Raw genomic sequence first — 72,089 nt, forward strand, 5'->3', positions numbered from 1 at the left:
ACAAAGATCTTTCTAAATGACGTCAAGACATTTTTAAAAGCTCATGTTTCTAAGCAAGCAGTGAATCTTTATACACCAGGGTTACTGACAAAGGAAAGACCATTTCTGCTGTCACAAGCTCTGAAACTGGGCCATTTCAGAACACTGACATTCAAATCTGACAAAACAGAAAGACAGTGGGTAAAATGACTTGTAAACACCAAGAATAGCTGAAAGCAGACTCGATAACTCAATGAATTGGAATGACTTCACAGTGACAACTTCTACTTCAAAAGAGGCTTCTCTGTCGTGAAATCTCTAAGGCTTGACCAAAAGAAATGTATGTCTGTCAACATGGTTAGTGCAACTTTTATTTAAGAAGTCAGCTTCAAGAATAGAGTCTAACAAATAAAGAGGGAATCCAGTGTCATCTTACAGCTTCTGAACGGTTTCCAAACCTGATCCAAAGCGCATACATTGAATCAGTTTACACTGGGGATAATTTGTTGCTATGTGATCTAGTACCAAGAATCTTGTAGTTGGGATGAAAACTGCACCTGTTTTGTTTAGAGGTGGTGGTGGTGATGTCAAAAGTTCATACAGAGATAATTCAATGTTATATTAAAGGGAAGAAAAATACTTGTTTTGAAAAATAAATGAACACCTTATGGCATTGGAAGTCCTGCTGTATGGTAGCCTAGTACTTTTGTACACCAGTAAGTATATCGTTGAATCTAAGAAGTATTTTGTTTGAACATAAACAAGTGTTAAAAATAGGCATTCAAAAGTCCAGGTGATGGTAATCTTGCTGAAGAGTTAGATGTATAGCATTAAATATGTGAACAGCAGAATCCTTGGCACCTTGTTCTCTATTGGTGACTTTGGCGATCCCACAATTTGGGAAAAGCACAAAGTTATTTTTCATCAAGACTGAAGCCACAAAGACAGTAAGAAATGCCCTTTGTAATTTAGAACTTTCCTTCCTATTATTTACCTCGTGTGCCAAATGGTTGCAGCTTTCCGTGAGGACTGTTTGGCATATTAGGGATGACTTTCTTCTTTAAAGAGATATTGTAGCAGGAGAAATAATTTACACTTTTTGGCAACAAAAGCTAAGCCATTCCTGTTCAGTCACTCAACATCTCTTTACTGTAGCCAATTGAAATCTCCTGGAGTTACCCATCCTTTGATTTAAGCGGCGCTACTAGCTGCTAACATTGACCAATTTTGGTGCACTTATTGCTGTAGCAGGTCATTTCAGTTTTAAACAGGAGACCTAACTGTTTAGGGCATCTCAGCCCCTCAGTACAGTCACACAATTCCCATTAGCCCTCACGGAAGTCACATATATGAACTATGGGACATGACAGACCCCTTAAGGCTATATGGCTGACCAGAAGAAACAGAGCAACAACAAAAAAACCCACCTCAAATGAATATCCAACTAAAATTTGCTCCCATTTTTTAAAAATTCACCCCAATTGAATTCACACTTTTACTCAGGCTCTCAAATACCCACCCCTCTAATTTCTGAGATGTAAGCAGCTTCCCCATGCTTTCTTGAAGAAAATCAAGTCACTTCGCTCCATAGACCATAAAGAAAAAAACACTAATAAAGGACAAACTTTTTCACAGTTAACTATAAATAAAAGTGCATTCAGTGTTCAAGTCGGGTGTATCGTTTGAGCAAGTCGTACAACCACATTTGGCACAGTCATCTTTTAAAGGCTCTGCGTGGGTCCCTCCCATTATTTACTGCTGTTAGAAGGGGCTGAATATTATTAGATGCTGGGATCGGTGGATTTACAGGTCCTCGTCCATTGGCTCTCCCAGTACCTGCATAGGAGTGGGCATGATTGTAGGCCAATGGGAATCCACTGGATTCAGGTCCCGTTTGCAAACCATTTCCTAAAAAGACAGTAAAATGTTATCACAAGTTCCACACTTTGACATCACTGCTCTTCTGTGCAAACAGCCTTCGCATTCTGCATGGCTACTACATAACGAAGTAACACTGAGCTTTAAGATGGGGAGCAAAGTCGGGAGACCTCAGAACTCCAAATCACAGCCAGTTTTTTCCAAGAGTAGCTCCACAGCAATGACTGAAGCAAGAAGGCCGCAGGCCATTCGTGCTGCTATGATGTGGCATTGCATTCTCGGAGGGAGGGACGGAGGGAAATAACACCAGTCTGACAGGCAAAGTTGGATTCCGATGCTTCCACTCACATGCACTCACCTATAGCTGACACATACCAGATAGTCCACAGCAGCAAGGACAGAAAAGCCAGAGAGGAAAGAGAAGAAGGAAAACAGCCAGTATAGGATGCATCACGCCCCGCCCCACCAAACACACACACACACACACACACACACACACACACACACACACACACACACACACACACACACACACACACACACACACACACAGAGAGAACAGTCTTGTGTGAATCTGCTGTAGGGAGTGACAGCTGGTACCATGCTTGGGACAAAACACATGAAGGCTGAGAAGGCAAAAACAGTATGGAAAGTGGGGAAGGAAAAGAGGGGGAGGGAATTAAAGATTGCACAGAAGCAGGAAGAAGGATAATGAGGATCAAAGAAGGAAGCAGGTCTCAAAAGATAAGCGCGAATGCAATGGAATCAGAACAGTCCACCACCCAAAATGACTGGGTCACGAGTAGGTGGCTAACCAGCAATTAGTCTGACAGAAGACTTGCCCCACCCTGGTATTAAGGCAACAAAAAAAATTGGCTTCAGAGTACCACCCTTATTTGCTCAGCAGAAGTTTTTATACTTGAAGGAGCAGAAAGGACTCAAAGAAGTGAAATGGGAGAAGTGAAAATCTATTCCCAAAGAGGAAACTGACCGACACTGAGAAACGTCACTGGTTTTGTCAATTGTATCAGTCTGAGCTCAGACAATTTGTTGCCAGCAACAACTCTTGGATACACAACACTAGGTTTTGATTATCGTATGCATCCATTATGCAACCCCAGGACAAAGGTGTGAGTGAACTTTACACGCACTCCGAAACCTCTGAACCATTTTCTTATTGAAACATAATTGCTTTCAGTACAGTGTTGCCACAAAACTATACTTACACGCTAATCTTCCTATTGCATAAGAGTTCAGGTCTCTACCATCCTTCCATTTAGGAAGTAACCCGCCAGGAAACGTGAGACTATTTGGAGTCGGCACTTAAGGCCAGAAGGGACCACCAGATTATCTCGTCTGACCTCCTGCATATCCCACGCCACCAACCCCGCCCAGCATCCACATACTGAACCCAACTGAAAGTTCACTGTGGAGCAGCCCAAGATTAGGACTAATTACCTCCGGTTAAGTATTAAATGCAACACTAAAACCGTGTCTGGTTTAGGTCTGCCCCTTTCGTTCAATAAGCAGCAGTGGGTTGAAAGCCGAGAGTGGAATTTTCAGAAGTACCCACATGACTTAGGAGCACGAGTCACATTAACAAAGTCAGTGTGCTCTTACGTGACTTAGGCACCTACGAAAAGTCCTGCCTGAATAATTACTAGTAGTGCCAATCCTGAACACATTTATGATGGAAATATTGGTTTGAATAAAGTTACTTATGTGCAAAAGTGCTTGCAGGATTTGGCCCTAGCTCAATGCCAGAACTCCACATTTGCCCCTAGAAGGTAAAACCCCTACATTTCTCAACACTGAAAAAACAATAATGAATCTAAGGGTTTAAAGTGTTTCTCATCCTTTCACTTCCACAAAATAAAACAAAAACTTACCCACTGGCCCGAAAGTATAAGTACCCAAATTACTTGATGAAGAACTATTATTCTGTTCACCCTGTGCCTTCAGAGAAATATAAAGAGAAAAAATATGGGTCAGACACAGAAACTTCTTTGTGTTACAGAGAGGAATTGAATTTGTTGCACATGTTTTTGTACCGGCTACACAGGAGATCCCCTCACCACTCTCCTACAGTTATTTACCACATCATTGCCATTCTTCTATATGCTTCCTTGAGCACCATTTTAAAAGCCAGAAATCTTACCACCTCCTAGCCTGAAGTACTCAGATCAAAGACTATTTTATGCAAGAGAACCCCAGGAAGTTTAACATACCAGCTTGTTGTGCTGCCCAAGGTGGTCTGAGTTGGGCTCACTGAAGTTTGGCACTTCCGAGTATACCATACAAAACCTGAAAAGAAAACAAGAGTGTGAGGAGAGCAACAGAACAGTTTTTCATAAGGAGTTAGGAGAGAAATCTTCAGTATTTCCAAAGGGAATGGACACTTTGTACCTTCACACTACTAAGACGTCAGTAAATCAGGCTCCAATCCTACAAAGGGAGCCCCTCCACAGCACAAGTGACCAGCATGGCTCTTTGATTCTTTTGAAGGATCGGGGCCCAAGATGTAAAGTTTCCTTGCTCAGGCTATTTCAGTCAAGCAACCAGAACACCTGGTATGCCTGCCTAGCATCCTATTAACATTAAAGGGAAGTTCAAGAACCTCAGGGGGATATTAAAATTCATATAATCCTTTTCCAAATAGTGACACCGAGTGAGCGAATAGACCTATTGACTACTGCATGTAAACTGGGGGGGAGGGGGAGACGAAGAGGAGAGACTGGGATCATAAAACTTTGTAAGGTAAAATTGCTGTCCCTTAAACCGGCAGCTGGTCCAGATCCCCTGCTGTGGGCCAGAATTTAAAAAAGTCAAGATAAAGGATTTCACCTTAATCCAACCCTTTCATAGAGCAACCCCATTCAAAAGTTGTACAGAGACGCCGAATCATTTGGCCTGAAAGGAAATCTCTAGTATATTCCTTTGCGTCACACCTAGCTGGATTTTGTTATTCTTGAACCATCCAGTAGATGGGGTGTCAAATCCTCAAACCTCTAAGGTTTTGGGGGTACGGGCTGTCTTTGTATTCAGTATTTGTACAGTACCTAGCATAACGGGGCCCTGAACTATGACTTGGGCTCTGAGATGTTTCGATAATACAAGGAAACCCTCTCGAGTGGGGACATTTCAGAATTATTCGTCTAATTAGAAAGAAATAGGTACTTCATCAAGTATTTTTCTGGCTACATCTTAAGCTTGTCACTTGCATTTGTTCTTGTTGAATAAGGAATAGCTGATCTCTTGCTTCTTTACAGCATCCTTTAACAGTCTGAAAGAGTGATGCTTGCTCCTGTCTCGAATTCTCTTCACCTTTCTTTATCATCACGTTGCTCATCTGAGCTCTCGCCAATTTGACACAGGACTTAAAATTAGGCCCCAAAATAAACAGATTATTCAAAGTGAGGCCTAAGCAAGCAGAGCAGAATAATCGCCTGGCTCATTTTACACACTATACTCCTATCATTACGACCCACAGGACAGCTAGGAGGGAGGCTGAGAGGATGATCCCTTTAGCACAACAGGGTGGAACTCATTATCACCGCAGTGCGTGTAAGCTCACATTGCAGCTGCCTGTACTGTACCTAGCCTGTGGATAAATAGAGGATTCCAAGTTTTCAATGCTGCAAGTCCTTGAACACGAGTATGTGCTAACTCAAGAAGAGAGGTTTTATACCAGGAACTTGTCTGTTCTGTAAAACCGTCGGTAGATTGTACCTACAGAGAATGGTAGCCCAAGTCCAGTAGATACCCCACTTACAAGCATACTCCAGTGAAACAGGCCCACAGCCTACTGCTCTTTGCCACAAACAGCCATATAACCACTGACAGGAGCAAGCAACCTACAGGCCTCTGTTGAAGCGGAGACTGATAACAGAAATAAATCTCCATTTTGCTTCTTTTTTTCCATTAAATCCTCCTGATAAGACCCACACTAGTTTACACTTCCCATGACCCACTGTCAAGGACAATGCTTGACCAAGTACAACAGACGCGTACAAAGCATGATACTTACTCCCCAATTTTCTGTAGCTCGCCTCCTCTTCCTGTGTAAAGCGTCAGGCATCCTTTCCACAGAGACGCATACCTAGCCAAAAGAGTACCAATAACGTATAAAGCGCCAGAAAAGGATAAGCAGAATATTCTCTGCTAACCAATAGGGAACATTAACATTGAAAGAGATTTTGAAGAACTAAACCTGTCTAGTGGATGTTCTGTACCAGCAGAAAGAGAGTGGCTAGAATTCCCAGACTAAAATTCTCAGATTCCCTAAGATTATTTTACTCTAGAAGTTTCTAGTTACGAATGTATTTTCTGCTTCTACAAACAGCTGTTGGAAGCCCTATTAATTTGTTTGGGTCTTCAAAAGAGGCTAACAGCCACATCACACTAGCATCAAGTCTGTCACAGCTATACCACTTCGGACAGGCCTTTCTGCTAGCCAAGTGCCATCCTTCCTGTCAGGCAGAAGGCAGATACACTTTTTCCAGGACCACTGTCCACATCACCTCGCTGCCCAGCCAACTGATTGACATACACAGTGTTACTTATGCAGAATACCAGAGTGTTAATTCTGCAAGAGGGGAACCAGAGTGGATTTGCCTCTGTTTCATTGTAGAAAACAAGACACAATGAATGTGTTAGACAACATTCAACGGGTCAAGAAGAAAAACCAACTGCTTAATTTTTAGGAGAAGAGCAGTTATCAGATATAGTAGGTAGCAGCAAAATATACATTTACCCTTGAGATTCAAGTGATATGCAGAAATAAAATGCAATCATTTTCAGTATGTAGAAATACACGCTTGGAGATAGCAGGAGGTTACCTTAGTCCAACTTGGCCGTTTATAGTAGCATTTGATTTCGGGGACTGAAATTAAGTGATGTAGAAATAAAGACAAGCAGCTCAATTGTACTGAATGTACATGATAGAAAAGTTACAAGGTTTGCAAAAGAGAGGCACAAATAAACAGAGGAAGAACTCGAACAAAAAAGAGGACGGATGGACTTCTCGCTAAAACACTAGACTGGGACCGGTTCCATCCCCAGCCCTGCCATAGACATCCTTTGTGACTGTGGCCAAGTCACTTAATCTTTCTGTGCTTTTACCTCCCCAGTCTCAGCCATGGGACATTGTAGTACAAATATAATAAAATAGAAAAATATCACTTCCTCCTGTATTCAGCACACAAAATGAAATCTCAATTTAAAAATGTAAGCGCTCTATTCCCTCAAACATAGTATTCAACCATCTCTAAATAAGGTGCAATAGCAGTGGCCTTGCACTTAACATGTCGCCTTTTGCTTGGAACAAGATCCCTTTTATGCTGAATTTAATGGCTGGGCAGGTTTGTCTCATAACATGAAGGGAAAGAAGTGCTAAGCTAAAGGGATATCAATCTCACATATACAATATACAGGAGAAAAACCCAAGACACTGAAGGATAACAACTTCACAGAATTTCCAACACCATAGGTTTTTTTCCATTAACACAAGTTTTCATTTTCAGTTCATAAAATGAGAGATGTTGGCCATAAAACACCAAACTGAACATAGAAACTTAAGTGTTTAGAATTCTGAAATATTAGCTGCTACATCATCCTGCCCATGAACAACTAACAATAGGGAACACATGGGATAATGTCTGTTAATGCAATGGAATCCCTCTAGACTTGGAATTCAGCATAGAAAGAAAGAAACGGCAGTTTTTGTACACAGAAATAGTGCCTAGCTAAGGATAACTATTTTTAACAGTGACCAAACTGAAGAAATCAGATTACCCCATATATGTGAAATTTACATACACTGCAACAGCAATGTCACTCCAATTAATCCTGAGTTAAGTACAGAAGTGGAAACTATGCTGGGACACAGTAGACAGTTCTCAGTGCAGCTTGTACACCAGTATAAAGTGAAAGAGGATACGTTGTAAAATAAGGGCCAAATCTTTGCACCTGCCATTCAAATCTATTGTCTTCCAAGAATGTGCATTGGTGCAAATGAGGACATAATTTGGTCCTAAATAAGTAAAATTGATGCTATTTCATGGCTTTTTATCTTGCAATAGAGGTTCTTGTTTTTCCATAGTATGGACCACATCAGTACAGATTATCTTGTGAGCCATCTGTCATCCCATTCACTCCCCCAGAGAACACTGTGGCAACTATAATAAATTATTTACAAAGAAATGGATATTAACAGTAACAACCAACACTAATAACTTGGTTTTATATAGTATAGGCAGAAGATTTTTGAGGCGGTCTACGTAAAGTTTAGCAAAGATAACTGTAATCTTCAAGGATTCTGAAAACACATTGGACATCAACTCTCAAATTTTTAAACAGATGTCATTTGACCCCTAAACTAATAATGAAGATTTACTTCAGACTTTTCTATAAAGTAAATCAGAACAAGTATAACTGCAGAAATTCTGATGGGGATATTCATTTGTTTTCATCCCCAACACAGGAATTACTTTAAAAAAAATCAACCACTATGCCACTAACAGTGACTCCATTGTAGAAACATTCTCAATTTTTATAACTATTGAGTAAAGGAGTTTGTTTATGTGTTTTTAAACAATCCCTGAAAATTTTAAACCAAAATACTTGTGTGTGTTGGGCTGCCAAATGAGAGTAAGAAAGTGAAATTGACTAAGAAGAGAAATGAAAGTGACTAGTTTCTTGGATTGTATAAGAGAAGTGGAGACTAAGAGGTTAAAAGTAGTTTTAAACTGTTTCAGTTTTATAATTTAGTGTCAGTGGGAGCATAATGTAAAACTTGAAAATATATAACCCGGCAGTGCCTAGGGTGACCAGACAGCAAATGTGAAAAATCGGGACCGGGGGGAGGGAGGGGTGGTAATAGGAGACTATATAAGAAAAAGACCCAAAAATCAGGACTGTCCCTGGGACATCTGGTCACCCTAGCAGTGCCCCATTATATTGTAGACATTACACATGAACAAAATACTGTATTTTATAACAACACTAATATATATTTTTTTTTACTAACTTCTACTCCCAGTTTTCCTGTCATTTCCATAAAATCCACTGTGAAGCAGACTACTTTCTCAGTGTTGCTTAAAGATAATTATCTCCTCCATTCTCTATGAGCACAGTGCTACAGAAGAAAAGTGTTAAAATAAGAACATGGCTTTGATTTCACTCTCTGAATCCCTATCCTGAATGTACAGATCAAGACAACTTTGTCATCGCCCCAAAACAGAAGTGAAACTTAAAAAAAGCACAGTAAAGCTCTTAAACACCAGATTCCCATCTGAACAGCATCTAGTGAAATACAGACACGTTACTGAGATGCAGACAGAGTGGTCTACAAATCCCATCAATGCGTGTGATAGGTTTGAGCGTTGGGGGGAGGGGAGGCAAGGAGAGATCCGGAAGTTTTAATTTGATGATAGATCACAGGCTGCTGCCAGTGCGTCAAGGAAGCAGTCCAAAAAAGGCAAGCGTGTCAAGTTGCTTCTTTCACAGAGGAAGTCAAAGGCTATTTAGAATTCAAACCCTTTTCTTTAGTAACAGAGAAGATTTTTCCACATTCATTACAGTTCCAAAGTAAAGACACTGATCCTTCAGATCTTATCCACCCCACTGTCAAGTACAGAAATGGTTAACAACAAGATCATTGAGCAACCAGTTATTTAAATAGCCAACAGCAAGGCGAGGCTGAGCTAAGCCGTATCCTGTCCCTACCTCATACATACCCTTTGGTCAATCGAATAATGTCCCCTGGCTGTATGAGACTTCCGATTTCATCCCACACTGAAATTGTGATGCTGCCAGTTTTGTCTGCAACTTTACACGATCTCACCTCATGTCCATCTTTGGTTTTGGTAACTCGTCCTGTATGGGGAATTTAAAATAAAAAATAAAACTTACAAACTGGAAGAATTCGTGCTGTCTGAAAATGGAAAAAAAAAAATAAGTTTAGCTGTTTTGGAGAGTTATTCCCCAAGTGTAATGGACCCTTTATACTAATAAGATCAAGAGGCAAGATCATTAAAACAACATAAACAGAAACAATCTCCAGCACAGGATAAATGGAGTTAAACTAATTTCATGATGGAATTCTCTCCCTTGCCCAGTTGCCTGAATGAAAGATCTTTTTTTAAAATAAGATCGTAACAAGGGAGGAAAGGAGGCTTCCGCACTGCATGGGAGCTGATCTTGCTCCCCCTGAAAGTGTGACCACGTGTCGGGAATCAGCCCAGCACAAATGTACTCTCTCCAACCCTAGAAGGGAGAGGAAACGGGGGAGGAGGGAAGAGACATGGTTCAGAGGGACCCACTTACCGATTTCCAGCACAATAAAGACGACATTTAAGTTTTTCAGTCCGGGTTTTATGTCTTTTATAAAGTGGTATGTGTCGTTTGCCATGCTCATGCTGCTGCTTAGGAAGAGGACACAGATGCTGGGGCAGACTGAGCAGGACAAAGCATCCCTCAGGAGAGGAAGGGAGTCAGGGTGACCAGCCCAGGGTTGGGGTGTGTGTGTGTACACTTGGGGGGCAGCTATCAACCCAAATTAACAGACAGCAGGAGCACTCGGAGGAGCCTTTTACAGCTCGAAGGGGAAGGCGATGGGATGAGGCTGGGCACTGTGATTTTCAAGCACGGAGACTGATCAGCTGCAGCTGCTGCCCCCACTGGTGAAAGCCAGGGGCAGCCCTGTCTTCTCGTCCCCCTTCTCACTGCACCGAGCCCCAGCACTCTCCCCGCCTGCTATTATGTTACAACAGCTCGGCAGTCGGCAAGTGCTCCCCAGTCCCCTGCGTGCCAACCAGCTCGTCCTGCTCAGGAGGGCACCCTCCGTCCACAACACACGCCCCACCCAGCCTTCAGCTGCAACCCAAATGAAGCATGTGCGCTACTGCGCCTGCCTTTTTATAGCCAGGCGGGCGGGCCCATCTCCCTCATCCCGCGGGGTCCGAACAAAGGGAAACGGGGATGGGGACAGGACAGAGCCAATCACACGGAGCCTTAGCCTAATTCGAGCCGTCTGCTCGGGGCTACAGCGGTCGCGGCTCCCCCGACCCTCTCTCCGGGACACATGCATTGAGGAAGCGGGGGAAGTGTGTGGAATGGAAGCGGCCGTGGAACGCGGAGCCATCAGAATGGAACTCAGTGTGAGTAAGTGCTCCGTGCGAGTTGCTGATTGGCTGGGCTGGGTTCTTTTGTCCTCTGACCTGGAACGTTCGTATTTTACTGCGTCTCTCCCTCGCCCCTTTGGAGTGGATTCCAGCCTATTCCGCCCAGGACAGTTGAGACAACAGAGACATCCTGTGTCTCTCGCTCCTTCGGGAGGGGTCACAAGCCGGGGGTCTGCCCCTAGTATTTTACAGACACACACACGCTAGCCTGTGCTGGCTGAGCCCCGTGAACGTGACTGGCAGAAAGGAGGGGGGAGGGAGTGAGGAAATGATCGATTTGTTTCCATCTTTTTAAAAAAAATGCTTTCACCACAACCAAAAATAGAGCAGCAGCATTTAGCAAAGTGACTGCTGCAAATGTTCCTACTTTTAATTCTGAAGAATAATCCACATTGAGTAAACAAAAAGTATAGCACAAGATCAGCTGGTGTCATTTCCAGAGTGGTGAAGGGAGTGCAAGAGTGTCCGGGGTTATTATTTTAGTAGGAGACTTGGCACAGTCTTGTTAATTGCAAAGGTAAATATTTACTTGTCAGGCATATTTTGATGAGCTGCAGAGGTAAATCATCTATGCTAAAGCCAATCCAAAGAGGGTGTGAACTACTGAAAACAGGAAAATCACCTTAACTCTGTTTACACAAGACCCTGTGTTGTATTCCATGGCAATCTGGACCTCAGTCCTATGGCTAAGGATGAGTTATTGGATTCTGTAGCAAACTGCAGCTATGGACTTGTGCAACAATGGGGCCCTGGACATCATGCTCGTCCTTTCTCGTCTCTCCATTATGCTGGGACTGAACTGTGTGTGTGTGTGTTTCTCCCCAGGTGTGGGTTTTTAATGTAATTTGTTGCTTTTTTTTTTTTTTTTTTAAACTGGAAGGGACCTTGAAAGGTCATCGAGTCCAGCCCCCTGCCTTCACTAGCAGGACCAAGTACTGATTTTTGCCCCAGATCCCTAAATGGCCCCCTCAAGGATTGAACTCACAACCCTGTGTTTAGCAGGCTAATGCTCAAACCAATGAGCTATCCCTCCCCCTTTAAGTTAGAAACCTTTTGTTCCTAGACTTTCTAAATTAGAGATACATTTTTAAAAAGCAGGTGAAAATGCCTCTGTTATGGGCATACATTAAGAAGTCTGATTTTAATTGTCTGAGAATATGAAGTCTGATCTTAAATCTCTCACCTAAGCACTGTGGGACTCCTAGGTTCTCAAGAGGGGATGGGAGAGCAATGGGGTTATATGACACCCCCGGTTACCAGTGGTATATGACACTCCTGGCACTTCACAATACCCAGTGTGCAGTGATGCATCTGGGGCAAGCAGCCAGTGGACATATGGGAATGAAGGTGTACCAGATGCCAAGCGCAATGGGTTGAAGCCATTAGTCCCAAAAAGATAAACCTAGTCTTGTTAAGCTCTCAAAGGACCCTGCACCATGTCAGGGGGCTCCCAAGGGGAAAAGGTGCTGAGTAATCTGGGCTATAAGCTAGGCCGTACCCTGGGTGAGGGCAGTTACTCTAAGGTGAGGGTGGCCACCTCAGCCAAGTACAAGGGCCCGCTAGCTGTCAAGGTAGTGGATCGGCACCGGGCCCCCCCCGACTTTGTACACAAGTTTCTGCCACGGGAGCTCTCCATCCTGCGGATGATCCGGCATCCTCACATTGTACGGATCTTTGAGTTCATCGAGGTCTGCAATGGGAAACTCTACATCGTGATGGAAGCAGCGTCCACGGATCTGCTCCAGCTGGTGCAGCAGCTGGGGAGACTACCTTGTGTCCCCGAGGCCCGGGACATCTTTGGACAGATCGTGGGTGCTGTGCGCTACCTGCATGACCGGAACCTGGTGCACCGGGACCTCAAGTGTGAGAACGTCTTGCTCACCTCTGATGGCCGCCGGGCAAAGCTCACTGACTTTGGCTTTAGCAAAGAGGCACGTGGCTACCCAGACCTGAGCACTACCTACTGCGGATCAGCTGCCTATGCCTCCCCCGAGGTGCTGCTGGGCATTCCCTACGACGCCAAGAAGTATGACATATGGAGCTTGGGGGTGGTGCTCTATGTGATGGTGACTGGCTGCATGCCCTTTGACGACACCCACGTCCTCAGCATGCCCCGTCGCCAGAAGAAGGGGGTTCTCTACCCTGATGGTCTTCCTCCTCTGCCTGAGCCCTGCAAAACCCTCATCACCCAGCTGCTCCAGTTCAGCCCAGCCTCCCGGCCTGGGGTGGGACATGTGGCCAAGAACTGCTGGCTGAAAGGGGATGTCTAAAAAGAAGCAGCTTTTCCACTCTAGTACCACATGGTCCAGCTGAGACACTAACTGTGCGGAGCTCCAGCAAGAGCGGTTTTGATCATGTGGACCAGTTGGCTGGAGATTTACGAAAAAACTGACCACATGAAGCTGCTGAGGGTAATTAACTGAGCAACAACCATGTGGTGTTGCTGACAAGGAGGGATTTAAATGGATAGCAATCACACCGAGTTCTCAGCTGTGGATGGACTCTGAGCACATGGAGCATTGAAGTGCTGCCTGCTACGTGTGTGTAGTACAGCCCCTGGGCAGTATGTAGCAAACTGCACTCCTGCCAGCTAGCTGTCTTGGACATTTCAGCAGAGTCCATTGTGCTCAGAGATGCAGGTAGCTGGAAAGAGACACTATTTGCCTGCAACCTCCATGACTGTGCAATAAACTCTGTCTGTCCTTTGCTGCTGCCTCCCAGTGCTGGTCTCTGCTTCCTGCCCAGCCATCCAGGACAGGGTCCAGTATGAGTCACATTAGCATTTATGGAAGGAACACTGCAAGGAGTGTGTGGGTGGGTTCACCTTAACCCTTTTAACCCTTCTCCCTTCGGTCTAATTCTTATTCCATCTATGCTCTAATCTCCTTTCTTTTGGAACTAAAGCTGGATCTAAATAGCCTTCTGCTTTGAAGAGGTTCAAAACCAAACCTGGATCCCAAGCCAGATCTTTTGAATAGCCAGAATTGGAACTCTACATCCAAATTCCCTGAACTTTGGGTGTATCTGAAATCCAGATTTCACACCACGTTGGCTGTCCTCCCCATCCAGTAGCAGCCAAAGCTTGGCTGGATAGGGCATAGGATTTGGCCTTGTCTTTTAATTTCTATGTTCAGAAATACTTAGATGACTTGAGTCCCAGTCCCATTCATGCACATGCTTAATTTTACACTGTGAAGTAGCCCCATTGAGCTCAACTCACATTGCTCAAGTGAAGTATGTAGTAAGTGTTTGCAGAATCATGGCTTCAGTTTAGAAGGGGAAGGGGGAAGGTATGTGTATGGGAGGAGTTTTTGTTTCTCTGCCTAAACCTCAAATTATCTGAATCCAGCCCTGCCCTGAATGTCAATCATTGGGAATGCAGAAAGATCAAGGACACAACCCAGTCCCACCCCAGCCAGAGCTGATTGGCTATTTGCTCCAAACCCTCCACCCTGTCCTTCTATCTAACTAATCTTCTCCTAACACAAACACCATCAAAAAGATTTAAACAACAAACTCAAACCAAACATTGTGGCACTACCATGGCTTTTGTCTTGTTCATTCTGCGTGTGTGGGGCCTTGTCTACCTGGGAAAAACTATTCAGTAGAACCTGAGGTGTGAATTTAAATCGACATAGCTGCATAACCTTCCCACAAAGACACTCTGATTCCAATACAAGAGTGGCCTTTTTTACTTTAACTGCTGGAGCTTAGGAAGGGGCTTAAGCTACAGCAGGGGGTGGGAAGCTTCTCTTATATTGGAATAAGGGTGTCCACATAAGGGGTTGTGCTAGTACAGCTTTATCAGTATAACTGGTAAAACTTTCCCATGAGGCTTTATATCCTTTCCTCTGCCCATCTTGTCCGTTTAGATTATAAACCTCGCACATTGAGGCACCATTCTCAGGTGGCTTCTAGGCACGACTATGATAAACATTAATACTAATAAATAATGATAAAGTCTGGGATGGGGAAAAAAACAGCCCTGCCCCAGCTCTCTCTCACTGGGAGAGAATTGTGGAAGGGTCACAGACCTGCACTGAGTCTCAAGCATTGAGTTACAGCCTGGGGAGAGAAAAATGGGGAAGTAGGTCATAGACTTGCCACTCATTTGCAAGGAGGAGATGCCCTCATTTTGGAACTACAAACTTGTTGAAAATACTTGTATTAAAGAAAGTCACAAGTAAAGAAGAAAAAGGATTAAAGTGAAGTGTTATAAAGATACAGTAACCAAACGTAAGCAAGAGATTGCTTGTAATCACATACCAGTGGAAAGAATGAGTAGCTATCAGGGAAAACAGAATAAACTTCAGTATAACACAGTGGGTCAATAAGGTACAAAGAATATTAAATCAGGCGGTTTGGCCACTGAGGTGTTCAAGTCAGCATGGTTGAAAAAAGGTAGCCAGATTGAATAATACAGGTTGATTTTAATCTCATCTCATGAGAAAGCTTTTCTAAGACCAAGTTACCCCATGCCTCACAGAGCCATTTGCCTAGAGTAGGGCCACAGAGGCCATGCCACTGCCTGCGCTAACAAGTGGCAGCAATCTGGAGGAAGCACAGAAGGGAATCGTCTTAGTTTAATAATGAATGTTAAGGCGGTGCTTCCAGTTTCTCCTTCCAGGTTGACCCACCCATCCGAAGGCTTACTGGCATAGAGCTGTGCAATAGCAGGGAGGCTGCTTCCAAGCACAGGTAGACAGGCACATGCTAGGTCTACTCTAGCTAGTGCACTAAAAGTAACAGAATGGCTGAGGGAGTCCCAGACCTCCTCCAAGTTTTATCCACGTAGTGGGTGGAGGCATCTCAGATTTGCTCCATATCTTACTCGTCACTTATGGCTGGAGGAGAGATGAAGACACACAGATCTGCCGCAAGACTAATTAGCAGGGAAATACACGTGCCTTGTGGATTAACTTTAAGGCAATGTTTACGCTGTCTGTCCCTCTACTGATGAAATATTTTGCTTTGTTTCATAAAGAGACATTAAAAATCTCACTTTTTTTTTTAAATCTTCCTTCAAATTTTTCATTTCTTGAGTGCAGCCTGGATATCTAGCAATGATTAAAAGGCCGCCATTTACTAAAGACTTTCAAGGTGACATGTAAAGAAAACACTCTTCTCTTTCTTCTTGTTGCTGTTGCTTCTTGATAGTGTACAAAGAAATCTTGATTTTTTTTCCAACTCTTTTTTATTTTTTCTGCTTCTTCTTAGCCTTAGAAATGTCAGGAAATCAAGTCTTGTAACAGCTTTCTCAGCCCTCAGCTAAAGAGGCAGGGGGTCAGGGGGCAGTCTTCCACAAAGGGCCTGACAAACCAAATTCTTCTGGTTCCACTGACAATTAGCTCCTACAATTCTCTGGGCACATGCACCCACACGGCATCCACCCCTAATGAAATGCACAATTGGGGCCTACAGTTGAGATTTGCAAAGCTGCCTAAGAGATCTGGATGCCTGTTTCCTATTAAGTCAATTCCTTACCAACTCAAGCTTAATTGAAATAAGGTACTCAGCCTTAGCCCAAAATAAGAGTGTCTACAGAAGGGGCTTGCACTGATTGAACTAAATCCATTTCTAAATCGATTTAGTAAAATTGGTCCAATTTTTCTGTATAGCCAAGGTCTAAGTGTTTGTAGGATTAGGCCCAAAATGAGTTTCATTCCCAAGTAGGAGCTTGAGTTAAATAATTGTTAAAAGAATTCTAAATCCTGACCACTATGAAATCAGTGGCAAAACTCTCATTGATTTGATTCTAGCCCCAAGCTATCTAGCTGCCTATATTTTTATTTTGCTCTAAAATACGTGGACTTGGGAGGTGGGCATCCCAGACCAGTGTTTTGCAGACCCTTGAAAACACGAGTCTAGGATGACACAATGCCCTTGGCTAGGGTTACCATATTTTGAGTGTCCAAAAGGAGGACACTCCACAGGGCCCCGGCCCCGCCCCCAGCCACGCCCATGCCCCCCGCCCCAACTCCGCCCCTTCCCCAAAGTCCCCGCCCCAACTCCGCCCCCTCCCCTGCTTCCCACGAACATTTGATTCGCGGGAAGCCTGAAGCAGGTAACAGGGGGGTGGGGGGAAGGAGGCGCGGCCCAGTCTGGCCTCCCCGGCGTCTCCAGCCTGGGTCGGCTCGGGCCCTGGGGTGCCGGCCCCGGGCCCAGCCCCCGGCTGAGCACCCCCGGCCCGCCCAGCACTGCCGGTCCCCGGCCCGGCACCCCCGGCCCGCCCAGCACTGCCGGTCCCCGGCCCGGCCCCCGGCTCGGCATCACACCGCCGGCCCGGCCCCCGGCTCAGCTCTGCACCACCGGCCCCCGGCCCGGCACCGCCGGCTCCACACCGCCGGCCCTGCATGTCCCGATTTTCCCAGACCGGCCGGGGATTTGGAGCCCAAAAAGCCGGACATGTCCGGGGAAATCCGGACGTATGGTAACCCTACCCTTGGCGCATCAGGATTACACTAGCTACAGCCACCTGGGCCAGGGCATTGCTGTTGTGGAAGCCACATTGGGTAAGGACAACCTCAGGCTTGAGATCTGCCAAAAGACTATATGTCTGGGGCAGCTGGGGGCCTTCCTCTATCTGTGGGTGTTGGGGGTGGGAGATTAAGGTGACCAGACAGCAAGTGTGAAAAATCGGGACAGGGGTGGGGGTAATAGGAGCCTATATAAGAAAAAGACCCAAAAATCAGGACTGTCCCTATAAAATCGGGACATCTGGTCACCCTAAGGGAGATTAACAATACATTTACTCCCATTCGCCTATTAGTAATGCCCTGATAGGAAGAATTGCTCTCCTCACATCCTGTTCCAGAGCAGTGCACCAGCATGAGGACATCAGCATACTAGTGCCTGGGAGCAACAAGTATTAGGAAGTGTCAGACTTCCCCTGCCTTGCAGTTACCTATGAAAACACAGGGTGAGGCTGAGAAAGAAAGAGAGGGGTTGAAAACAAAATTCCCTGAGGTTTCTAGGATGTTTTTAGTAACATAAGAATGTAAAGTATGAGTTTTGAATTGACAGTGCCCAAAGTTTAGTACAAAAGGTGAGTAACTGAAATGTTTTGAACATTCCATGCATTTTTAGCATAATTTACCAAATACATCCCCAGTCCTGCAAACACTTACAGAGGTGCTTTACTTGGCTCATGTGAGTAGTCCCACTTAAATAGATGGCCTACTCCCACTTAAAGTTAGACCTCTCCTCTGTGGTACTTCTACCGTAACATTGGAGGGAGGATGTTTTGCCTTCTCATTGTGAATTGGGCCAGAGGGATTGAAGGTGAAGTTTGCCCCGTGTGAAGGGCCTGCATAAGATCCTATGCCCCACTTAAGCCTCTTAACATGAGTCTTCAGTTAAGTTTGATCGAACTCAAAGACTTCAGTGGGACTATTCACATGCTTAAAATTAAACTTGTGCTTTGATTGATCAAGGCCTGATAAAATTCACAGTCCCCATTTTTTAGGCCTCCAACAAGTCTTCCATGGAAAAGCAGATTTGGCATTTCTTATATTTCTAAGGCCTGGTCTACACTTAAAACATTGTAATGGCATAGCTGTGTCAGTTACAGGTGTGATTTTTTTTTTTAACCAATGTAATTATGTCAGTAAAAACTGCAGTATAAATACACCATATACTGGTATCGTTTTTCTCCTTTTTGTACAGGAATAAGCTACATCAGTACAAGCACCTCTTTATCGGTATAATTGCACCTGCAGTATGGGGTTGTACTGGTGCAACGTGGTACAACTTGTGGCTATATGTGACAGGGTACTGGGCCCTCTATCACGCCAGAGAAACCTGAGCCTGATTGGCAAAGGGGAAACAGCTGCCAGCCTAATTAGCCCGGGGCTGCATAAAAGCCTGGGAGGAAGGATTCCAGGGAGGCAGACAGAAAGGGGGAAGCCAGAGAGTGGAAGCTCTTCCTTCCTGCAGAGACTGAGAAGCCCCCAAGCTGTCTATAGTGAGAAGGCAGTGGGATTGCACTACAAATAAACTGCACCGGTGATTGCTGAGCCAGAAGGTCTCTGAGTGGTTTTTGGAGCAGAGCAGAGGCAGGACCAATGGGGCCCTGCTATGCCGTTACAGTATATAAGGCCTAAATACAAGACATGCAGAAAAAAAAAAGGTTAAGAATTAAACAGAAGCAAATGTCTGCGGAACGCAGTGCTTTGTGTTTATGCTCTGTATTTCCCCCTGGAAACTGCACCAGCCCTTGGTTTCCAGACGTAGGCCTATTGGCCCAGTACAGCATAGTGTGGTCGGAAGCTGTTTACAGTGACTTGGAAAATATTTTAAAGCTCAGAGAGACAATCCCTTTTCTCTCCCTGTTAACTGAAAGAGTAAAGTTTCCAAAGGCTTCTCAAATGTTTCCCACTTTCACAGGCGTGGTTTGTACAGCTGGCAGTGCCTGCAGGCTTCCCCCATATTTATCCCATGACAGCCTTGCAACAGCAACACATAGGCTTGTGACCACAAGGCTCAATTATCATCATTCCTTCTTTGCGGGGTTTCTCTGTCACTAGCAGCTTGTTCAGAAGGCAGCATCATGCCAGCGTGCTGGCCTGAGGGAGGGCGTAGACATTCTGCCCACCCTGCATTCCATAAAGAGGCAGATGGACTGTAAGTTAGCACTATTGGTTTTTAAGGAAACACATTAGGTTTATCTCTCTTTTTTTTTTTTTCTTTTCTTCTCCGTGATGGGTAAAGAAAACACATTCGGTTTATCTTTCTCTCGCGCGCTCACTCTCGCTCTCTCTCTCTCTTTTTTTTTCTTCCTTTCTCTTTTCCGTAATGGCTAAACGAGACCTGAAAAAGTTTGTGGTTTGTTTATTAAAAGGTGCTGGCTTGTTTCTTACTTGTCTTTTTACCTTAGAAATATCTGGCGTTTCGTGGAAGACTTATTGGAGGTCTTAGAAATGCAGTCTGCGAGCTACCTCCCACCTTAATGTAAGGGGCAAGGAAGCATCAAACATTCAAAGACTTTTTCTCTCCCTTCCGTTCCTCAGTTGTTTAAGTTAACTACATGTTAACAAAGAATTCTAGATGATCAGCATAAATCATTTCATCCCAAAGTGCTTCATAAACTACATATTCAGCATGAACCAAGGGCAGTCTCCACTGGAGTGGAGGTCGGCAGCCTTGGCGTGCAGCACAGCCCTTTTCCTTTCTCTTCCTTCTCCTTCCATCATATGCAGGGTTTACTGAAATAGAAAGACCCAAGAAATGGTAGATGGGAAGGGAAGTGGCCTATGCAATCATAAAAGGAAGGGAGGTGTCCACAAGACAAACTCTGTTAAAACACGACTCAGATCAGAAAGAACCCAGGATGCAAGTTCGATAGTCTGCAGCTTGGCTGTGAGGCCTCAGCAAAAACCCATGACATCTTACTCGTTTTTATATAGTGCCATAGGTGGTGCCTGATAAGTTAAGCCATTATGCGCCAGGTGGGAGTTAAAGATCACATGGCAGCGTAGAGCCCTATTCTGCTGCCCTTTCTCCCTGTGACTAGCCCTTATGCAAGAAATCCTACTGAAGTCAATAAGACTAGTTTCAGGAGTTGTCAGAATGGGTAATTAGAATTTAACATGGGTTAGTGGCCCCCTATGTTCTCATGTGCAAGACTCTGTTTGAGCTACTTCTGAATGCATAATGGCTGTCATAGGCACCGACTTATTTTTCACCAGCCGTGCTCCACTCCTGCTCTTCCCCAAGGCCCCGCCTTCACTCCACCTCTTTCGGCCCCAACTCCAATCCCTCCCCAAGGTCCTGGCCCGCCCACTGCTCTCCGCCCTCCCTGAAGCCAGTCCCTGAGCTGCCTATCAATCAGCTATTTGGCAGTGGCACTGATCAATCAGCTGTCTGGCGGCATCCCCAATTAACTGATTGAGGGCACCACCAAACAGCTAATCAGCAATGCCACCGAACAGCTGTGGCTGGTGGGTGCCATGCACCCACTAGTTTTTTTTCCATGGATGCTCCAGCCCCAGAGCACCCACGGAGTCATGCCTATGATGACTGTTGCATTGTCCCCAGACACGGCAGCATCAATATTTATTACTCTTAGGATACTTGCTGTAGAAAGGGGATATATAACCAAAATCTCTGCTAAAATATGGTAATTTCAGCAATGGTTTCTGCTGAAATCCACAAGATAGCACAGAGAGGGAACACATACACCCTTACTGTAAGTAGCGCATCCTGACTAATAAATCTGCAGCAGTGTCTATAGAACCATTGTTCCAGATGAATCAAGGTGTGAGTTGGGATGCTGTTGTTTTTGAAACATCATTACTGAGCTTCATAGAATTGTCTTAGAAGCCATTTTACTGCATTCTAGATTTTGCTGCATGTTGTGTTTAGAGCAGTGATACTCATGAGTGGCAAGTGGCTCTTTGCAGCACATGATATTAAAACATTGGTTAATAATTAAATCACACAATCCAAGTTACTTACCAGTAAGGATGCTTTTACTATGTTATTCACCAATTGTAGTTGATAAAATAATTACACTTGGTCAGTCATTTTGCTGTGAGAATAATATATATAATAAACTTAATATTTCCCGTCATACTATTTAAATATGCATATATAGTACTATAGTAAATGAAACAAACAAATGAAACACTTTTGGGTAAGGTTCATTGCTAATTTGGCTCCTGAACCACTGAGGTCTGAGTATCACTGATTTCCCGTAACAATATTTAAGAGTCTGGACATGAGCAGGAAAAACACATATATACGATTATGTTGCAAGTAACAGCTTGTTTGAGCTGAGCTTACCCAAAACTGCACAAGCAGGAGAGAGAGCATTTCAGCTCCTTCTGATTACACAAAAACTCCACTTTCATGAACACGATGTAGCTGAACATCACGTAGTCAGTAACAAACTGTCAGGATGCTCGTCCTCCTTCAGGACATTTCACGTCTGCCACTATCTCAACTTCCACAAGCCTGATTTAGTTCCCACTGAAACCCAAAGGAGTGCAGCGATACCATGGGTAGGGGTACCATGCCTACCACACTATTGTAAATGCATTTGAGTCTAAAGTACCTGGGAATATTCAGCTAATTAGATAGTACACTCCATTAAAGGAACATAAACCTCATTTTACAGAAGAGATGACGGCTTGGTTAACCATGGGTAAAGGTGGTTACCATAACACAGCAGGCACATTTCAAGGGAATTGTCAAGGTGGTGAACTCTCAGCATTGTTCAAACCTGCATCACCATGAAATATCTGCAGCTTCTGTTCTGTTGTCTCCAATTGACCAATAAAAAGGTTTTAATAATATTAAAACTTTGATTTATCTCCATTTTAGGTAGAGCAGCTGTAGGGATAGTCACCACTGTCCTTGAATTCTGTTGGTTGGTTGGAGCCACAGGCTGTTAGCAAAACAAGTTAAGCTAATATCAACTGCCACTGAAACAGAATAACTCTGTTTTGTTTCCCTTGTTGCTTCTTTGTGATGTTTAAAGAAAGGCATTTTTAAAGGTTTTATTTTTCTGCTTGTTTGTTACCTCAGAGATATCAAGGATGTCAAATTTGCTTGGCTTTTCATTACTGTTGGGGTTTTTGTTTGTTTTACTTAACAATGTCTTAGGGATCGCCTATGTTTTTTGCAAGCTCTCACTCTTAGATTGAAAGGACAGATGTGTTGAATCTTTAACAAAACATCTTTTCTCCAAATTGTTCATTAACTACTGGAGTTAAAAGGGTATTAAACAACAAAGCAGAGGGGTTTTCTATGGTCAGCTAAAAATCCCTTCCCTTCCAAATTATTCAGCTTTCACTCTTATTTCTTGGAATGTCATAATTTCATAAATTCCAGGTAGACAAGATCTGAAATTCTAATGGAACAAATATTGTCTGTATTATATTTTATAGGGACCTGTGAAGCCTTCTCTATAAATTATAAAGAAGCAAAATTAAAGAGCAAAAACCCAAGATTTATTTTGTCTTTACGGGTCATTTTTAACGTGAGTGAAGAGTGGGAGTTTGGATAATCGAGAGGGCAGGAGCCAGTCAGCAGTGGGGTGGTCTTCCCCGCAACCAGGGGCTTGTCCTCCTCAGTCCTGGCCAAGGGTCTCTGCTCTGCCCCACTCACTCACTCCTGTGACAGCAGGGCTGCAAAGGGTCCCTGTGCTACCGCAGGACTAGTGACAGCTGGGGAGGTGCGAGAACGAGGCTGTGGTCCTAGTGGGGTAACGCAGAGACCCCTGGCCAGAACTCTGCTCTGCCCCACCAGGACGGCAGCCTTCCCTGCACCTTGCACATATTGGGTATCATCAGCCCTGGAGCAGCATGGGAAGCCCTCTGCAGCTCCGCTATGTCTGTGACGGCAGTGGGGTTGCTGGCCCCATGGCCGCAGACTTCTCACAGTCCTTACTGTAGTCTTTGCTCTATTATCCGAACCTCTGCATTATCTAACTCCCTTCCTTGACCCCCAGGAAGTGAGACATGACCTCTGCAGCATGTATATCTCATGAATCTCATGCTGGGGGACAAGGAAGGGGGTTGGATATTGCAGAGGTTCGGATAATAGGGGTTTGGATCAACGGTAGTATACGTAAATAGAATTAGGGTTTTCAAAGGAGCAGAAGGGAATTTGGAATTGGGCACCTAACTTCTTTAGGCTCCGTTGAAAATTCTATCCCCCCATTGCAGAGCAGACCAATGGGCCAGCTAGGCCAACAGCTTGGAGGTGAAGGGATGGAGAAGAAAGAAAATGAATGAGACCCTTGAATTAGCCTATTTCAAGGCTGCAGATTGTCGCTGGCTCTTGCATTGCTGAGATCACTGGAAGAATAAAGAACACAGATAAGTCACTGAGAGCAATGATTATAATGGAAAAAGGGAACTGTCCCCAACGTGATGAGTGAGTCTTTGTGAAGAGGCAGCTTGTAAAAGACTTCAGGTGATGAGTGACTGGTCGATTTTTTTGCTAAGAGGGAGATTGTGTGCTCACAGCATAGCTCCTGCAACGTGTATTTATTTTATATGAAGGAGGATTTTGGTGTAACTTGTATCAGACACAAAGTCTTCATTTGTAAATATGGGCCTGATTATGTCCCCATCCACGTCAGTGGTGAAAGATCAGGGCCTATGTGCATTTACTGCCTGCGTTTCATTCATGATCAGATCTACAATCACTTCCACAGCATACCAGGTTGTTTTATTTTCCCCCGGTGTGCTGTTAGGATGAAGAACCAGTTTTTCAGAGAAGTTACAGGTTCTCTCTTCGCTTCGGGCTTGGCTTCCTTTGAAACTCTCCTCCCTCCCTCTTTGGTTCGGTTTGCTGTGTACTCAGATGACTGCTTCACACACTGTTAAAGGAGCACTCTCTTTTTAATACTTCCAACTACATTAAAACAAAACCCTACTGGAACAATGTAGCAATCCACCCATCTCCTAATAATAATACCGATGATGATAGTCACAAACGCTACTTTACATTTATTTAGCAGCTTCCATTTGAGTATCTTGATGTATCAGACAAACATAATACACCTGTGAGGTAGGTAGGTATTATCCATGTTTAAAAGACGAGGGGGGAAATGAGGGAACAAGGTGATTAAGTAATTTGCTAAAGGTCATACAGGAAATCCGTGGCACAGTCTGGAATAAAATGTAGCTCTCTTTCCTGTGCCTTAATCACAAAACCAACCCCCATCTTTAATACCAGATTCTGTACAACTGAAGGGGCATCATGCCATTGATTTAAGCAGGGTTATCTGAGAATCTCAAAGAATGTTATGAACATGCATTAAGTAAGCTCAAAAACACACAACAGCATGGAAGGTATCTACTGGCACAGGGTCATGGATGTGTGAGGTCTTCTATTTTGTCCAGTTTCTTTACTTTTGCAGCATCATTAGGAGATATCAGCATCTCATTAGCTCCACACCTTGCTTGTCATCAGTTTTAAATGACTTGGGCCACTAAGATATGGAATTAAGGGATAGGAATGCAACAGCAAGGGCAGTCAACAACCCCATCACTGAGTCAGGAAGAAATTCACAAACAGCCAAATACAAAGCTAAATGGCACTTTGGGCCTGAGCGTGAACCCAGCCTGTGATTTCACAGGTGCAATTTTGCACTCACAAATTAGGTAATTAGACATGTAAATCAGAGGCTAGATTAAGGTCTTTGTCAACATCTGGCTCCTTAGGTATCTTACACTAGGCTTTCTTGCCCCAAGTTTCCCAATGCTGTATGAGGATCTGTGGGTCCTGAATATGGGCCTATAGGCTCTCAAGCCACTGCCACATCCACATCACTACTCAACGGCTCTACTAGTGACTGGAGAATTGGAAGCTCTATGATGACCCCTAATTTGGACCCTGACCTGCTCCTGGCTTCTTCCCCTCAGCCTCATCTGATCCCTGAACCCTGTCGCCCTGGTTCCGACTGCCCCGGCTCCAACCCTAGGTTAGGACTCCTGGATTCCGACTCAGCACTGAACAATTTTCCAATTTTGCCAAAATTTAGGGGGAAATCAAAACAAAATATTTTATTTCAGGTCAGTTGGACTTAGATTAAAACATTTTGGTTTGTTGAACCAAATCAACATTTTTTGTTTCAGTTCAGTTTGGCTTTAATCAGCATGAGCTGCTGCAGTGCCTAACAGGAGACATAGTTCAGGAGCCCCATTTACCTGCTCTCCTCTATGGGCCATGTTCCCTAGTTTATCTCATGATGCACTGTGGTCTCCTCTCTGGTTCAACTTCTTCAGTGTATCATGGGAATCACATGACCAGGATGCACATGGGAGATGTAGTCTGGCTGGGGAGCCCAGGGCATATGCCAGAATGGGGGCATTGGGCATTGAACTACAACTCCCATGAGGCACCAAGGCAGCTCAGGCAGATGCAGTTCAATGTCAAACTGAGCCAAAATGAATTGTTTGGACATCTCCAAATCAACATTTCTCAGAACTTTCCATGGGGGGTGTGTGTGTGTGAAATCAATGTTTTGCCCCAATTCCAGATGAAAACAATTTTAGAAGGATTGGGTTTTCCCTGGGACAGAAATGCTGATTTTCATCTTGCTCTAACTTTAAGCCCTGTGCCATTTTCTCAGCAGGTCAACATGGTATGATCATTAAAGCACTAACAGCCCCCGCCCAAGGCTTTGTCTACACCCTTGCTACCCAGAATGGAATTGACGCAGTGGCTGGAAATTTTGGATAAAAAAGCCAACCATAGACAAGACCTTTGACATAATTATTCCAGAGAATCCTCTCCCAGGACCACAATTGCATAGGACTAGATTGTAGCATTTAGCATTCACATCCCTCCCCTGTGCACACAGAGGCACAATCCCTCCCCTTGCTGCCCCTAGGAAGGTGTGGGTTCCTACCACCCTCTACTCAGTCTGTGGCTACATGGCCCCATCTATCCTTATGTCTATTAAGCACTTGAATGCACCTAAAAGTTGACATTCAAAAGGTTAATTCCACCCACAGAAGTATCACTCATTTAAAGAGACAGTCTCTAAACATCATGAGAGTTTCCAGGACTGATCATTAAACCAATTCTGACAAGCAAAGGCTGATTCCGTTGCCAAAGTACAGGAGACCAGCGCTGCCCAGAGTGACTTCACAGGTTTTCCTCCTTGTGTATTCTAAACAGCAGTTGCCATGGCAACAGGCACTCTCAGAGGATGTACACCTAAGTGCTTATTAGGCTCCAAGAACCATTTCCCAGATGAATCAAGCCGCAATTACAGGCAAAAGAAGTTGCTAAGCCATCATTGTAGGAAAATTAGCAGTGGTCACAATTACCTATGGGGGGACATGAAGAGCTGGAAGAACATTTCTGGGTCCATTTCAAGTTCAGTTTTTCCCATTTAAAGCATTATCTCTCAACTTTAAAAAAAAAAAAAAAAACAATCTCTGATAAGCAGCGTCTGGTATGAGAAGATATCAGATAAGCCGGACATCATTTAACTCTATATTTGACAAAGGAGCTTTCTTCCCTTTTCATTCCCATTCCAGTAATTCCTTTCCTATTTACCCAGGTGCACGGTGTTTATTCGGCAGTCAGAAAGGCAAATTAACCTGCCAGATTGTGATGCCCTTAAATCACCCACCAGCCTGGCTACTGAGGTCTATAAAGCCCCTGGCCCTGTATCATGCTCTACTTGCCAGCTTTTGGAACTCTGCAAATGCCAAGGCTTTCATTAAAAACATACAGTTTAAACAGCCTCCTGCAATGCTTCCATGCAAGTAGCTCCACTGACGCCAATAGGGCTAATTGCAGACGTTGGGATTACTCACATAAGCAAGAACGACATGTGTGAATAAGGATTAAAGGATAAGGCCATCAATTTGTAGCCCTTTTCCTTGGGAAGATGAGCCTTGAAAATACAAACCAATCACTGGAGCTGAAAGCTCACCATTCTGATTGTGCCTCAACATCACAAATTAGTCACAGTCCTGCCTAATAGTGCCCAAGGCTGGCCTTGGGGCCTTTGAAATTTACAACCACGGGCCGAGTCTGTTTTTGGAAAAAACCCAGATTCATTAGGGCGGCAGGGGGGATTCTTCCAATAGCACAAAGGCTACTGAAAATGTCTTCCAACTGTATATAGCTCAGTTGGCTTCTCTGCTGTGTAGCCAATGTGGGCTCTGGCTTCAAGGAGGAGCAACTCAATAAGGAGGGAGGCCGTGAGGACTGAGCACAAGAGAGTCCTGCATTCTGACTCTGACATTGACTCTATGGCATAGTTCCTGTTATTTAACCTTTCTGCCTTAGTTTCCTGTTCCTGTGAAATTAGATAATGATCATGGATCATTAGATGGGCCATTGTGATAATTACTTCATGTTTCTAAAGTGGTAGGTGTTATTAATAAGGACAGAGAGATAGGAGAGCACCACAGAGAGGTTATAGAATACATGGGGCAGCCAGGTAAGAATGCGAGGAGCCAAAGGGCTCAGGAAACAGAAGATGGGAGGCCAAGTGCTAAAAGAGTAGAGGGAGAGAAGCTTATCTCGAGTGAGATGTGCAGTCAAGTGGCCTGATCTCAGGAATGAGGGTCAGGAAATGAGTTCTAATTCTGGTTCTGACACCAATTTTCTCGATGGCCTTGTACAAATCATTTAACTTTTTTACCTCAGTTTCCTCATCTGAGGATAGGGATAACAGCACTTTTCCCAGAGGGGTGCTCTGAGGATGAGGCAGGTAAGTGAGGTTATAAAAGTGAAAAGTAACTTATGAGGGCTGAGTATTACTAGCAGTCATTCAGCAGATGGAGAAACACATTCCAATCTGAATCTCAGGACACAATACAAACACACCAGGCCCTGTGCCCAGCTGCCTGGCTGGCTTTGTTCTAGAGCAGACTCCTAGAAAGTTTCAATTACCTCCCTATTCAAAGAATAGCATGAAGCAGGCAAAACAGCGGGAAGGTGCATTGTATAAGAGCACACAAGTGCCAAAACAAAACTAATCAGCTAAATCTAACCAGCCAAGTAGTAGATCTAATCTAATCAGATTTGATAGCAAAACTGTAGTCAGGTGAATTTAATGAGCTGTGTGTTGCTACACCACCACCTACAGTAGTATTTTGGACATCTAATGGTCAGCTGAGTGAAGATGATTGGAATGTGGCTGATTAGCCAATTGGACTTTTTTGATGGTTTCAGAGTAGCAGCCATGTTAGTCTATATCCGCAAAAAGAACAGAAGTACTTGTGGCACCTCAGGGTACATCTACACTACAGGGGGGAGTCGATTTAAGATACGCAAATTCAGCTACGTGAATAGCGTAGCTGAATTCGACGTATCGCAGCCGACCTACCCCGCTGTGAGGACGGCGGCAAAATCGACCTCTGCGGCTTTCTGTCGACGGCGCTTACTCCCACCTCCGCTGGTGGAGTAAGAGCGTCGATTCGGGGATCGATTGTCGCGTCCCGACAGGACGTGATAAGTCGATCCCCGAGAGGTCGATTTCTACCCGCCGATTCAGGCGGGTAGTGTAGACCTAGCCTTAGAGACTAACAAATTTATTAGAGCATAAGCTTTCGTGGGCTACAGCCCAGCATCCAAAGAAGTGGGCTGTAGCCCACGAAAGCTTATGCTCTAATAAATTTGTCAGTCTCTAAGGTGCCACAAGTACTCCTGTTCTTTTTACATTTTTGATGGTGTCACAACTGTGTGCCAACTCCCACCAGTACACAGCTTTCACACACTTGTGACATGAAAAATGCAAGCTGCACAACTGAGAGAGGAAGAGATTGATTAGTCAGATGACTGTTATACTCAAAGAGACAAGGTACGTGAGGTAATATCTTTTATTGGACCAACTTCTGTTGATGAAAGGTACATGCTTTGCTACACAGATCTCTTCTTCAGGTCTGGGCAAAGAAGCAGAGTCTGTTAAATGCTAAAAAACAAAGGACAGAGTTTAACTCCAATGGATAATCAACACTTTGGAGAAAGGATTTGTTTGCTAAATATTTGATTAACATCCTTTCAGGTCAGGCGTGGGTAACAACAATTATCATTCCTGTGACCCACCACTCCATAAGGCCCTCCAAAAAAAGGGAGGGGGCCATACTTGACATTCCTAATATTTCTAGGTTAACAAAACAAGCTGTAAGACATACTTTAAAAAATACAGCCTTTCAGTGAAAAGTAACTTATGAGGGCTGAGTATTACTAGTAGTACTACTACTTCTTTATATACCAAAAGCAGAACAAAAGAGTACATATCCATTTACTTTAAAAACCTTTACACATCACCTTTAAAAGCATCTGTCATTCATGTATTTGGCTCTCATGAATGCATGTGCTCAGATACTCCAGGAACTGCCAGCAAAGTAAAACCCTAAAATAAGCAGTATAACTAGACTTGGGAAAATTCAATTTTTATATATTTTTGATTTGATTACTTTTAGTAATCCACTAAATAACAGTGACTACGATATAATTACGCTCAATATCTTCCGGGGAGGAACTGGACCAGACCCTGGCACTGTGACACTAAAATTTACTATTCATAATAGTAAGGATTAAAGAAACAGCCAAGATTTTAGAAAGAATATAAAATCCACATATTTTGGAGCCAAAGACAACTCCTAATTAACTGGGGTCAGGAAGAAATTTTCCTTGTGGGCAGGTTATTCCATAGCTAGCTTCTTCAGGATTTTTGCACCTTCCTCTGAAACAACCAGTGCTGGTCACTGTAGATGACATGATCTTGGACTAGATGGGCGACTGATATGGCAATTCCTATGTTCCTAAAGTGGGATTTTTTAAAAAAGAGGCTAATCCAAAAAGACCCTACAGTCATTAATAAATATGTTAAAATTCTTAGCATGGAGGTTATTTAAGCAACCACAATAGATTCACAATAGAGCCAATAGAAGCTGTGCATACTTCTAAAAAAAGAAAGGGGGGGGTATGTATGGGGGGAGGCGCATATGGTTAAGTGGCAAAGTTCAAGAATTTGTTTGTGCAACATGTGTTTTTCAGGAACTGAAAATCCAGCCCAAGTAAAGCGAATAGAAATGTGCATACACTACGTCTGGTAAAATCTAACATGGAAATTAGAAGGAATTAGAGGGAATTTGAAAAGTAAAGATATAAAGAAATAAAAATAAATAATATATTTCTTACATATATCTCAAGCACAAAGTCTACAACAGAATTGGTGGGTCTGTTACATCATCAAGGATCATGGATCAAGATACCTACCTCAGATATTCCATACAGGTTATAAAAATGAGGCACTATCAAAGACTGAGGTGTCAAAAGAGGAGGTGCAAGTACAAATGGGTAAACTATGGTCCTTTCAGATGATTTCAGTAGGAGTTGGACAAGATCCTAAGTACCTTATCCAAGGTGACAAGAGAAGTTTGTGGTGCAGTCAGAAGATCTCAGGTCTCCTGACTCCCAGTCCTGTGCTTTACCCTTAAGCTCTTCCTTCTTGGGCTTGCATTTTGGCATTCAGTCTGCGCCAAGACAATTATGTCAGGTCTCTCTAAAATAAGTTTAGAAATAAATGTAGAATAACATCATATAGAATTAATCTCACCAGGAAAGGCAGCATGCAACAATTAGAGTCAATCCTGCAAATCTTCATGTTTACATTGCAAGTGCCTCCAGAGCGGGATGGTCTCTCTTTTTCATTTTGTACAGGGCAGAGCACATCACCAGTACTTAAATAAATAAATAATCACATTGAAATCCTCTGGGTTACTGGGTGAGTAGGGGAACCTGTGGGGTTTGCAGGATCAGGCCAATTCATTGTATTATTTAAGAAAGACAGATTGTGTCTTTATAACAAGCAGTTAGAGAAGTGTAGGTCAATTCCCCAATAAGGAAAACAAATAATTGAACGGCTGAATTTGATCCTTAGTTTCAAAGAATCAAATTAAAGTAGATACCCCATTTTTAGGCAATATACATAAGCCACACATCATGATTCCTGCACTGTTAGGAAAACGCTTAAAAACAGAGTCACCAAACTACCATAGCATTCCACAAGGAAACACTGATATTCCACAATAGTCAAAAAGGTCAAATTTCCTTACCAGGATCCATATTCAGATTCAGACTGCCGGAATAGTACAGGGTGTTCAATAGCATATATTTGAATAGTCTCTTAACTCTCCCTCTCATGAGAACTGCCACTGACTCTACTTTGTTGCAGAGACAGTTTCAACGTGGAGATGTTAGGGTAAGAGTGGATTTATTTTCTATGAAAAACCCACCAAATGCAATACAAGATCTGTGTATCTGTGAGCCTGGTGTCTGTTTAGCTAGTGCTAAAATAATTCATTGTGGCCATTCACAATGAGGTTGAATATTATTTGTCACAGTTTTAATCTCAGAAAAAATAAATTCTATAAATCGCAGGTACACGCTAATGGACTAACTGGGAAAAAAAAAACCACCTCACTTTGAGTCTGCACATGCATTATCCAGCTAATTAGAAGTCACGTTCTGTAAGTCTCTACTTTAACCACTTTTATGAGCATTACATTTTGCCATCCAGGCTGTTTTTTTAAAAGGAGAAAACCAATACTCCAAAATAGTCTCATCATTAAGTTTCATAAAAGAATCAGATATGACTAAGGATAGCATCTACAGTTACACTAATGAAGATTTTAAAAAATATATATGTAAAAGCTATTCATTTTCATGCTTCAGGCTCTAAATTGATCAACAGGTGTGGGCAGGAAGAAATTTCCCCTTGATATAATATTGCAAAATTACAGTGGTCACTATTTAGAAGTCAATATTTGTCAGTAGAGAAAATGTGGCTGATACAGTTGTTTTCTTTGCCAAGGGACAGATTGTGGAGTTCTTACTGAAGCTCACGGGTAGGGTGACCAGATGGCAAGGGTGAAAAATCAGGACAGGGGGTGGGGGATAATTGGCACCTATATAAGACAAAGCCCCAAATATTGGGACTGTCCCTATAAAATCGGGACATCTGGTCATCCTACTTATGGGCATTAGACTTACATGAGTCAGTGCTCACCTGCACGAAAAAAGGCCCCACAATCTACCCCTAAAGAGAGGGAATAGTTGTGCTATCTATAGGGTGTTTTTGAAATGACTAGCTCTTGGCAAGAACAAACAGCATCATACTAGAGTGGTTCCTTCTTTTCTTTGGGAGATGTTGGTGCCCATCTACCCAAAAGACTCCAAATCTGACTTTAAAAAACACTTACCCAGAATTTCCACACTGCAGTCGCAAAGTGCACGTTCTAACAATGTTTATTTTTTTAAAAAAATGAAAGGCCTGAAGTACCTACAACAACATAAAACTTGGAACTCTAAAAACTTAAAGATCTCGGTTCCAATATGCAAGGCCGGGCTGAATTTTCACTGTGTGATTAGGTAATGGTGTATGCCCTGTGAATAAGAGATGAGGAGTGCCATCTACAGTATATAATTAGACTGCACTTCGCTTGCATGCTTCAGTCCTCCTGAATGCTTTATCACATAATTCATTGAATTTATACTTCCTAACCCCTGACCTTCTGAATTGAAAAGTGACATCTTGATTTTCCATATCTAATCCTTCTTTACTTAAGGTACGTCTCCTTTCTGTAGGTTTGCTCTCCTTAACAGAGAAATAAATATTCTCTTTCCTTTGGTGTTCTATAAAAATCACCAAGGCGTGCCTGTTTCTTGAAGGGACACTCTCTAGCTTTTGTAGTACTAATTTTACCTGCTCTGTAAATAACTAAAATGTTAATCCTGCCGTCCTTATTCATGCACTCATTATTTGGGCAAAACCCCTGTTGAATCATTTAAATCAATTGGTTATTTTGCCTGAGGTTCAGATTGTGGCGCTCTTACTGCTGTACCACCATTGGTTTCAGTAGGAGTACTTGTGTGGGTGTTCACCAGTGAGAGTAAGGGCCCTGTGACAGGGCATCATCCTGCTCCTGCCTCTCTTCTAGACACCAACCGCTCGAAGACCTTCTGCTAGTTCAACACCATGTGCAATCGTGTCTCCCCCCACACCCTCCTTAACAAACTTGGGCAGCCCTGTATGTACAAACACACAACCCTTAGCTCTCTCAGCTGAGGACAGGGGAGATAGAAGATACCTCTCTCCCCACCCAGAGATCTCTCCTGGCTCTGACTCTCAAAAAGCAAGCCAGTCAGTCCAGTTCAGTCCCCGCCCCTGAGCACTTCCTTCCTGTGACTTTTCCATTTTCTGGGCTAATTAGTCTTTGGGGCTCTCCTCTGCCCAGCCCAATCTATCAATTAGGCACAGCTTTGCCTCTCAGGTTTACTCTAGGACAACTTACATGGTGATCCAGTGATCAGAGCTCTGGTACAGTGGCTGTTGCCCAGTGCTCTGTCATAAGCCCTAAGAACACTTGGTCCTAAGTTAGAAAAACAGGACTTGGCCCATTACGTCCAATTCTGATCCACAGCAGAGCTGTTTCTAACCACGTCTAATGCTGTCTGTACTTAATGTTTTCTACTGATTTATATAGGCAGTACTATCTTGCTGTATTCCCTGCATCCCATCTTTATTGCCATATGACTTTAATTTTCTTCTTGATAAATCCTTCCATTGGGATCTACTTCTCTGTATTGGGCACTTTTACCAGCATCACAATTTCCTTCTACCCAGCAGATAATTTCCCATCCTATTATATTTATGTCTGAATTTCACAGCAAACCTGTTTGCTGAGAAAATAACAGACTTTCGGGGGAGATATTTCTTATATTTTGTGTATGCCTGAAACAGTTGTGCCTAGTTACTAAAAAACCCACTGATAAAATGATACAATATCCCTTGTGATTTATACATCTTTGAATGAGCTTTACAGAAGGCTACTGCTTCTCTTGCTAACTCTGAATTGTATAGTTCATCATCAAATACAGTCCTCTGCTCCAATGTTTATAACATACAGCAAGAAAGAGACCTGTGAATCACATTTAATCTGTCCTTATCTATTTGATTTACAAGGCCCTCAAATATTTGCTTTCTTACAATACCATAATGGAAGATTCCTCACTGTCTATATTTTCTTTCACTGGCTATTATACAATTGAAAACAAGCCTGTTCTAGCCACTCTTTCATCTAAAAGAGATTTCCCCACGTTCCTCTTACTGCTCTGTGCTCATTTTTCTGTTGTTCAAGTTTCTAAAGGATGTAAAGAGTAAGAAAGATTTGAGAGCATTAAAGAGCACCAGAACTTCTGTTTAAGTTTGTTTTTCTTTCCTTAAATCTAAAAGTCTGTCTGTCAGCAGCACAAGTGAACCATTTATAGGAGATACTGGCATTAAAGACCTATTGTGCTGCGTGTGCACAGTATTAATCAGATAGCCAGAGACTTTTCATTCTGTTAGTGTGCAAGATATCGAAAACTACAGTGGTCTTGGTTGATGCTATTATGAGCCTGGAGCAGTGGTACAAAGTAATGCATTTTGGTTACTTTTTCCTTGTAGGGAAAATGGATGTGGTCTCCAGAGTTTGAGACCTCTTTTCACCACATGCCATCTTCCTGAAGTATTGTTTAACATAGTAATAAAGAATGAGCAACTTAAGGCTACAATAAACTGCTCCTTTTCCATTCTGCACAGGTGAACACAGATGTTAGCGGTACTGCTGGGAATGGATCACTACAAAGCAGTTTGTACTGCACATTACATAGCAATTGCACATGAGGAATAAATTTTATTAAAGTGAATGTTTAAAATTATATATACACAAGTTAAAAGGGAAGGTACTGTACATCTGGGGTCAGGCTGGATTACAGGTGTCGGTTGCAAGGGTGATGAGATACATACATATCACATAACTGGCATAGACCCAGATTGGGGTGCAAGAGTTTTTCAAGTGTCAGTGGATAAGTGGGCTCGGCTACGTCACCCACAGAATGTATAAGGAGTCCAAGTCAGCATCGGTGTAGCGGATAAGTACATGGGTGGGGTGCGTCACTTGGTCCGACAGGGAAGGAAATGGGTTATTTCCCTGGTCGGCAGTCTCAGTTACTTACTGTGGTATTGGCGTTGTCCTGTGATGTGTTCCATATAAATGTCTCTGGACCACCTGATGATGTCGGACACCATGAGCTGTCTCATGAGCCAGGCGTAGCATCGACCAACTCCGCACACTCTCAGAACCGGCTCATTGTGGGGATCCCACAAGCCCAGGGCTCCCACGATCAGGGCGTGTATCTGGACCTCGTAGCCCTGGGCTCTCAGGGTCTCGGCCAGCGGGGTGTACTTTGACTCCTTCCGTGCTCGAGCCTCGTGGAAGGCCGGTGACCTGTTTTCAAAAGGCACCGTGACATCTACCAGGAGGACCTTCTTTTCTGCGTCCATTACGACGATGTCGGGTCGCAGTCGGCTGTCTGTCCCGGGGATGGTGGAGTCGAGGGTGATCTTCCCCAGGGACGGCGGGATGGCTTTCACCAGCCAGTTCCGGATGGCATTGTGGCGGTGCCGCCAGGCTCCGGAGTGCTGCTTGCATCCATACAGGACGTGCGGCAGGTTTCGTTTGCGTAGCCACACTTCCTGCAGCGCTTGTCCCGGTTGCCATGGCAGATGGCTCCGTTGAGGGGAATGCAGTTGAGTCGGGCCCTGTGGACAAACTGCCAGTCGGCGAACCTGGTGAAGCTGAACACCTTGCCTTGGTCCAGCTTCTGCTTGAGGTTCTCAGCATAGTGGCAGCGGATGGCATCTTTCTGGGACCTTTCCAGCATAGCTCTGGCGGTCGGGGTGACGATGGTGTGGTCTGGAGTCTTTACGCGTGGCACCAATATTCCCAGCTCCCCGTGCTCCTTGCACCACTTCCAGCAGCAGCTGATCCTCTTACCCAGGCGTCTCAAGGCGTATTACACGGGCATTTCATCCTGTGTCTGGAGAGGTGGGACCCTTTGCAGCTGCATGTTTGCCAGCACTGTCTGAACCTGCCTGGGAGGACACTGGTAACTGAGGATGATGTGGTTTCAGACCTGCTTCATCTCAGGCTTTTGCCCTGAGATTCACACATTCGGAGGATTTCTCTGGTAAGCCTCAGAAAGATCCCTCCGCAAGTGATTCATAGATTCTAGGACTGGAAGGGACCTCGAGAGGTCATCGAGACCAGTCCCCTGCCCGCATGGCAGGACCAAATACTGTCTAGACCATCCCTGATAGACATTTATCTAACCTACTCTTAAATATCTCCAGAGATGGAGATTCCACAACCTCCCAAGGCAATTTATTCCAGTGTTTAACCACCCTGACAGTTAGGAACTTTTTCCTAATGTCCAACCTAGACCTCCCTTGCTGCAGTTTAAACCCATTGCTTCTGGTTCTATCCTTAGAGGCTAAGGTGAACAAGTTTTCTCCCTCCTCCTTATGACACCCTTTTAAATACCTGAAAACTGCTATCATGTCCCCTCTCAGTCTTCTCTTTTCCAAACTAAACAAACTCAATTCTTTCAGCCTTCCTTCATAGGTCATGTTCTCAAGACCTTTAATCATTCTTGTTGCTCTTCTCTGGACCCGCTCCAATTTCTCCACATCTTTTTTAAAATGCGGTGCCCAGAACTGGACACAATACTCCAGCTGAGGCCTAACCAGAGCAGAGTAGAGCGGAAGAATGACTTCTCGTGTCTTGCTCACAACACACCTGTTAATACATCCCAGAATCATGTTTGCTTTTTTTGCAACAGCATCACACTGTTGACTCATATTTAGCTTGTGGTCCACTATAACCCCTAGATCCCTTTCTGCCGTACTCCTTCCTAGACAGTCTCTTCCCATTCTGTATGTGTGAAACTGATTTTTCCTTCCTAGGTGGAGCACTTTGCATTTGTCTTTGTTAAACTTCATCCTGTTTACCTCAGCCCATTTCTCCAATTTGTCCAGATCATTTTGAATTATGACCCTGTCCTCCAAAGCAGTTGCAATCCCTCCCAGTTTGGTATCATCCGCAAACTTAATAAGTGTACTTTCTATGCCAATATCTAAGTCGTTGATGAAGATATTAAACAGCGCCAGTCCCAAAACAGACCCCTGCGGTACCCCACTCGTTATGCCTTTCCAGCAGGATTGGGAACCATTAATAACAACTCTCTGAGTACGGTTATCCAGCCAGTTATGCACCCATCTTATAGTAGCCCCATCTAAATTGTATTTGCCTAGTTTATCGATAAGAATATCATGCGAGACTGTATCAAATGCCTTATTAAAGTCTAGGTATACCACATCCACAGCTTCACCCTTATCCACAAGGCTCGTTATCCTATCAAAGAAAGCTATCAGATTGGTTTGACATGATTTGTTCTTCACAAATCCATGCTGGCTGTTCCCTATCACCTTACCACCTTCCAAGTGTTTGCAGATGATTTCCTTAATTACTTGCTCCATTATCTTCCCTGGCACAGAAGTTAAACTAACTGGTCTGTAGTTTCCTGGGTTGTTTTTATTTCCCTTTTTATAGATGGGCACTATATTCGCCCTTTTCCAGTCTTCTGGAATCTCTCCCATCTCCCATGATTTTCCAAAGATAATAGCTAGAGGCTCAGATACCTCCTCTATTAGCTCCTTGAGTATTCTAGGATGCATTTCATCAGGCCCTGGTGACTTGCAGGCATCTAACTTTTCTAAGTGATTTTTAACTTGTTCTTTTTTTATTTTATCTGCTAAACCTACCCCCTTCCCATTAGCATTCACTATGTTAGGCATTCCTTCAGACTTCTCGGTGAAGACCGAAACAAAGAAGTCATTTAGCATCTCTGCCATTTCCAAGTTTCCTGTACTGTTTCTCCTTCTTCACTAAGCAGTGGGCCTACCCTGTCTTTGGTCTTCCTCTTGCTTCTAATGTATTGATAAAAAGTCTTCTTGTTTCCCTTTATTCCCGTAGCTAGTTTGAGCTCATTTTGTGCCTTTGCCTTTCTAATCTTGCCTCTGCATTCCTGTGTTGTTTGCCTATATTCATCCTTTGTAATCTGTCCTAGTTTCCATTTTTTATATGACTCCTTTTTATTTTTTAGATTGTGCAAGATCTCGTGGTTAAGCCAAGGTGGTCTTTTGCCACATTTTCTATCTTTCCTAACCAGCGGAATAGCTTGCTTTTGGGCCCTTAATAGTGTCCCTTTGAAAAACTGCCAACTCTCCTCAGTTGTTTTTCCCCTCAGTCTTGATTCCCATGGGACCTTACCTATCAGCTCTCTGAGCTTCCCAAAATCTGCCTTCCTGAAATCCATTGTCTCTATTTTGCTGTTCTCCCTTCTACCCTTCCTTAGAATTGCAAACTCTATGATTTCATGATCACTTTCACCCAGGCTGCCTTCTACTTTCAAATTCTCAATGAGTTCCTCCCTATTTGTTAAAATCAAGTCTAGAACAGCTTCCCCCCAGTAGCTTTTTCAACCTTTTGTAGTTACACAATAGTTTATTAGCACAAAGAAAAGACACTACCGTCCTAAACTGAATGTGCATTTTAGAGTATCTTATTTATCTGTGCTAATTTATGCTACAAGATTCAGCACACTAATTTACAGGATCAGACAGGTTTCAGGACCTCTGAGACAACTAATACTTCAATCAAAGGATCAACAAGCCAGATGCCTGGATGCCATTATAAATGATTAGCAGCCACTGTAGACGGCTGGTTTAGTTGGAAAGCATTTTGAGGAGTTCTTGCTGTTTTCAGAGATGAGGCTAGAAAAGAATAATCTGATAGTAATTCAAAATTTCATTGTACAGCAACAAATGGAATAAAGTAAAACATTTTCTTATACATCTTCTAGTAATTTATTTTAAATTATAAACTAACAAAAAAGTAAAAACATTCAAGGCGAACAAGTGATGTGAACAGAAATACAGTATATTGCAATATATATTATGGTGGGATGCTTGACTCTGCATAACTTAGGTTAAAGCTAGTTTCCCCATTATTAATCTGACTTTTCAAACCCTTCCCTCAACTTTACTAAAACCAAACAAATCTACCTCAAAGTTCACATACCACATCAGATTCCAGGGTAGAATTCTGGAAAGACTGGGACACATTAAACAAGTAATTTGAAAGAGAAGGTTTGTTTAAAATTTTCTGTCATTCACTTTTCAAAAAATGTTAACGTGTTTTGAGCTCATCTTATCTCTGAAAATAAAAATAACTTCAAACTTCACTTATTCTGTAGTGCTTAACAAATAATTGTGCCATGAATGTTTAGGTTGAGTTAGAAAGCCTTTAGATATATCAGAGTTATCACAAATACTAAAATACAGATGACTATATACAAAAGAGGAATACATGTGTATTATACATACACATCATACACAAACATAAATACATCACAAACTTTAAAATATGTCTTTATACACACATCAGTTTGATATATTCATTATATATTGATGTAGTGAGTCGGTGTGGCTCCCCTCCTGTCCGGAAGAGGGAGCCCACGTTCAGGCACCAGAGTGGGTGGGACCACCACCGCCTGTCCCCGCCCCCCGGGAAGTCAAGGGGCGGGACAGGAAGTATAAAGGCCGGCCGCCAGAGCTCAGTTGGCGGCCAGCCACCGGAGGGAGCAGACGTGCGGCCGGGAGCTCCCGGCCAGGAGACCGTCGAAGACTGAGGCCTGGACCCTAGCTGGCCTGAGCTACCCCGGGCCCGCTACGAGGAGGAGCCGCCGGAGCCCGTTCACGCCCGCTACTGGGAGAATCCCTGGGAACCGCACCCCACTAACCCTGAGGGTGAGACTGGACCCGAACCCCTTCGCCCCTGCTGCTATCCAGAGGAGCCGCCTGAGGACCATTGGCCGGACTTCCCGGCAGAGCTACCAGACTTGCCGCCGAGCCCGGGCAGAGAGGAGCCCATGCAGGTGGACTGGCCCGATCCCGGCGCAACGAACGAGGTAGGCTTTGAGGGGGATCACGGAAGTAGCCCGGGGGTAGCTGACCCCGGTCCGGCTGCAACTGAGTGTGAGCCTATGTCAGTGTGTTGCGGTCTGGATACCCCACTGACCAGCAGCGGCAGCAACCGCTGTTAGGGCCCCGGGCTGGAACGCAGTGGAGTGGGTGGGCCTAAGTTCCCCCCTGCCACCCTCCGCACGGGTGGCAGGCTTCCCCCTCACCCAACGCTCGGCTACAGAAGCCTAGGCGTACCTTATTTGAACTATTTGCTCGCTCAGCCCCTGCAACAAGGGCCTGAGCCTAACTGTGTTTGCCCCGCCCTGATCCAGGGCCTGGGCTTTGAACTGTCTGCTCGCTCAGCCCCTGCAACCAAGGGCCTGAGCTAACTGTGTTTGCCCCGCCCTGATCCAGGGCCTGGGCTCTGAACTGTCTGCTCGCTCAGCCCCTGCAACCAAGGGCCTGAGCTAACTGTGTTTGCCCCGCCCTGATCCAGGGCCTGGGCTCTGAACTGTCTGCTCGCTCAGCCCCTGCAACCAAGGGCCTGAGCTAACTGTGTTTGCCCCGCCCTGATCCAGGGCCTGGGCTCTGACTGCCTGCTCGCTCAGCCCCTGCAACCGAGGGCCTGAGCTAACTGTGTTTGCCCCGCCCTGATCCAGGGCCTGGGCTCTGACTGCCTGCTCGCTCAGCCCCTGCAGTCAAGGGCCTGAGCTTTAACCGTGGTTGCTCCGACTCTGCACTAAAGAGCCGGAGTTTCGGGACTAACTGACTGCTTGTTCCCACAGTAGTGAGTCGGTGTGGCTCCCCTCCTGTCCGGAAGGGTCGAGCCCCGGCTAGGACCTACTACATTTGACTAATAAAGAACAAGTCCAAGTCAGAGTTAAGATTGTGTGTTGTGAAAAAAATATAGATTTGTTGGTACTTGATGATAATAGTTTTATGTTTAATTTGTGGAACAGTGTTTCAAAAAGAGGTAAATATTGATTTTTAACTGGTGTAAATTCCTACATATCCTTTTCTACATACTGGCCTTGTCTTCACTAGAATTTAAGGTATGATGTTAGCATGCATTAGCTTAACAGAGAAGCCTAGGACTTGAACTGGACCAGTTTACCACGGTATAGAAAGGCAAGGCTTTTAAAACATGCTAGCACATCTTAGCTTGCTCTCACACACTAGCCTAGACAAGGCCTCTGGGATATACGTTGGGGCAGCTTCACTGATTGCTGAAACAGGGTTATTCCTGAGTGTAGACAAGGCCTAAACAGTTAAAGAGGGCATAGAATAAATATAACATTAAAGGATTAGAGTTCGCTTAAGCTGTTTAAGAAAATATATGTGTTGTAAAGTAAAGCCCTGACTAGCAAGTAGAAGGAGGGCCTTTAAAATAATGAGTTGTAAGACCAAAAAGAATAGAGTACGAAGAATGCCTGGTACAAGAAGTAACTACTGTAATAAGAAAAAAAAGTTTCTAAAAAGAAAGGTCCCTTAATGACTAAAGATGGTTTTAAATAAGATAAAGAAAATCTATCTTAGAAGGAGCCATCATGGACCTTCCCACTCTATATACATCAGTGTTATCTCAAAAATTAGGGCCTACGTGAATCCAGGTGCAATGGAAAAAACTGTGACGAGGGGAGGAAAGCCCTCGGGGAGAAATTAGGTTTTAAATCTTATCTGAATTAAAACCAAAAATAAGGGTGAACTGTCTCAAACTGGTTTTTAGTTGAAGTCTGTTGTTGGCAATGATATCACTTGTTTATTAAAGGGCATAAAAAAACAAACTCTTAAAGGGTTCACTACTGACCATGTTGGAGCCAACCAATATGAATCTCAGCAGATTTATAAACTTTTGTTACTGTTTGAATATAGTAAATTTCTTATTATTTAGGTTTTTACTCATGTTTAGAGCAATTGTATAAATAGCATTCGGCCTTTGGATTTAATAAAGGAATTTATGGTTAAATTAGTGTCGTCATAATATCCTGCATAAATAATAATAATTCCAGAGGGGCACTCTGCTCAGAACTTTGAGACTGCATTAAGACTCCCAGGAGAGGTCCATCTTCCAGGGGCCCTAATGTACAAAAACACCTTGCGGAACCTAGAGACAAAAGGATCAGCTCTCACTAAACAGTCCATTTTTCCCTTTCTCGAAGGCTTAGGGCATGTGTACATTATGCGTTGGATCGATGGGCAGCGATCGATCCAGCGGGGGTCGATTTATTGTGTCTAGTCTAGATGGGATAAATCGACCGCTGAGCGCTCTCTGGTCGACTCCGGTACTCCACCAGAGCGAGAAGCGGAAGTGGAGTTGTCGGGGTGTGTCAGCCATTGACCTACCACAGTGAAGACACCACAGTAAGTAGATCTAAGTACGTCGACTTCAGATACATTATTCGTGTAGCTGAAGTTGCGTAACTTAGAGCCATCCCCTCCGGCCCCCAATGTAGACCAAGCCTTAGTCTATACTCAAAAGTCAAGGCATGGTAACACTTTTTTTGTTTTTTTTTTTTCAGTGGGAAGGCACAAGTCCACACCCACCTTTGTCTCCCATCAATAAATACCTATAGCAAACTAATATAATTGCCCCATTTTACTAGGAAAATTCTACCTTGGTTGAAGTTAAATTAATATATAGGATCATCGTGAATGCTTACATACACTGATGTAGCTACAGCAATACATGCAGTCCTCTCATTGCAATAGCACCAGTCACTGAAGGTATCAAAAAAACAGTATAAAAATTAGTACTATTTGTACTTTTCTCACAAATGTACAATATACACCACATACGCATAATGCAAGACAAGTATTTCTCAGAGGTGCCAACACGCATTATTAAATATCTTCACCATGAAGTGAGGCTGAACAGAACACTGGAGAAACAGAGAAATGGGTCTTGCCCAGGCATTTCCACAATCACCTGGATTCTCTTCAAGAGGATGAAAGTTCTAAATATTTTATGCCCTTTTTAAAAATCAAACAGCAGCAGCATAGGAATTTTCATTCCAGATCAGACCGATGGTGCGTCTAATCCAGTATCCTGTCTCTGAGAGTGGCCAGTGTCAAATGCTAAGAGGAAATAAAAAACAAATAAACCCCATAATAGAAAATTCTGGAATAATGATTCCTACTAAGCTGTCTCTAAAATATCTTGTGGCAAGGAGTTCAACAAGTTAATTATGCATATTTCCTTTTATCATTTTTATGTCTGTTGACTTTTCATTTCACCGGGCATCCCCCACGTTTTTGTATTGAAAATACATGCCCCTGATTTCCCTTCTCTATACCATTCACTATTTTATATATCTCTATGATGGCAGCTTTGATTCTCCTCTCTAAACAGTGCTAATCTTCTTATTTTCTCTCCACATGGAAGCTTTCCCATGCATCTAATCACATTTGTTGTCTGACTCCAATCCCCTTCTATTTCTGGTAAAATAACCCAGCTGTTTGGTGGAGGGGAAGGGGGTTGTCATTTGAAAAGAACACACCAGGTTTTTCTCTTTCCCATTGTAGGCTGGTATGGCCCTATCCATAATGACAAGTGGACTGTATTTGCTTTTGGATTAATACTGTTCAGTTATGATTTTGTAAGTTTCAATTTTCTAATTCATTCTTTTTATAATGGGTAATATATGTCTTAGGCATATGCTTGCTGTTCCTTATCTGTAACAGTCTGTTGCAATTGATATTAAACAAACCTTTCCTGGTTCTTATGGCACACAGTGCAAGTCTATCTTTCATATTCTAGACTCAAGATGCCCCTCTTTCCTGACTCATTCTTCCTTTAAGACATAGTAACTTGCCACATGAGCAACATCAAGAATTCACAAAGTGCACTGGGGGCAGCAGATTTATACTGGCAGAGCCTTCCCACATCTATTGAATACCACCACACTCTATACCCCTGAGACAGCTGTGATCCTCTGCGTACACACTATGGCTTGTTCTTAAAACATATAAAGCTACACTTGATTGTCTTTTGCCCATAATGGAGATTTATGCATTGTTTTAAACATGCTGTCCCTCTCTTCACACACTATCTGTATGCATGCCTCAGCTGGTATTATCTGCTGACTGATCCTCTTGCTTTCCTTAACCTATTAGCTATTCCTCACATCAGTGCAGATTTCAATGGTTATGTAGGGTCTTCTGCATGTTGGGTGATGAGATGTTATAAACACAGACTTGTTTACGTCATTTAAGTGGATGTCATATCTTCCATGTCTGGATATTTTGCAATCACTGAAATCACATCCACTGACTGATATACACCTTACACGGTCTCTCACCTCATGTTTAAACTAGGGTGACCAGATGTCCCAATTTTATAGGGACAGTCCCGATTTTTGGGTCTTTTTCTTATATAGGCTCCTATTACTCCCCACACCCTGTCCCGATTTTTCACATTTGCTGTCTGGTCACCCTAGTTTAAACCAACCTCTAAGTAATGGGGGTTAGGAGGAAATTTTCCCTGTGGTCAAGTTATCCCACAGCTGCCTACTGCAAACATTTTTGTCCTTTTTTCATTGAAGGCACCTGGTGCTGGCCACTGGCAAAGAGATGAATCACTGGTCTGGTCAAGTAAGGCAATTCCAATGTTCCACTAGAGCAGATGGGACTCTAGGGTGCTTTATACACTGCATGCTGATGTGTAATTTTTGGCCCATCTTTTCCACCTACGCATTTTTTATTCTACAGGGGAGGTTACAACACCCAATGCTTTTGCTTCGGTCCTACACGAGTTACTTAACTTGAATACATTTGCTGCATTAAATCCCAAATTCTGTTTCCACAGGCCACCGAAGTACCAGGACTGTGCAGCTCTCCAGGAGAAAATGGGGAGAAATCTTCTCTGCAGGCCACAAGGCTGCTCCTCTTACATTACAACAGGCTCAGGCCTGGAGCAGGTCTTGGGACAATAGCAGCCCACTCATGGGGCCTATAGCCAGAGGATCTCCTCAGTGGCACATTCAGAGGCCCCATCTTCTACACCCTAACTCCTGGCACAGTCGCTGGTTTTGGGTGTGTCTACACTGCAATTACACTACCCGTGACTGACCTGTGCCAGCTGACTCAGGTACACAGGGCTCAAGATAAAGGGCTGTTTACCTGGGGTGTAGACATTCGGGCTCGGGCTGGAGCCCAGGCTCTAAGACCCTGCAAGGTGGGAGGGTCCTAGCCAAACATCTGCCCCTTAGCCCAAACCCCATGAGCCCGAGTCAGGTGGCATGGGCCAGCCATGGGTTTTTAATTGCAGCATAGACGTAACCCGTTGTCTAACAAGCACTTTCTTTCTAGGTCATTTAATATGATTTTTAAAAACCTGAATGGATAGTTTTTTCTGTAAACCAGATTGTGAACTGCATAATGACACACACAGCCTCCCTGACATTAGTGGGGACACTCACGTGGACATACGCCACCACTGGGAGCAAGGGGTTACAATCTGACCCAATATGAACAGGAATATTCACCCTGTCTGTGTGTTCCCTCCATCATAGTCTTTCTTGCACTATGTTCACCTCCATGGCTTCAAATGGTGCAAAACACTAAATGAATCTCAACACTTCACAGTCAATGGGATCTGAGGGCACTTAGCACCCTAATGGTCAGTCCCTAGCAAAGTACAGCCCTTTATTTTGAATCTGTAAATGCTACTAAATTCCTCTATGGTTTCTTTTAAACTCTATCTGTTTTTTCCACTAGGCCTAAAGAATGCAACTAACAGTGACCACAAATGGGAAAAGTTTGTCTGAAGTTGCTAGCAACATTCTATTATCTTATCTTTAAATTGTTTTTCATGGATTATAGAAATGTATAATTATGATTTTTCCCCAACTTCTCTTAATCTTGTATTACAATGTAATCAAAAGCAACCTATAAACTCACTATAGCAAATCCTCTTTTTAAAATGCCTATTCAACATCCTCCCCAATTTTCATTTTCCTGGCCTTTTCTTATTATGCTAAAGCCCAGTATCTGAAAATGGAACCAGAGCTTTAACCATTTTTTTTTAATACAGGCCATATCTGTTCTCTCTCTGGATTTTAATGCTGTAAATATATTGTAAGACTCTAACCTGTCTGCAGTTAAATGTCTAGCATTCCCATTGTGTTATTGTAAATACCATTATTATGTAGAAATGATTGACTTTGTTTAATGCTCTGTTCAAATAGTCTGCAGAGATGTCTGCGATATCAGTGTCATTCCCATAGTTTAATTATAATTTTAATCATCCCTGATCTTTCCTTTGTTTGTGCTATAAGCTAATTATTTTTTTTCTACCACAAAGCACTGGAACCATGACTTAGTATTAATAATGTTTATTATTAAGCAGATTAGCACTTTACTGCTGCTCTCTTGCCTATGTGAGAGTGGAGGTAAACTGGCTGTCTGGATTTTTAAACCCTGCTCCTTAAAAAACTCTATTTACTAATCTCCTCTTCCTCTGACTCCCATCACTTTGTATTATTTATTTAGATTTGTGTACACATTAAGGTCATGTACACACAACAGGCTCTATAGTAGCATAGCTACTGCACCGTAGTTAATGCCACTATAATTCTGTAGTGTAGACACAGACGACCGTGACGAAAGAGGTTTTTTCCACTGCTGTAGGAATTCCACTTCCCCAGGAGATGGTAGCTAAATTGGCAGAAGCAGTCTTCTGTCAACCTAGCTGTGTCTACAGCAAGTGTTAGGTCAGCATCACTCTAGCATTTTTCACACCTATCACTGTAGATATGTGGACTCAAGTTTTAAGTGGAAACCAGGCCTATAAAAAGGCTAATTCATCTGCCCTTCATATATCTTTAAAATACAACAAAATCAAAACCCACATACATTAGGGTTACCATATTTCAACAAGCAAAAAAGAGGACGGGAGGAGCCCCGCCCTAGCCCCGCCCTAGCCCCGCCCCTGCCCCTCCCACTTCCTGCCCCCCCAGAACCCCCAACCCTCCCCCCGTTCCTTGTCCCCTGACTGCCCCCTCCTGGGACCCCTGCCCCTAACTGCCCCCCGGGACTCCACTCCCTATCTAAGCCTCCTTGCCTCTTGTCCCCTGACTGCCCCAACCCTTATCCACACCCCCACCCCCAGACAGACCCCTGGGACTCCCACGCCCCATCCAACCACTCCCCACCCCCTGACAGCCCCCCCCCAGAACTCCCAACCCATCTAAACCCCTCTGCTCCCTGTCCCCTGACTGCTCCGATCCCTCTCCACACTCCTGCCCCCTGACAGCTCCCCCCCAGAACTCCCAGCCCCCTACCCCCTGCTCCTTGTCCCCTGACTGCCCCCTCCTGGGACCCCTGCTCCTAACTGCCCTCCAGAACCCCACCCCCTACCTAAGACTCCCTGTTCCTTGTCCCCTAACTGCCCCCTCCTAAGACCCCCCCCCAACTGCCCCCCAGGACCCTACCCCCTACCTGTACCCTGACTGCCCAAAACTTTCTCCACTCCCCTCCAAAAGCCCCCACCCGTTTCTTGACTGCCCCCTCCAGAACCTCCCTGCCCCTTCTCCTGCCCCCCCTTACCCTGCTGCTCAGAACAGGGTGTTGGGCTCTGTGCCAGCCGGACACATGGCTGAGCTCCCCAGCACAACAAAACCCGGTCCCTGGCCCTGCACAGGGCTGCCGGAGCGGGCTGCAGGAGGAGGAGCTGCCGGCCGGCTCAGAATGCAGGGAGGGGGGGGTGGGAGGAGGAAGCTGCTCCGGAGTCCAGCCCGGGACTTTCCTGCAGCCCTCCCAGCCGCTCGCTCTGCTCTGCCAGGGGAGGGGGAAATCCCGGACATTGTGAGTGCTTTACAAATTCCCCCCGGACACTATTTTTAGCACACAAAAGGAGGACATGTCCGGGTAAATCCGGACATAAATAAAGTGCAGAACAATTCAAGACACCTCACTACCAGCAAACCCAGAAATTAAAATCTCTGACCCTTTACAATTTTTGCCCACCCCTGTCTTGGAACACAGTGTAACAAAGTTGAACTTAGCCATATGCCCTGAAAGTTAATAGATATGGGTACGGGGGAGGGGAAAGTAAATCCAAAGCTGTGGGGTGCTCACAGAGAAGGCCAGTGTATACCGCTACCACCACCTAACTAGTAAAGTACTATATTGCTGAACTCAAAAACATCTTATATCCTATTGAAACTTTTGTAGGGAGCTATCTTCCCTAAGATGTAAGCAGCACTGTAGAATACCAGCACACAGGGTAGAATTTTCAAAAGGGCCTAGATTTAGGAGTCTAACTCTCATTGACTTTCAGTGGGACTTAAGGGCCTAAGTCTCTTAGGTGCTTTTGAAATTTTTACCCATAATTTCTCTGTTGAATCTTAGCTTTCATTCTAGTCTAACCTATAGAAATGCAAGGTGAAGCTCAGACGCATCCTAGTTTACGAATAAAGGAGGCCTTGAGGCAACTTGCTGTATATATTTACCATAAAACATTAAAAAATGAAATTACAAAAATAACTGAACATGCAGTTTTTATAGGATTTTCTATACTAAGCCTTGGAAAGTCAATTCACTTTGATTTGTTTTGACAGAAACTCCCCTCCCTGAATGTAAAGGTATGTCTACACTACGGATTAATCCGGATTTACAGAATTTAAATTTTGGAAACAGATTGTATAAAGTCGAATGTATGCGGCCACACTAAGCACATTAATTCGGCAGTGTGCGTCCATGTACCAGGGCTAGCGTCGATTTCTGGAGCCTTGCACTATGGGTAGTTATCCCATAGCTCTCCCATAGTTCCCACAGTCTCCCCCGCCCATTGGAATTCTGGGTTCAGATTCCAGTGCCTGATGGGGCAAAACACATTGTCGCAGGTGGTTCTGGGTACAGCCTCACCCCTCCCTCCATGAAAGCAACTGCAGACAACTGTTTCGTGCCTTTTTTCCTGGGTGAACACAGCAGACTCCATACCACGGCAAACATGGAGCCTGCTCAGCTCAAGACAGCAGTCATGAACATTGTAAACACCTCGTGCATTATCGTGCAGTTTATGCTGAACCAGGACCAGAAAAACAAGGCAAGGAGGAGGCGGCGATGGCAGCGCGGCAACAAGAGTGATGAGGACATGGACATGGACACGGACACAGACTTCTCTCAAACTGCAGGTCCCGGCGCTTTGGAGATCATGTTGTTGATGGGGCAGGTTCTATCCGTGAAACACCGATTCTGGGCCCAGGAAACAAGCACAGACTGGTGGGACCACATAGTGTTGCAGGTGTGGGATGATTCCCAATGGCTGTGAAACTTTCGCATGCGTAAGGGCACTTTCATGGAACTTTGTGACTTGCTTTCCCCTGCCCTGAAGTGCCAGAATACCAGGATGAGAGCAACCCTCACAGTTGAGAAGCGAGTGGCGATAGCCCTGTGGAAGCTTGCAACACCAGACAGCTACCAGTCAGTCGGGAATCAATTTGGAGTGGGCAAATCTACTGTGCGGGCTGCTGTCATGCAAGTAGCCAAAGCAATCACTGAGCTGCTGCTACGAAAGCTAGTGACTCTGGGAAATGAGCAGGCCATAGTGGATGGCTTTGCTGCAATGGGATTCCCTAACTGTGGTGGGGCGCTAAATGGAACCCATATACCTATCTTGGCACCGGAGCACCAGGGTACCCAGTACATAAACCGCAAGGGTTACTTTTCAATGGTGCTGCAAGCACTGGTGGATCACAGGGGACGTTTCACCAACATCAACGTGGGCTGGCCAGGAAGGGTTCATGACGCTCGCGTCTTCAGGAACACTACTCTGTTTAAACGACTGCAGCAAGGGACTTACTTCCTGGACCAGAAAATAACTGTTGGGTATGTTGAAATGCCTATAGTTATCCTTGGGGAGCCAGCCTACCCCTTAATGCCATGGCTCATGAAGCCGTACACAGGCAGCCTGGACAGTAGTCAGGACCTGTTCAACTACAGGCTGAGCAAGTGCAGAATGGTGGTGGAACGTGCATTTGGCCATTTAAAAGGTCGCTGGCACACTTTACTGACTCGCTCAGACCTCAGCCAAACCAATATCCCCATTGTTATTGCTGCTTGCTGTGTGCTCCACAATCTCTGTGAGAGTAAGGGGGAGACCTCTATGGCGGGGTGGGAGGCTGAGGCAAATCACCTGGCTGCTGACTACGCGCAGCCAGACACCAGGGCAATTAGAAGAGCACACCAGGAAGTGCAGCGCATCAGAGAAGCTTTGAAAACCAGTTTCATGACTGGCCAGGCTACCGTGTGAAAATTCTGTTTGTTTCTCCTTGATGAAAACCCGCCCCCTTTATTGACTCATTCTCTGTAGGCAACCCACCCTCCCACTTCGATCACAGCTTGCTTTCAAAGGAAATAAAGTCACTATCGTTTAAAAATCATTTATTCTTTATTACTTGATTATAAAAAGAGGGAGAGAACTGAGAAGGTAGCCTGGGTGGAGTTTGGGAGGAGGATCGGAGGGAAGGAAAAGGCCACTAAAAAAAAGGTTAAAATAATGACAGCCTTTTGCTTGGGCTGTCCACTGGGGTGGAATGGGAGGGTGCACGGAGCCTCTCCCCATCTCCCCCCCACGTTCTTACACGTCTGGGTGAGGAGGCTATGGAACATGGTGAGCGGGGAGGGTGGTTATACAGGGGCTGCAGCAGCAGTCTGTGATCCTGCTGCCGTTCCTGAAGCTCCACCAGATGCTGGAGCATGTCTGTTTGCTCACGTAGCAGCCCCAGCATTGCATTCTGCCTACTCTGATCTTCCTGCCGCCACCTCTCATCTCGAGCATCTCTCTTCTCCTCACGTTGGTCCCGCCTGTCCTCACGTTGGTCCCTCCTGTCCTCACATTCACTGGCTTCTTTCCTATACTTTGAAACCGTGTCCTTCCACTCATTCAGATGAGCTCTTTCATTGCGGGTGGATTACATGATTTCCGCAAACATCTCATCTCGCGTCCTCTTTTTCTGATGCCTTATCTGAGATAGCCTTCGGGACGGAGGAAGGAGGCTTGAAAAATTTGCAGCTGCTGGAGGGAGGGAGGGAAAAAAGGAGAGAAATTTTAAAAAAGATACATTTTACAGAACAATGCTTATACTCTTTCACGGTGACCAACACTATTCACATTACATAGCATATGTAATTTCTGTGCAAGGTCGCATTTTGCCTCTTAATATTGAGTGCCTGTGGCTTTGCTGCTAGAGATCACAGACGCAGGTCTGGGCAACAGAATTCGGCTTGCATGCGGCCATGGTAAGCCACTGTCTTTCGGCTTCTGCGCTTTCCTTTCCCACATACCAAGCAAAGCTCATTGAGGGCTGCAGTTTTCCTGTTAACCTTCAGCAGCAGAAAACAAACTAACCCCCCGCCATCCAATTCTCTGGGATGATCGCTTTATCCCTCCCCCCACCACGTGGCTGGTATCAGGGAGGATCCCTGCTAGCCACACGTGAAAAGCTCAGTGCCAATTCTCCCCTCTCCCCCCACGCTTGGCTTACTACAGGGAAGGATTTATTTTCAGTCACAGGCAAACAGCCCAGTAGGAAGGGCCACCCCTGTCCCCTTAATTAAATTCCCGTATTTCAACCAGGTTACCATGAGCGATATCACTCTCTTGAGGATTACACAGCGAGATAAAGAACGGATATTGCTTGAATGTCAGCAAACACCGGGACCATATGCTGCCAGGCTTTGTCATGCAATGATACCAGATTACTTGCTACTAGCATGGCGTGGTCAAGTGTCCTACCATGGAGGACGGAATAAGGCTGCACTGCCCAGAAACCTTCTGCAAAGGCTTTTGGAGTACCTCCAGGAGAGCTTCATGGAGATGTCCCTGGAGGATTTCCGCTCCATCCCCAGACACGTTAACAGACTTTTCCAGTAGCTGTACTGGCTGCGAATGCATCCCAAGTCCTCAGGGCAAATTAATCATTAAAAAATGCTTGCTTTTAAACCATGTTTTATATTTTAAAAGGTAAACTCACCTGAGGTCCCTTCCATGGGGTCATGGTCTTGGGTACTGGCTTGGGAGGGTACGTCAGTCAGGCTGAAAAAAAGATCCTGGCTGTTAGGGAGAACAAAGTGCTGTGTGCTCTCCGCAAGCTCATCCTCCTCCTCCTCTTCCCCGTCCACAGAATCCTCAGGTGTGGCTGATGAGATTACCCCCGCCTCGGAATCCACGGTCAGAGGTGGGGTAGTGGTGGCGGCCCCCCCTAGAATTGCATGCAGCTCAGCGTAGAAGCGGCATGTCTGCGGCTCTGACCCGGAGCGACTGTTTGCCTCCTTTGTTTTCTGATAGGCTTGTCTGAGCTCCTTGACATTCACGCAGCACTGCTCTGAGTCCCTATTGTGACCTCTCTCCATCATGCCCTTGGAGATTTTTTCAAAAGTTTTGGCATTTCGTCTTTTTGAACGAAGTTCTGCTAGCACTGAATCCTCTCCCCATATAGCGATCGGATCCAGTACCTCCCATATGGTCCATGCTGGTGCTCTTTTTCAATTATCGGCCTGCATGGTTACCTGTGCTGATGAGCTCTCTGTGGTCACCTGTGCTCTCCTGTGCTGGGCAAACAGGAAATGAAATTCAAATGTTCGCGGGGCTTTTCCTGTCTACCTGGCCAGTGCATCCGAGTTCAGATTGCTGTCCAGAGCAGTCACAATGGTGCACCGTGGGATAGTTCCCGGAGGCCAATACCATCCAATTGCGGCCACACTAACCCTAATTCGAAATGACAATATTAAGAAGAACATGCAAGCAATGTGCAGCAATTCTAGCCTCATCTTTCTGGGCTGAATTTGCCAAGTGATTATTGTGTGGGTGCAGCAACATGCACTTTTCTGCGTCCTTCCAATGATGTTTCTTTTTCTAATGTGCTTGCAGTCAGGCTGAAAATTCATTCCTGACTAAGTCTGGGTTGTGTACACAGCACAGGGAAATTGAAAAGAAGCTTTGCATAGCCGTGACTCCTGTTGTCCCCATCTTCTTTCCTTGGTCTTAGCAGGTCTGGGAGAAGCCAAGACATTATCCAGATACCTTCTGCTCTGCTGGAATATCCACTAGCTCTGCACTACTCTCTGGAAATTGCTCACTATGTTTGGATGTCCAGATAAAATGATTAACATTGTTTGGCAATTCCATAAAGGCACGATTGGAAGAAGTAGCGTTGATGGTGATCTAACAGACCCATTTCCAATCACAAATCGGGTGAAGCCAGGATAGTTCTTGCTCCTAGCCTTTTTTGGTCTATTCTTGGCTATGATGGTAGAGGAAGCCCTGCATAGCTATGCAAACAGTATCTTAGACGTTTTTGCACTGGCAAGCTTTTTAATCTCTCTCAGCTACATATCCAAGGTGATTGAAGCATTTTTCCAGGAACTGCTCTACACTGAAAAGTGTGCCTTGGTGACACATACTGAAGCAGCACTACAAGATCTTACAAGCCATTTTGCTGTGGCAGCTCCTAACTTTGGCCTTACCATCAGCTGAATGAAAACTAAGGCTATATAAGAGCCAGTTCCACCACCACCTTACCAAGATCCATCAATAAGCTTGGAAGCCGTTAAACAGGATAACAGGATAATAGGGGGTGTATGCATGTGCCATAGATAGGCACATGCATACACCCCCTATTATCCTATAAGCTTAATTGACAATTTAACAGGATAAGAAGTCAGCAGTAAGCAAAGTCAACTGCAACGTTTTTGCTGGTCCTAAACAAAACATGAGAAATATCACTTAGAAACAATTAGAGATGGGCTCAAACCACAAAACTTTATTCACATTTTGAACTCCTCAAAGTCTGGAGGTAATTGGATCTAGGGTTCAGGTTCCTGTCCATCTCTAGAAATAATTAAACCAAATTTGCATTAAAACATTCTAGTTCTGGAAATTCAACACGTATACACACACTGAAGATCTAGTACATTATAAAATACTTAAATCTGAAATCTAACTGCAGTCATGCTTATATGCTTCTGATATTTGTGTCTTTAGATTTCCTTGAATGAAAAAAAACCAAGACAGGCCTCTTTTCATTTGCTTATAATGGTCCATCTAAGGCAGTGGTTCTCAAACTTTTGCACTGGTGACCCCTTTCACAGAGCAAGCCTCTGAGTGGGACCTCCCTTATAAATTAACACTTTTTATATATTTAACACCATTATAAATGCTGGATGCAAAGCGGGGTTTGGGGTGGAGGCTGATAGCTTGTGACCCCCCATATAATAACCTCACAACTCCCTGAGGGGTCCCGACCCCCAGTTTGAGAACCCCTGATCTAAGGCCTGTTTTCTGTGTGCGCCCTCTTCTGGACAGACTGGCATAACGTGTTAGAATTAGAGAACCATGTAGAAAAGGTACAAGCAGATGATTTCTGTCTTGATAGAGAGACAATGAGCCAAACTGGCTGTACATGAGGTACTCATTGACTTCAGTGGGAATTGCTCATATACATTAAAGATCAAGATTTTGCCCATTATGAATTAATCTTCCCAGATCTATGTTGAACTTGCACATTTTCAAATTTAAATTCTTCCTGCCTTTATAAACCCTACGGATGATGTCTTTAAAACTAAGGGAGAGGGATGCCTTTGAATTCAGTAAGCAATAATCATTTTCTCCCCTCATGTTTGTAGATATGCTCTTTTATCTGCAATACAGCAGATAACACAGCAGCCATTTACGTGGGCGCATTATCACTGAAGTGAATCGCCCGAAGTGCTGTGTTAAAGTAATCAAATCAAATGTTTGAAATGTACTGCAGCCATAGGCTAGACTCTAAAGAAAACTTTTAAACTTGGACTAATCACATTTAGGAGAAGTCTCTGGCCAACGCACATTAATGCATCTTGAGAGAAGCAGAAGCTCAAAGACTGGGGATGAAATCCTGGCTCCACTGAAGTCGATGGTAAAACTTCCATAGACTTCAGTGAGGCCACGATTCGCAATCACCAGGTCCCCCATCCTTTTTTGTACCTATCAGATAGACTGGGGTAGATTATTTATACAGAAGTGAACACAGCATTAAGGAAGTCTAAATAATTTATAAAAACAGGATGTTTTCAGACTAAGTGTGGTTACACTGGCCCAGTTGTGTCTTCCGTTCCCATACTGGCATTGAGTTGCACCTCTGTAAAACAGGCAGAATTGGGTCCTTTAAGTCTTGAATCCCTGCAGGCACCCAACAGCATAAATCGTACTCGTAGGTACTGACACGTACGTCGCAGATTGTGATGATTAGCTGACTTTAACAGCCCTGGCTGTGTGTCCGGTTGTGGCAGAACTCAAATAAGAGTAACAAGATAGAAATGGAATTAATGCTCATCTAGAGCCCAATTTGTTTGTGCCATTTTGTTGGGTTATTCCACCCCATTCACCACGGTCACTTACACATCAATTTACCTCCAGTAAGACCCACTTACTTATCTTCCTGGCCAATGGCAATAATTGTCCGGAATTAACAGATGCAAATAGTGCCCTATTTTCAGTACTCCTGCTGTGAGACTATTCAGAACACAACTGCAGTACTCTTTAACAAGCTTACCCTTATGGGAGTACATGCATGTGTTCAATTGGCTCTGATGAATATATTTGGCTCTGCTTTGCCTCTATGTATCAGTTCCATCTCCTGGCCAGTTAGAGCTGCTCCTTTGTCACACTAAGCAGAGGTGGCTGGTTTGAAGCCAAGGTCTTGCCAGGATTTCACCCATGTCAATCTCGGGTTGTTGAGATTTTCAAAAGTTGGCAGGTATATGATGGTTACTGCTAAGATCTTTACAATTTGGCCTGTTGCCTAATTAACAGTACCATTGTATTTTCCATACTTAGTATAGAGAATACTGCAAATACCAAGGTAATGTTAATTACTTGCCAGTGGAAATTAAAAAGATTTTAGCAGTAACTTAAGTCTGTATATAGAGTTGGGGATGGGGGATGGGGGGAAGGTTCAGTATAGTTTGGAGGAAATTAGATACACCCTTATATCACAGTCAGAAATACCACAGTCTGAACTTTTGGGGCACTTGGTTCAAACTTGTCAGCACCTTCTAATGTTCATCTATTACTTTTAAGCAGTTATTAAAAATGCTTAAATGCTCTTCCCTAAGCTCATTTTCAAAGCAGGCTTCTGAACTATTAAGACACCTCACCCCTTCGACCTCCCGCAGTGTCTCAGAGGAATCCAATTTTAGCTCTTTTTAACCGCTAAGCTTTTCCTCAGAAAGAATATTCTTCAAATTTATGATATATGAAAGCAGAATCATGTGATTTTTGCTCATTACCTTCCTAGCAACTGTTGAAATTCTTTTTAAAGTCAGTCCACAATGAGGTGGTTGTGGGTTTTTTTTTTTTTTTTTAATGGAAGGAAAGGGGAGTCAGATTTAGCTGGCATGTCAAACACACTGAATAATATGGTTGCATGAAAATAGAAATTTTTTAAATGTCTGCCCATATTTCATATTTCTAAAAACCATCTTCCAGTAGTCCAAAAAGGATCCAATGATAGTTGGCATATGCTAAAATTCAAGTAAGATTTTCAACAAGTTTGAGTTTACTAGGTTGGTTAGTTTCAGACAACTGTATGTGTTTCTGACCTACACGTAGAAGACACTGAAAAGCTGCTGATGTGAGACAATTGTGGATCCTTTGGTTTGTGTGTATTTCACCAATTTTCTGTTTTCTGCACAAGCTTACTCTTTTTCATTAATTGTTTTCTTTCTTTTACAGTTGCTCTGCTAATCCAGGTGAACATAAAATGGTTTCCACACAAAAAACAGCAACAGATATTAAAAATTGTACTTCACCTTCCTCTTTTCACTTCAGGTGAGATATACATTCAAAGACAAGTTGGAAATGTTTAAAATATTATTAGCCAACAGTAAGCCAAGAGACACACGTTCGCTTACAGCCAAAGCAATTTTTTCAAAAACTGCTGCCCCATTTTAAAGTTACTGTGTGATTTTTGCTTGCTATTTGAAGCACATCTTTCCTGTCATGCTGCCAAGGTTACAAGTGCACATACCCCATACCCCTGTTCTTGCATGCTTGGAATTTTTTCTTTTTCTCCTTATCAGCATCCGTTTCAATGCAAGATGTGTATGATACTCCCTTTTAACCTTTTGTATATCATTTGGTAAGGGGATGCTGAAGCCCTACACCGTATGCTTGGAAACCCAGTATTTAACTGTGCAATGCCTTGTCTCTTAGGCTAGGTCTACACTACCCGCCTGAATCGGCGGGTAGAAATCGACCTCTCGGGGATCTATTTATCGTGTCCCGTTGGGACGCGACAACCGATCCCCGAATCGGCGCTCTTACTCCACCAGCGGAGGTGGGAGTAAGCACCGTCGACAGAAAGCCGCAGAAATCGATTTTGCCGCCGTCCTCACAGCGGGGTAAGTCGGCTGCGATACGTCGAATTCAGCTACGCTATTCACGTAGCTGAATTTGCGTATCTTAAATCGACTCCCCCCTGTAGTGTAGATGTACCCTTAGAGACCTAGAGTTTGTTCTGATGTCTTCCATTGACTTCAGTACACTTTGGATAAGGTCGCTAAGGAAGACTGAGTCTTCCCATTTACACTACATAAAACATCTTGAGAGACTGAGCTGCAACGTGTCTCCTAACAGTTAATTCTTGCAGTGTAAAAGGGATTTAACTGATTTTATCTTGGACATATCTGGGCTGAGTCACACAATCCAAGCACATCTAAATTCTTTCTGTGCTGGGAGATGAACAATGTTTCATTGCTGTACTGGAGACAATCACATTGTAACCAGGTTCCTTGACACAGAGGTTGTCATAGCACAGACAGACTCTCTGTGGGTTTCACTTGTTTTTTTGGCCTGTGTAGATATACCGAGAAACTGCTTTCTTGAGCTATTTTTGTTTTTGCCAGAGCATTATGCCACTTTAAAGAGCAAGTAACATCACAGCAACAGTAACTGAGCAAGTACATGAGTCACTATCACAACATACTTGTACTTTTAACAATCCTAATAGAAATAATACTTGTTGAAAATCACAGTCCTTTAAACACTTCACAATTTCCCTTCCAAATCTCTGCTGTCCTGGCTAGGATATGCCTGTTTACATCTCTCCACTTCCAGCCTCTACATCAGCACGAAAGGCTTAAAGTCAGATTCTTTCCTTAAAACCTTATCATCTTGTGCTCTTTCCCCACAAAATACCAGGACATCCTGAATGGCATCAAGCCACTGACAGTGAACACGGGTGGCAATAACAAACAGGAGCAAAGTGAAGAAAACCCTGTTCTAGTAACTTCTAGTTTAAAAAGTGGCTGGTGAAGCCTATCAATAAAATGTTGCAATCTACTTCCCGCCCCCCGCCAATGTACGTTAATGCGTCTTGAGAGAAGCAGAAGCTCAAAGACTGGGGATGAAATCCTGGCTCCACTGAAGTCGACGGTAAAACTTCCATAGACTTCAGTGAGGCCACAATTCGCAATCACCAGGTCCCCCATCCTTTTTTGTACCTATCAGATAGACTGGGGTAGATTATTTATACAGAAGTGAACACAGCATTAAGGAAGTCCAAATAATTTATAAAAACAGGATGTTTTCAGACTAAGTGTGGTTACACTGGCCCAGTTGTGTCTTCCGTTCCCATACTGGCATTGAGTTGCACCTCTGTAAAACAGGCAGAATTGGGTCCTTTAAGTCTTGAATCCCTGCAGGCACCCAACAGCATAAATCGTACTCGTAGGTACTGACACGTACGTCGTTATTAAAAATGCTTAAATGCTCTTCCCTAAGGTCATTTTCAAAGCAGGCTTCTGAACTATTAAGACACCTCAGCCCTTTGACCTTCCACCCCCGGAATCTAGTAACTTCTAGTTTAAAAAGTGGCTGGTGAAGCCTATCAATAAAATGTTGCAATCTACTTCCCACCCCCCAGTCATTTGCATTTTGTGTTAATTTAGTACTCGTGAACTGGAGTGCAATAGGAGATTAGGGGACTCAGCACCTCATATGATCAAGGCCTAATACAATCAAACGGTAAGGAGGGCTACAACACAAAATCAAGCTCTTGAGATTGCACACAGCAGACACACTTGTTAGTTCCAGGAGTTTTGCTCTGTTTTTAATAATCCTAACATATGGCTTTTAAAGCTGTTTAATATTGTATAGTGTCAGCAGGGGTTCAGGAGAGGCGCAGCATGCTTCCAAAATATACACAATGTATGCAGGGGGACAATTTCAAAATGAAACAGGTTTGTATATTTAAAAAAAAAATACACGGAGGAAAAAATATTATCTCATAAAAAGACGACTTTTTGCCCGTAAAAATGATATTTATAATAAGCTTTACTACCCTCTAAGTATGAGTGTGGCAGAGTTCAATATTGCACAGGTACTTTTTTAAAATCATGTACAGGTCACTTTGGCAATGACTCCCTTCTGCTGAATAGATAAATTATACAGGATGTTGAAAATCCACATTGGTGGTAACGTACATTCACCCTGACCCCAGGCAAGTTTAATGTACACATTGACTTCTTAGGAACACCATTTTTTAATTCCACAAATGTATTTTGCTTTGTGAGCAAGAATTTTTTTTTCCTACTGACTCTACCCCTCCCACCGGAGGAAACACCAAAACTTCTTGGGACAAAATAGCTCAACTATCAGCAAGATAGTTTAAAGCACATTGCTTTACATCAATTGCACAAAGTCTGCCTAACACAATAATAAATAAAAACAAGAGTCCATTACACTGGCTATACAAAAATGCAGATCATTTGGCAAACACAGGCTGGTTTCAGATGTGCAATTCTGGATCCCTAGTGAGAATGCTCATTTCCACTTGTATGTTCAATGCTTTAGGGCCCAAACCTGCCATTGTTAGTTCTGGGTACCACAACTCCTACTCGAGTCAATGGTAGTCGAGCCATTCAGCACCTCAAAGAAATGAACGCTTGGTATACTGAGTGCTCCTCAGAGCTTCTGAACACCCTCAACTAACACTGAAGTCAATGTGAGTTGATGGCAGTCAGCACCTCACAAGAAGTGCTCAACACATTGCAGAGTCAAGCCCATATTGAGCAGAGCTAGAGAGATACACCTCTACCTTGATATAACACTGTCTTCAGGAGCCAAAAAATCTTACTGCGTTGTAGGTGAAACCGCGTTATATCGAAATTGCTTTGATCCACCGGCGTGCGCAGCCCCACCCTCCCCAAAGCACTGCTTTACTGTGTTATATCCGAATTCATGTTCTATCGGGTAGCGTTATATTGGGGTAGAGGTGTATATTCTTTTTTTCAAATCGGTTTCACACTAGCGATGGGAGAAGTTCAAAAGCGTCAAAGATTCTATTCAATCCCGATAAGCAGCTAATGGTTTATTTGAACCTGTGATCTAAAAATAGGTCAGGATACCATGGAAGATGTACCTTTTGCAAGGCTTTGTGATTTTTGGACTGGGTCTGAAATACAACGCCAACAAGCTCTGTGGGAACAGTGCACCATTTCAACCAGAACCAGCAGGGGGAAGGGTTAAAAAACCCACAAACATATTCACACCTCATAGTTCAGTTCAACTTTTGATTTTAAGTCCTTTTTTATTTTACCCACCCTCTACGTTAATAATCTAAATCATCTGAGGTTTGGGTTATTTAGAGATTAATTTAAAAAAAGAAAAGGAACTCTCCCCAACTGCATAGAACTCAGTCATCACCAGCTGGCTGATTTTGTGTAAGGATCACAGCAAAAGCGGCTAAAGGAGGAGAGGGCAGTGTCCTTGCGGATTAGCTGGGGAAGGGCTTTCCTTGCATACCAAGCAGCACAGAAGAAAGCAGAGGTGTTTGTGGGAGGAGGAGAAAAGTAGGAACTCAAGACTGGCATCATTGGTAAGGGTGACAAAACAACAGGCAAGAGCAGATAAGTAGAGAAGAGTCTGTTCATGCAAGGCCATGTAGGTCAGCACAAGAAGCCTGGACCTTTGTAGGATGGAAATTCAAAGGCAGGGGAGGAGTGACATGGTCAGACTGATGGGCAAGGAAGATGGTTTTTTAAAAAGCAAGTGCATTTTGAAACAATTGGAAGTGGTCTTTGGGAGACCAAAGCCAAGTTTGCACTAATCAAAATAGAAGATGATGCGGGCCTGAAGGAGAGTTTTAATGGTGCGGATGCCAGAAAAGTGCAGATTATGGAAACATTCTGGAGAAAGAAACACAATTTAGACAAAAATGGATGAAGGCGCATCAGCCACCTGGAAACCCTCCTGGAATCTGCGTAGGATCATCCTGGCCCCTCTCCAGGGGATGTTCAGAGCAGGAACCAGGGGGGAGGGATAGCTCAGTGGTTTGAGCATTGGCCTGCTAAACCCAGGGTTGTGAGTTCAATCCTTGAGGGGGCCACTTAGGGGTCTGGGGCAAAACTCAGTACTTGGTCCTGCTAGTGAAGGCAGGGGGCTGGACTCGATGACCTTTCAAGGTCCCTTCCAGTTCTAGAAGATAGGATATCTTCACTAATTTAAATTTAAAAGCATGACTCCACTGAGCTTGCTGTGGCAGCCCGTGTCTAAAAATGCTTCCTCTCTCATGGAGAAGGCTACATATCTAAAGGGCGAAGGCCCTGGAATCTCAATTTCCATATTTGGCTTCCTTTGCTGTTTCCTACGTGAACGGTTCTCTGCTTAGATGCTGAGATAAAACAGGTTTTCCATTTGCATTTTCCAAAATAAGTTGCTGGTTTTCTTTTTTAAATTCTTTCCTATGACCTTGGCTGGGGGCACCACATATTACTTGTGCTGTTTTACTTGACCATGCATAGAAAACAGAGAGAAGAATGTTTCAGCAATTCTCAGCCTGTGCATTTTTGGCAGCAGACCAGATCTGACTATTTATTTAGCTCACAGAAATAAGCCTTGCAGGCGAGGCATCTTGGTGTGTCAAGCTATCATATGGATTGGGAGTAGGGAATTGTGTGTACTTTGTTGTTCCTTTCTTGCTGCCCTAACAAGAGCTTTTCTAAATTATGCTAGATTCTCTCTCGCTCGCTCCTTGATTTTATGCATTATCTAAGCCTGAAAAGGTTGATTTCACACTCGATCTGGTATACACAGATAGACAACAACAAAAAGTTATTTGTTTTTAATTGGGCAGTGATTTTATGAATGCTTGTGAAAGTCATCATCTAACAGTGCTCTGTTATAGACCGGGGAGGGAAAGAGTTGCATAAGCTTTCTCCCACATAGCGAATGCCAATCCATCCCTTTTATTCTAGTTCCACAAGCTTCTTCAAAAGGGCGACTGTGGATTTTGCTGTACTGCCCACTTCATTTTGCTGCCAGGTGTAGAGAGCTGAAAGTGTGTTGCGTTCCAACAGCTTAGCAATTTTCTAACGCAAACAAATAACCCCGGGAGTGGGATTTTCAAAAGAATCTACGTGAATGCAGCGTTCCGCTCCCATTGAATAGGAAGTTGAGGTCCTAATTCCATTAAGCACCTTGGAGCCCTGATTGTGACCCACTTAATTCCCCCTGTGACCTAAGATAGTCCTGGATCCAGATCTCCAGAGACGGAATAAACCACAAAACAATCGCTGCCCAAATATTCTTGAACGTAATTTATCTCCATTAGCAAAGCAACAACTCTGTCTTATGCAGACTTATTGAGTAATGGCAAGAAATACAGTGCACTGATAGAACATAATCTCACTTAAGAGTTGATGATCTTGCTAAATACAAGAGTGCAAAGCTATGAACAAGTAAAGGGTGTGGTTATGATATAGGTGTGTATGGCTAGACAGAAACTGTATTAAAACTGCACCACTTTTGTTAAAGGAAATCTTAGTGGTTTCTTTTCTTTGCTGCAAACAATGCACTTTCTTTTTCTTAATCAAAAGGAAGCTGCATGGGGCTTAGTCAAGAAAAGAGCATTAACCTGGAGATAGGCCAGCACCTACATGTACTAGTCACTCAATGCCTACTTCCTGCTTGACCTACTTCTAACTTCAGCAAAAAAAAAAGAGAAGAAAAAAAGGCACATTGATCTTGCAGGTAGTTTTGCAAAACAAAACAAACCCAACCAATGTTTATCGTGCTCCCTGGGGATCTGTTGGAGAGATCACTGGGGAAGTTACAGAGATTTAATATGGGGATGGGAGGAGAGAGAAACTTGTTTCCAATTCCAGAGGCTGACGCTTGTTTAAACTCACCCCGTCCCAGATTTCCAATCTTACCCTCCCCTGTCCCTTCCTACAGTACTTTGGTGCAGGAGTGAGCATTGCTCCCACACACTAAAGGCCCAATCCCACAAGGTGCCAATAAAGTCAATAAGAGTTGAGAACCCTAGACCTAGAAGTAGGTGCGCTCAGCATCTTTCAGGGGTGAGCTGTCAGGAAGATATGATAAATTATGGGCATTGAGGTGGAGTTCACAGCCTTCCTAGCAATTGACTGATCAGCCTTCCTAACGGATTCCTCTCTCTCAGTTGATTTCGAAGGCTATGTCTACACTACACAGCTTTTAGCAATATAGCTGTGCTGCTACCCCTGTGCCTGTAAAGCTGCGCAGTGTAGCCGCTGTTTGTCGGCTCTCCTGCCAACAGAAAACTTCCACCCCCAGCGAGCAGCGTTTGCATTGTCAGCAGGAGAGCGCTCCTGCCGACAATGGGCTGTTCACATTGGCACTTGTCTTTTTTTTTTTTTTTGTCTTTCAGGGGGTAGGGGGGTTAACACCTCTGAAAGACAAAAGTTTTGTCGTTAAATTGCCAGTGTAGACATAGCCTAGGGTGACCAGAGGTCCCAATTTTATAGGGACAGTCCCGATATTGGGGTCTTTTTCTTATATAGGCTCCTATTACCCCCCATCCCCATCCCAATTTTTCACATTTGCTGTCTGGTCACCCTAACATAGCCTAATTGCCCTCCCTCACAACTGTTGATTTCTCATCTCTTCCATCTTAACTCCACTTACCTTTGCCTCTCCCTCAGCTCAGCTTATTTTCTTTTCTATTGCAGCTGGCTGATAGATCTTCAACACCACTCATTTGTCCCATTTCTAGCTGCGTAGAAATGGCAGCTTCCATAAGACTGTGGCAGATGAAAGCCTGCTCTTTGCTAATGATTAAGCACTAGTAGGCCTAGTGCTTAATCACGGACTAGCCCACAGTGGTGGCGTAGCCATGTTGATCGCAGGATATTAGGAAGACAAGGTGGGTGAGGTGGTATCTTTTATTGGACCAACTTCTGTGGGTGAAAGAGACAAGCTTTCAAGCTACACAGAGATTGATGCCCTTAACTGGCAGTTTAACTGCCATTTTCTGTAACAGCAATAATCTCACCACGTTTAGGGTTTTGTGGGAGCAGAATTTTGCGTGTGCAAAGCAAGGAGATATACACCTGATCTGAGCCCAATCACTTTTTGTTCTGTTTTTGCTTGATGGAGTGCTTCTGTGGCTTGAGAGAGAAGCAGACACCAGTGGAATTTATTGAAAGTGACATTACACATCTATTTTGGTCAAAGGAGAGGAGCAGGTAATGTCTTTATGACAGAAAATCTTACAGATTTTACTAAAGGACTCTGACCTCTAATGATTGTTTCTGGGAAAAACAGAAAATGGGCAGATAAAGTGAGTGCTGTGTTCAAGCTGTAGTTTCCTAGACAGCAACATCCCCGCTGTGGGATACATCTGCAAGAAGTGTTACTTCTGAAGCACTTCAAGTTGAGAAAATTTGGGATTTTGTGAATTGAGAATCACAGGAATGACAGGAGCCAGATTAAAAAAAGAGAATTACTACATATATAAGACTAAACTGGATGGAAATCTGGGCATTGCACCCTGACAACACACCAGTCACAGGTCTTTTCTCTTTTCTTTTACTAATTCTCCATTGCAGTTCTTAGGATTGGAAACCCCAATACATCTGCATGGGACCAGCACTGGAGAACCAGAAAAGGAAACAGACAGCAGGCTCATTTAAGACAAAGACAGAGCCCTGCTTTGTGGGAAATACATCTCCCCAGTGGGCAGTCCAGGTGACACTGTGCCTGATGCTAGAGCAGTGCTTCCTAAAGCTGCTTAGGAGAGCCTCCCTTGCACTACCTGCTCCTGCTCCTACTGCTGGGCTCTGGTCTCCTGGTAAACTGACAGGCTACCGCCTGACAGCTGACTCTTGGTCTGCCCCCCTCTGGCATATCTCAGACTGTGATCGCCTAGTATCTGACCTGGCCTGGTTCTTGACTCCCACTCCAACCACTACGTCAGACCTCCCACGTCCTGGCTGTGACATCAGGGGAGCATTGTGTCTAGACCCAGGGTTGGTGCAAAAGGCTTCTTCTGACCTCACCCCAAACCTTGTGTACCCATGCAGTGCCCAGACCTACCATTACCCTATGAGTAGACAGTGAAACCTGACTAGCGATTTAAACACTCAATGAACAGAAAGAGCTTAGATCAGCCTCACACAAAAGACAATGGGTCCACAAGTGACTCAGGAAGACGTTGTCTGATTGTCAGGGTCTCTTTATGTTCAATGCTGAAAGGCTCTAATGGAGCAGGAAAAAATATTAATTTATGCTAAAAAAGAATGTAAATTATGCAAACAAGTAAAATTATGGTGGGACAATCAGCTTTCATTAATTGAGTCCTAAATAAGAAGATGAGAAAGCAAAAAATTGCTTCCCTTACCTCCTGCTAGGAAAATGGTAATTATGCATACAAGAAGAGTTTGCATAATTAGACTTAGCTGCCTATTTTAGTTTGGCTCCAGTTATGAAAATGAAGTGTGAGCACTTAAAAATCACATTCCACAAAAACAGCGAGCAAAAAGGTGGCAGCAAGGGTACCAAGTAGCAAATATACTGTCTACAAATCATTAACAGCAGAGATGTTTCCAATGTTGCATTTTCCTGAGCAGCTGACAGGAAGAACCCATCTTTTGGGCCCTGTAACTCTATATGGATGCATCAGCATTGGCAGCAGAATAATTTAACTTTTTGTATAGACTAGGACCTTTTCCTGTGCAAAACTGACTCCATAGCTGCTCCCTGTTCCAAGAAGAGATACTCCTTCAGCTGCTGCTTCCTTCGACAACCCACCAGTAACTAGGGTTACCATACGTCCGGATTTTCCCGGACATGTCCGGCTTTTGGGGGCTCAAATCCCCGTCCGGGGGGAAATCCCCAAAAGCCGGGCATGTCCGGGAAAAATCGGGAGGGCTCGGTGGTGCTCGGCCGGGGCCGGCGGTGTGGGGCCGGTGCGGGGCCGGGGGCATGGTGCCGGGAACCAGGGGCGCAGTGCCGGGCCAGGGTCACAGTGCCGGGCCGGGCGCGGGGCCGGACGGGGAGCCGGGGGCGCGGTGCCGGGCCGGGGTCCGGGGAGCCGGTCAGCCGGGCCGGCGGGGAGCCGGGCTCGCGGGGAGTCGGGCCCGCGGGGAGCCGGTCAGCCAGGCCCGCGGGGAGCCGGGCCCGCGGGGAGCCAGGGAGCCGGGCCCGCGGGGTGGGGAGCCGGGGGGTGCGCCGGGCCGCCGGGGGCAGGCAGTGCTGGGCGGGCCGGGGGTGGTCGGCCGGGGGCCGGGGCCGGCACCCCAGGGCCCGAGCCGACCCAGGCTGGAAACGCCGGGGGGGCCAGCCTGGGCCGCGCCTCCTCCCCCCACACCCTCCTTACCTGCTTCAGGCTTCCCGCGAATCAAATGTTCGCGGGAAGCAGGGGAGGGGGTGGAGACTTTGAGGAGGGGGCGGGGTTGGGGCGGGGGTGTGGGCGGGGCTGGGGGCGGGGCCGTGGGCCGTGGAGTGTCCTCCATTTGGAGGCACAGAATATGGTAACCCTACCAGTAACTGGGTTGCTCTCTCTCTGAGGGTGGAATGCCTGATCACGACGTTGCAATCAGGCCTGACATCACAGATCTGTCCGAGAAGGAATTTCACAAGAGCTGTCGTAACCCCAAATATGCTCTCCCTAGCTGGAAGCCGTGCTCATCAATAGCAAGATAATGAAAGGGCCATGCAGCCCCACTCAGAACTAAGGCAATTGTAGTGGGGAGCTTAGATCAGCCTCACACAAAAGACAATGGGTCCACAAGTGACTCAGCCACAGCAGAGAGCACTCACGATGGCAGGGAAAGGAGAAAAAAAGATCTCTCATTTCCAGCTCCCACGTATAATTTTTTTAAATGATTCTGGCCCATAAACCACCCCAAAATCATTCACCTTGCAAAGGTGCAATAGCAAAGGCTTCAGTCATTCTGATGGGGCATGCAGCCCAAGCAGGATGGAAGAGCCATCCCAGATGGATTGACAGGATTAGGAGTACTGGAATAACAGAGACCAGTAGCTCATTCATGTGTTCACTGGGCAGCGCTCTGTTTGTGGAGCTTTTTATTTCCACAGGGCATGGGTTGGCAGACCCCAAATTAGCCAGAGTCTTCTGAAGGGAATGGAGACTTTCAGCTGGATTGGGCTCTGGAGCTATTACAGCAGAAACACCTGCTGATGGGATCAGCATTCACAACATCCGTAATGAATCGTCTGTGCCCTGTAGATTTTCTAGCTCAGTTGCCACCCATAGAACTTTTTGTTTCTATTGTTTCTCAGAAAATGACTGCCAGCACCACCAGCAATATAGCAGGCCCTATACAAGACCCCTGGCAGATTGCCTCTGCTCTTTCAAACAGTTTTACTCTTTGGTGCTGGGGAATTCAAGAGACACTTATATTTCATTTTGAAACGCAGGGGGGTGGGGGGGAAACAACATTAGAAACTACACCTCAGCAGAGACTGTTCAAAACATGGTCAGTAAATTTAGCATTGGCCAAGCTGATTTGCTTGGCTAATCACTACAGAGGCAGGTCATATATTTACTTTTGAATTAGAAATGTACCTAATGAAAAATTGACCAAACTGCAAAAAAAAAAAAACAGCTTTAAAAAAATAATAAAAAAAGAACCCACTTCCAGCACAGTACATATGCTGTACTAACAGACAGTGTTAGTTTGTGTGCTGGATGATAGTCAAGTGATGGACATAAGACAGCTTTCCATGCCGATGTCAGATCTATCATTTGCCTTTCATACCACTGATCACAAGGTGCTCCTGAATCAGCTGCTCTGAGTCGCAGAGGTTCCTGGCATTGCTCCAAGTGACTTTGATCATTTCTTCTGGGTAGGTTTTAATCACTGGTGAACTCTAGTTATTCATTAGCCCTGAGGGTATTTCCCTGTCCATGTCAAGCTGACTTCATATATATTTTATGTTTGAAAGTGATCCAACCATATTGCACAATTGTCTGATTCTGACACTGCTACTGTGCAACATCTAAGTGAAGCCGTTCAGAGAACTGATAAAAGAGCATGATCTGACACGCCTTCAGATTTCTATCCTCCTCAAGGAGGGAGATTCCATCTGAACACTGTCTCTCACACACACACACACACACACACACCCCAAGACTGCAGAGTGGCTCAGACATTTTGGAGGAATGTAAAGGCTATTTTGGCCGGTGCTTATTAAGCCTTATTGCCTTAATTTAAAAATGTTTTACCTTCATTTTTGTTCGACTCCAAAGACCTCTAGACATGGGGCAGAAATATTGTTAACAGCCCACACACAGTATACAATACATCATTCCAGCCCGGACAATGAGGGCTAATCACTGTTCCAAATGTTAATCTACTTATTGGTTGCCCCATGCCATGTTCTTGTGGGCATATTTTACTTCCTTCTCATTTACACAAACTGAAATGCATAGACATCCCAATCCCCTTACAGTGCCTAGGCACAATGGCGTGGACTGAAGGACCTGTCCTTCTTAACTTTGCGGATGAGTCTGGTTTCCACACACTATCTACCACCCATTTCACATCCCAGCATCTCCTCACACCCAGTTCCCTACCCTCTGTACCCTTCTTCCACCTTTCAAGCCCCTTTTTCTCCCCAGTTAACAGGACATTACAGGCTAAGGGCCCATGAGTTGGGGCTGAAGGATCACTTTCTTTAGACTGTCCTGCCTGGTCATTGCTAACATTTTAATGTAGGATAGCACCCTAGAGAGTCTTCCCTTTTTACAACATATACCAAAAGCCTATATTGGAGGTGATAAGATGAGAAAGGTTTTATCAGACGTTTCCATGATTGCAGATACGGTGTGCTCATTGCATTGGCTGCTTTTCCTCTAGCCTGTTTGTACAGATTTCACATAGCCGCTGAGGCATTTTACTTCCTGGGGGGAAATAAATAAATCACTCCAATCAGCTGCATTTCTTGAGGTGCTGCAAACAAACTGCAGTGGAAATGTTATCATTTGGAACAGATTTAGCCCTCAGGATCATGTGTTAATTTAAACTTTAGCATTTAAAAATAGTTTCCCATGGCACCATGTAAATACAGGATGTGGCCAGAGCAAGCAGATACAAATCAAATGAAGTTTTATTGCTTGAAGTTGTTTATTTCAAATATTTGACAGTTACTGAGAGAAAAACTCACCTCTTTATTCTCCTGAGTCCCTCTGTGCAGCCAGGCACTGGAATAACACTCTGGAATACAACGTACAGTATACAGACGTATATTAACACCTCCATGGTTACTTTTCTGTCTCAAACTACTTTCAGTGCAAATATCAATGGCGAACAGATTGGTTACTGTTTGATAAACTCATTGGACCTGAGTTAATGCTGCTAATAGCATTGGCCACATGGTCCCAGTTGCAGAAAGCTGCGCCACTGCACTCAGACTCAGGCTGGGAATACCTGCAAACTAGGGCTAGTCCAAATGTTCTGCCAAAACTGTTTTTGATGGAAAATTGGGTTTCTGACCAAAAACATTGTGGAAAGTGGCTGCTTTCTGTGGAACTCTTGGGGGTTTATCAAAATATTTTGGCCAAAAAAACAGAAGTATTTTGTAAATGTAATTTCCTAGGTTTTTAAAAAGCAAACTGAAAAAAAACCCCAAAAATTCCATCATGAGCATCGTATTGACACCCCCATGGGTCATCAGCAGAGTTGGAACCTTTAGATCCACCACACAGACCTGTGTCACTTGCAGCCACCAGAGTAACTGATAGCAATAGTAGGTTGTCATTCTCTATGTGGACCAGCCCTGTAGAGGGCTGACACATATGCTTTGCTGGTGAGTTTCACAGATATTTGCCGACAGCAGAGGAACGGTGAGTCTCAGTGTGATGGGTTCGGTCACAGAGACACCGCTGGGACTGTCACCTGATGTGCTGAGACTACCTCTGAGCCCGTTTTCTCTGCCAGTTTGGGTCTCCAGAACCCTGCCTTGTTGAGCCAGACACGCAAGCCTGCTGCAACACAGACCCAGGGTCTGAACCACACCCCCAAAGCTGCAGACTTAACTAAAAACAGCTTAGTAAGTGCTCCTGTCTCCAGCACCCAGACACCCAGCTCCCAGTGGGATCCAAACCCCAAATAAATCTGTTTTACTCTGTATAAAGCTTCAATAATAAACAAAAGTGATTTTATTAAGAATAAAAAGTAGGATTTAAGTGGCCCCAAGTAATAACAACAGAACAAGGTAAGTTACCAAGCAAAATAAAACAAAACATGCAAATCTAAGCCTAATACATTTAAGAAACTGAATACAGGTAAATCTCACCCTCAGAGATGTTCCAATAAGGTTCTTTCACAGACTAGACTCCTTCTTAGTCTGGGCTCAATCCTGTCCCCTGGTACAGATCTTGTTAGTTCCAGCTCAGGTGGTAAATAGGGGATGTCTCATGACTGCCAGCCCCCTTTGTTCTGTTCCACCCCCTTTTATAGCTTTGGCACAAGGCAGGAATCCTTTGTCTCTCTCTGGATTCCCACTCTTCCTTCTAAATAGAAAAGCACCAGGTTTAAAATGGATTTCAGTAACAGGTGACATGGTCATATAACTGTAAGACCTCATTCTTCATTACCTACAGGCTGGCCCCCACGTCCGCAAGGCAGCTTGCAGGTAAATAAACCATCTACAGCCAATTGTCCTAGTCAATGGGTGCCATCAAGATTTTAAACCGCCATTAATGGCCCACACTTTGCATAATTGTAATAGGACCTCAGAGTTAATTTCATATTTCTAGTTTTAGATACAAGAATGATACATACATACAAATAGGATGAACACACTCAGATTATAAGCTTTGTAATGATACCTTACAATAGACCTTTTGCATAAAGCATATTCCAGTTACATTATATTCACACTCAAACATATTTCCGTAAACATATGGAGTGCAACATCACACTTGGGAATCTTAGGTTCCATGCCAGGCTTCAGAGGGGAGTGTTCTCTACTGGCACAGACTCTTCTGCCCATTCCCCTTGACATCACCTGCTCCAACCTGGGCCCCATACATTCCCAGTCCAATTTTCCCCAGTCCCAGTCCCCTTGCCTGGCAATTTCCAATTTCCTCCCCTGCCTCCATTTTCTTGCCCCAGTCTCATTGCAGTGTCTGTTCCAGTTCCCCCCTCCTGGTTCCTTATCCAAGCTGTTTCTTTTTCTCTCCTACCTCTTGGCCTCCAGTTTCCCACCCCTTCCCCTCAGCTATGTTCACCAAGCCCACTGGCTCCCAGTCTCATTCCAGTTCTTTGTTCTGCTCTCCACCCTTCTCTAGTCCTAGTTCTCCCCTCACACCTGGTTTCTTGTCAGATCTGTCTCCTTCTCACCTCCTGCCCCCACCCCACTGGTTCCAGTCTTGCTGCCCAGCCAGCTCCAATCTTCCCTGTTGCCTCCTCACTGAGCTTAGTCTCCTCTTGCCCCCATCCAA

At 44.3% G+C, this 72,089-nt stretch overlaps 2 protein-coding genes across 2 annotated transcripts; one reads left to right on the forward strand and one right to left on the reverse strand.

The window, feature by feature from the left end:
* Positions 1–332: 332 nt before the first annotated feature.
* On the reverse strand, positions 333–10,718 carry NABP1 (nucleic acid binding protein 1). The gene is made up of 6 exons (XM_054044794.1): positions 10,183–10,718; positions 9,594–9,732; positions 5,885–5,956; positions 4,086–4,161; positions 3,747–3,813; positions 333–1,887 (listed from the first exon to the last, which is right to left on the reverse strand). The coding sequence occupies exons 1-6, from the start codon at positions 10,271–10,273 to the stop codon at positions 1,694–1,696; spliced, it is 639 nt and encodes a 212-aa protein (XP_053900769.1). The 5' UTR covers positions 10,274–10,718; the 3' UTR covers positions 333–1,693.
* Positions 10,719–12,423: 1,705 nt separating this feature from the next.
* On the forward strand, positions 12,424–13,746 carry LOC128845780 (testis-specific serine/threonine-protein kinase 6-like). Its single transcript, XM_054044793.1, has one exon. It carries the CDS (start codon positions 12,476–12,478, stop codon positions 13,307–13,309), a length of 834 nt encoding a protein of 277 aa, XP_053900768.1. The 5' UTR covers positions 12,424–12,475; the 3' UTR covers positions 13,310–13,746.
* The last annotated feature ends 58,343 nt before the right edge of the window (positions 13,747–72,089 follow it).

Source organism: Malaclemys terrapin, chromosome 11 (assembly GCF_027887155.1).
Source record: "Malaclemys terrapin pileata isolate rMalTer1 chromosome 11, rMalTer1.hap1, whole genome shotgun sequence".
Lineage (NCBI taxonomy): Eukaryota > Metazoa > Chordata > Testudines > Emydidae > Malaclemys > Malaclemys terrapin.

What these genes read in the sequence shown, in the direction of transcription:
- NABP1 (XM_054044794.1), bottom strand. Translation starts at nt 10,273, where the DNA reads ATGAGCATGGCAAACGACACATACCACTTTATAAAAGACATAAAACCC. An exon ending in CTTTATTGTGCTGGAAATCG is followed by an intron (nt 9,733 to 10,182) that starts GTAAGTGGGTCC and finishes TTCCCCATACAG; the next exon opens with GACGAGTTACCAAAACCAAA. An exon ending in TTGGGCAGCACAACAAGCTG is followed by an intron (nt 3,814 to 4,085) that starts GTATGTTAAACT and finishes ATTTCTCTGAAG; the next exon opens with GCACAGGGTGAACAGAATAA.
- LOC128845780 (XM_054044793.1), top strand. Translation starts at nt 12,476, where the DNA reads ATGTCAGGGGGCTCCCAAGGGGAAAAGGTGCTGAGTAATCTGGGCTAT.